A 72,089-nucleotide genomic window follows, 5' to 3' on the forward strand; every position below is an offset into this window, starting at 1 on the left:
AATGAAACTAGACCACTCTCACCATACACAAAGATAAACTCAAAATGGATGAAAGATCTAAATGTGAGACAAGATTCCATCAAAATCCTAGAGAAGAACACAGGCAACACCCTTTTTTAACTCAGCCATAGTAACTTCTTGCAAGATACATCCACGAAGGCAAAAGAAACAAAAGCAAGAATGAACTATTGGGACTTCATCAAGAAATGAAGCTTTTGCACAGCAAAGGATACAGTCAACAAAACTCAAAGACAACCTACAGAATGGGAGAAGATATTTGCAAATGACATATCAGATAAAGGGCTAGTTTCCAAGATCTATAAAGAACTTATTAAACTCAACACCAAAGAAACAAACAATCCAATCATGAAATGGGCAAAAGACATGAACAGAAATCTCACAGAGGAAGACATAGACATGGCCAACATGCATATGAGAAAATGCTCTGCATCACTTGCCATCAGGGAAATACAAATCAAAACCACAATGAGATACCACCTCACACCAGTGAGAATGGGGAAAATTAACAAGGCAGGAAACAACAAATGTTGGAGAGGATGCGGAGAAAAGGGAACCCTCTTACACTGTCGGTGGGAATGTGAACTGGTGCAGCCACTCTGGAAAGCTGTGTGGAGGTTCCTCAAACAGTTAAAAATATACCTGCCCTACAACCCAGCAATTGCACTGTTGGGGATTTACCCCAAAGATACAAATGAAATGAAACGCCGGGACACCTGCACCCCGATGTTTCTAGCAGCAATGGCCACGATAGCCAAACTGTGGAAGGAGCCTCGGTGTCCATCGAAAGATGAATGGATAAAGAAGATGTGGTTTATGTATACAATGGAATATTACTCAGCTATTAGAAATGACAAATACCCACCATTTGCTTCAACGTGGATGGAACTGGAGGGTATTATGCTGAGTGAAGTAAGCCAGTCGGAGAAGGACAAACATTATATGTTCTCATTCATTTGGGGAATATAAATAATAGTGAAAGGGAATATAAGGGAAGGGAGAAAAATGTGTGGGAAATATCAGAAAGGGAGACAGAACATAAAGACTGCTAACTCTGGGAAACGAACTAGGTGTGGTAGAAGGGGAGGAGGGCGGGGGGTGGCAGTGAATGGGTGACGGGCACTGGGGGTTATTCTGTATGTTAGTAAATTGAACACCAATAAAAAATAAATTAAAAAAAAAGAAAATATTTATTTTAATGAATCCAACATACATTCAATATATCAACTTCTTAATTGATTGTTATCAAAAAGACAAGAAATAATAAGTATTGGTGAGGATGTGTAAGAAAGAGGACCCTAGTGCACTGTTGATGGAAATGTAAATTGGCAAGACCACTGTGAAAAACAGAATGGAAGCATCCTCAAAAATTAAAAACAGATCTACCATGTCATCCAGTAATTCTACTTCTAAGTATTTACTTGAAGAAAACAAAAACACTCAAAAGTTATCTGGACTCCCATGTTTATTGCAACATTATCTTCAATAGCCCAGATGTGGAAACAACCTAATGGTTCACTGATGGATAAATGGATGAAGAAAATGTCACACTTCAAAACATGAGAGACACCTAACCCTGGGAAATGAACAAGGGGTAGTGGTAGGGGAAGTGTGCGGGGGGTTGGAGTGACTGGGTGATGGGCACTGAGGGGGCACTTGGGATGAGCACTGGGTATTATGCTATATGTTGGCAAATTGAATTCCAATAAAAATTTTTTTAAAAAGAAAATGTCACACCTATTTCTAACCATACACACATACAAACACATACCTATAAACATGTACACAGTGGAATATTATTTATTCATAAAAAGGACACCTTCCCGTTTGTGATAAATGGATGGACCATAAGGACATTATGCAAAGTGAAATAAAAAAGACAAAGAAAGACAAATACCATATGTTCTCACTTACATATGTGAAATTAAAAACAAAACAAATAAAATAAAACTGAAACAGAAAAAATCTGTTCTTGCAACCATGAATTTTTTTTTGTAAAGTCTGTACCCCAGAATCAGACTGAACCAATCAGTCACAAAACATTTTTAATTTCTAGTAAGAGGTTACAGTCCTACAGCTCATAGTTCTCATTATCAGGCTCATCCACCCATGAAAAAACAAAAAGAAACCTGAAAATTTTCATTTACCTAAGGATCTGTAGTACATAAATGACAGAAAAATTTTATGAAGGTTGTTACAGTTCTCACGGAATATGACTTTCATAGGAAATCAGAGATCCTGGTTTCACAACATCCCCAATCAGTGCTATCTGGTGGGGTAACTACTGTGAATGCTGATCCGCACTCAATATAGGTTTCATTTCTCCCAAGCATGCAGTAATTCTTAAAACCATGTCCTCTGCATTATTACTTTAAAACTAAGCATTTAGATTATAGGGTATGTTTTACCAATAATCATCTGAAGGGTAAAAAATGCAGCTATGAAGTTTCCTTAAGTAGCATATAAACAATATCAGCTGACATAAAATACATATATTGTAATGTTACTGAGATCACGTTACTTTAGTGTTCTGTATTTTTAGATACAGAACACTAAATAATATGATTTATCATTACTTATTGAATTTTCCCCAAAGTGTTGTATACATGTTACATATCACCTTGCTTTTTTTATTAAGATTTATTTATCCATTTATGATAGACAGAGAGAGAGAGAGAGGCAGAGACACAGGAGAAGGGAGAAGCAGGCCGGGCGCCGGACGTGGGACTCGATTCCGGGACTCCAAGATTGTGCCACGGCCAAAGGCAGGCGCCAAACCGCTGAGCCACCCAGGGATCCCCATCACCTTGCTTTTTTATCCCAGTTTTGAAATGAGTACTTCAAGGAATTAATAGGTAATTTTTTTCAAAGATATTCAACTTGCATGGCTAGTTTGTTTTCCTAGCTGCCAGTCAGAGGAAAATGTGTAAAATCAAGATTCAGTACCTACTAAATCAGCTGTGCTTTCCCTCTGAAGTACAATGGAATTCTGAGTAGTACTGAAGAGCCAGCTCTCAGGTAAATTCTTTTTTAATCACCAAAGAGCTCACAGTTGCATCGGTACTCAAGTTTCTGGACAAGCACAGCAGCCAAAGCCTAAGAGTGAAAAATAAAACGTGATTAACAATATTGGAATTTTCAAATATTTTCACTGGTTTCTACTCAGTCAAAAAACCACTTATTATTTGTTTATTCTATCAACAAATACTATATAAACTATAGTGTGATGTGCTCAGGGGATAGGACTGGGAACAAGTCAGACATGATCTTTTACATCATATTATAAAAGATGAGGTAAAGGTTAAGGTGATAAAATTACCAATAATTTATTAATTATACTAAGTTATTCTTGTGGAAGGCATTAAAAGAATTATGGTATGCTAAAATAATATTTAGCAGAGAATGGGATGGGGACACTTAGGACAAAGCCTTTTATAAGAAATGACCTGTAAGCTGAGCTCTTAAGGGTCAAAAGGAGTTAACTAGAGGGAGAAATAAATGGGAAAAGCAAATAACATTTGCACCTCTCCTGAGTCAGGAAAGATCCTCGTGTAATGTAATTTTTTGTTTAGTCATAAATAAAGAAAATAATTTTTCTTGAGCATAACTAGATAGTTCAATGGTAAAACTTTCACAAGTGCTCAGAGAGTGTTTTTATTTTCCCCCAAAGGTGATGGCATCTTACTTACTTCCCTTCTGTTAGTGTCCATAAAACATAGCCTGTGGTAAGGACTCAAGTTGTTTGCCAAATGAATAGCACTGAAACCATTAAAGTGGGTTATGAAAAAAGTGCTTCCTGCCTGTGAAATAGCAAAGGACCATTTCAGGAAACATTCTGGAAAGAAAGAATTCACATAACAATTGGGTTTTGAGCTGGATCTCACAGAATAAGACTTAGAAATGCAAAAAATTTGTACTTTTTCCAGAGTCATGTAGTTAACAGCAGAAGCAAAGGGAGAGAGTTAAGAAAGCAAGAGCTATGATTAATCCCAGACAAATCATCAAAATACAGTATAATATTGGTGATAGTTTATTTATAATTTGTTCCATAATCATATGCACACAGGAAAAATCTGTCAAATTGAGCTCATATTTCCATTATTCATTTAGCATACAGATGTTGATCATGGCTTTCATCCTTATGTTAGAGAATATTGGTATTAGACTCTCCTATGGTGAGAAAAACTCCAGTGGTTTTTCTCATACATACTAGATATATACATAAATACATACTAGAACCTACATTCCTGAGTGGTTATGGTAGGTCCTGGAGAGGATATTGCCTGAAAACTGAGTTTCAAAAATGCTGAAGGAATCATTAGATATGCATGTGATTAGGTTCAGTTCTCATGAAAAATATGAAATAAAAGACATGTTATATATTGGTGAAATACAATTTTTTTGATCAAACAGCTTCAGAAAGGCTTTGATTTTCATAAAGTCTCCTCTAGAAAAATTTACCATTTTTTTTAAACAAGAGTCAGCCATAATAGTCATTGCAAAGTGCAGTGCTCCTAAAGTTTCAGGGGCACCTAGGTGGCTCAGTGGTTGAGCATCTGCCTTTGGCTCAGGGCATAATCCCAAGGTCCTGGGATCAAGTCTCTTGCATCAGGCTCCCCACAGGGAGCCTGCTTCTTCCTCTGCCTATGTCTTTTTCTCTTTCTGTGTCTCTTATGAATAAATAAATAATCTTAAAAAAAAGTCTCAGAAATCAATCTTAATGGATGGTCTGAACCAATCTGGTGGAAGCAATGAGATAAGGGGAGGAGTTAAGAAAAGAACTTAGGGGAAGAGGGTTTAAAAGTAAAAGCCAGTTGGGGAGAATTCAGAAAGCTCCAGCATCCATACAATAAATATATGAAAATATCTTTTAGCCTTTAGCCACTTATTTGATATATAGTCATCTGGCCAGTGAAACATTGGAAAAGCAAGACATTCTGTTCAGACCTCCAACTCCCTAATTTTTTAGTTAATTACTTTATTCTTCAGTGAGATTATTTGTGCCTTTCCATCCCTATCCTTCTTAGCATCTTTCCTCAGCCTTTTGAAGACAGTAAAATGGCAAAGAGGCCTAGAAGTCTAGCGTAATTAGTCAGCAAGTGAAGTCAATTCAATGCATATCTACTACATTTTCTCTTCCATTTCAAATGCTTGTTCTGCAAATATTTATTTTTACTTCTCAGGGAATTCACAAAGTAGACATTCCCACTATATAGATAAGAAAATTGAGGCTCTGAAAATAAAATTATTTGCTCAGGGCCTTCAATATAATAGAAATTCAAATAAGAATTCAAATTCAGCAGAGCATCTGAGTGGCTCAGTGGTTGAGCATCTGCCTTTTTTAAGTCTTTAAAAAAAGAGTGAGAGACACTAGTCTCTCTCAGAGACACTAGAGTGAGTGCAGGAGAGAGAAGAGTGTTGCCAGATCATTAATTTGAGCTACAAGGCAAGAAATTCAAAAGATGTGGGTAGAAAAAGCTCTTAAAAGAGAAAAAAAAATCATACATATAAATAATGTTTATTAAGTGTCTCTGTGAACAATGAATAATACTACGAGCAGGAAAAAGAAAATATAATTACTTCTAAAAGTAAATAAAAGGATAACACTGTACAAGATTTTTTTTATATTAACACCTATAAAGGTGAGAAGGAATTGTTTCATTTTGCTGTTTTGTTTTAACCCATGAAAATAAACATCATTCAAATATTTGAACAAAAGATAAGCAAACAAAAGGTAATTTTTTAATAAAGATTTTATTTATTTATTCATGATAGACACACACACACAGAGAAGCAGAGACGTAGACAGAGGGAGAAGCAGGCTCTGTGCAGGGAGCCTGATGTGGGATTCGATCCCGGGATTTTGGAATCACGCCTACTCCCTGAGCTGAAGGCAGATGCTTAACCACAGAGCCACCCAGGCATCCGTAAGGTAATTTTTTTAATAAAAATAATGCTCTTCCCTTAGAAATAGTTAATATTTGTTGAGAGTGTGCACTATAATTACACGTACTTTGCTTAAACTAACTCATTTATTCTTCAAAACAATTCTGCAAGGATGATGCTATTAATGTCTTCATTTTTCTAATTGGGAAATGGAGGTGTGAACTGAGAAAAAAATAATTTGTTCAGAGTCATATAAATTATAGACCTAGGAAATTTTGTTTCAACAACTACCCCTAAGTGATACATTATACCATCTCTTATCCAGTTTCCTTTCCCTGCTCATGTATGTCCTATGGGTTTCTATTTCTTTCTACTTGCACATCTCCTTCAGAATAAACTCCTGGAGATGGGATTGGTGATTTATGGAGTATATGCATATGCAATTAGATGTGTTAGGTGTCTCTGTTGTTACCCATAGCTGTAGCCCTATCTATAGCTATGCCTATACCACAGTCTCTAATTATAGTTCTACATCTATAGAGAAAGGGTGAAAGGGAGTAAAGAGAGGAAAAGAGACATTTCCTTCATGGGGAAGTGTTAACATTCTGTTAACTGTTAAATGTTAACAGTTAACATTCCCAGTAGCAATATATCAAAGTGCCTATTTCCCCTCAATCTCATCAAGCTTTTGAATTTTTGCCTATCTGGTAGATGAGAAATAGAATCTCATTATGATTTTAGTTTGCATTTCTCTTATGACAGTTGCAGTTGATTTTCTTAGTGTAATGGTCATTTTTATATCTATTTATATGAAATAATTGTTCACAGGTTTTTGCCCTTGTTTTTTTCTAGGAGATTTTTAGTCTTTTTTTCTCAATCTTTAAACATTCCCTGTATATTAAGAATTTCATCCTTTATCTGTAATGTATATTGCAAACATTTTTCCAAGTTTTTCATGTGTATTTTGACTTTGCTTTTGGTATTTTTTTGCTATGCAAATTAAAATAAATTTAGGTAGCCATATTTTTTGAAGCTTTACGTTTATAGTAATGAAATGTTTAGGGTAATTAGAATGCCTTCCTCCAGATCATAGAAAAATATATAGAGTTTTCTTCTATTCATATGGTCTCATTTTCTATAGTTATATCTATAACCCCTTTGGCATTTATTCCTATTTATGGCTTGAGGAATATAACTAATTTTAACCTTCTACAAATAGCTATCCAGTTGTCCAAACAACAACATGCATCTCATGATTTAAGATCACTACCTTTATCATAATCTAAATTTCTATATGCAAATGAGATTACTTCTGGCCTTTGAACTTCTTGCAAGATACATCCACAAAGGCAAAAGAAACAAAAGCAAAAATGAACTATTGGGACTTCATCAAGATAAGAAGCTTTTGCACAGCAAAGGATACAGTCAACAAAACTCAAAGACAACCTACAGAATGGGAGAAGATATTTGCAAATGACATATCAGATAAAGGGCTAGTTTCCAGGATCTATAAAGAACTTATTAAACTCAACACCAAAGAAACAAACAATCCAATCATGAAATGGGCAAAAGACATGAACAGAAATCTCACAGAGGAAGACATAGACATGGCCAACACGCACATGAGAAAATGCTCCGCATCACTTGCCATCAGGGAAATACAAATCAAAACCACAATGAGATACCACCTCACACCAGTGTGAATGGGGAAAATTAACAAGGCAGGAAACCACAAATGTTGGAGAGGATGCGGAGGAAAGGGAACCCTCTTGCACTGTTGGTGGGAATGTGAACTGGTGCAGCCACTCTGGAAAGCTGTGTGGAGGTTCCTGAAAGAGTTAAAAATAGACCTGCCCTACGACCCAGCAATTGCACTGCTGGGGATTTACCCCAAAGATACAGATGCAATGAAACGCCGGGACACCTGCACCCCGATGTTTCTAGCAGCAATGTCCACAATAGCCAAACTGTGGAAGGAGCCTCGGTGTCCATCGAAAGATGAATGGATAAAGAAGATGTGGTCTATGTATACGATGGAATATCACTCAGCCATTAGAAATGACAAATACCCACCATTTGCTTCAACGTGGATGGAACTGGAGGGTATTATGCTGAGTGAAGTAAGTCAGTCGGAGAAGGACAAACATTATATGTTCTCATTCATTTGGGGAATATAAATAATAGTGAAAAGGAATAGAAGGGAAGGGAGAAGAAATGTGTGGGAAATATCAGAAAGGGAGACAGAACATAAAGACTCCTAACTCTGGGAAATGAACTAGGGGTGGTGGAAGGGGAGGAGGGAGGCAGGTGGGGGTGAATGGGTGACGGGCACTGAGGGGGGCACTTGACGGGATGAGCACTGGGTGTTATTCTGTATGTTGGCAAATTGAACACCAATAAAAAATAAATGTATTATTAAAAAAAAAGAAAACCCAAACACATAAAATTGGAAAGAACAAATTTAAAAAAAGAGAGAGATTACTTCTGGCCTTTGTATTCTATTCCTTTGGTCTGTCTATTTGTGTGCCTTTACCAACCACACTATTTTAACTGGAAACTTTTAAGATATGTTTCAATAATTAGTAGATCTAGCACATCCTCATAGCTATGCTTTTGCAATCTTAATATTCTGTGTTTATTTTTCCTTATGAAGTTCAGTGTCAATTTGCCCAGATCCATCAGTCATTGGATGATTGGGGGAATCACTTCAAACTTATAAATTAACTTAAGAAAAGATGCAAACAAAAAATAGATATCCTTACTTTTTTAAAGTCTTTTTTTTGTCTTCTAAGAATTTTTTAATAGATTTTGAGTAGTCCTCTTTAAGTTCATTCTCAAATACTTCATCTTATTTATCATGATTGTAGAGTTTTTTTCATTCATCATGTCTTCTTACTGGTTGTTATTCATGTTTTAAAAAATATTTTATTTATTTGAGAGAGAGAGAGAGAGCACAAGCAGGGGGAGGGGTAGAGGGAGAAGCAGACTCCCCTCTGAGCAGGGAGCCCTACACCTAAGACCCCGGGATCATGACCTGAAGCAAAGGCAGATGTTTAATCAGTTGAGCCACCCAAACATTCTGGATGTTATTTATTTTTGCATATTAACTCCACAGCCTGTTAACTTACTGAATTTCTTATTATTAAAGTTAACTTTATCATCAATTATTTCATATTATTTAGGTATATCATCATACATGTGCAAATACAGATGACTTTTTATCTTTATATTTTTTAATCTACTTATATTGGCTAACACCATCAGAACAATGTTAATAAAGAGTGGAAATAATTGGCATTTATGCTATTTTCCTAACTCTAGTGGAATATCTTAAGAGTTTTTCTGCAAAGAAAAAATGCTTTAGAATACTCAGAAACATATACATACATGTACATATATACATACACCCATAAGTATATGTATGTACTTCATCCAGATCAGAAAGTATCTATACATTTTTTTGTGGATGTTTCAAACGACTTTGAAAAGAAGGTATATTTTCTACTATCATGTAGTAGTCAATATATATCTAAAATATCTACCATGCTAAGGTATTTAAGCATCAATAACATAACTTTTTTTGTTCAAACTTGCTGTCCTATATTGACAGTGACCCGTTGAAATCACCTTTAATTAATGTGTTACTGCCTATTTCTTCTTACATCTACTGTAATTTCTATATTTTATAGTCACTGTTACTCACTGAATAGATTCATCACTATTAATCTTCATAGTAGCATGTATCTTTTAAGATTATAAAGTATCTTTTTGGTCTCATTTAATTCTCTTTAGGTATAATTCTTCATTTAGCATGGAGCTTGCAACATCTGCTTTTCCTTATAGTTTCCATTTGCCTTGTAAATCTCTGTTCATCACTTACTTTGGGCAAGCTATTGTTTTTCTGAATTTCATTGACTTCTGCTTCAGTTCAACCTTTTTATTTATTTATTATTATTTTTTTTTTGGTACTCCTGTTCTTTTTTATGACCATGTGAGAACCTTGTATTTAATTTGCTGTGTGGCACTGCGGTTTTCATCAGCTTTGTGGTTGTTTTCTTTTTCAGATGGATGACTTTTCATAGGTAGATCTTTTATTCACGTTCTTGAATTGTTAAGAGATTTTCTGCAGAGGTAGTCTGGTTTTTTTTTTTTCTATCCCTATAGTCATGTAACCATGCAGGTTCCTAGGTAGAGAGCTCCCTCTTCTGTTAGTTCTGCCCTGTTCTATGCAGATTTCCTTTATGGATGGTGCTGACATGCGGGGTGGAAGGTGCAGGCAAAGACGTCTTTTTTCTTTTTCCATTTCTCAGAATCCTTATCTCTCAATAATAATAAGAAGAATTATTATTATTTGTAATATTTATATTATTTTAAATTTTATATATTTATGTATATTTTATTTCATTTAGTTATATAATAAATCGCATATATTTATATATATTATAAATATTATAAACTATTATTATAATAAACAATATAATTTATTTTTAATATTAAATGTTATTATAATAGATAATATTATTTTTTATTTTTATTTTCACAGTTGCATCTCTAAGAGGCACCCCCCTTCATTATTATCTGCTTCTCCTGCAGGAAAAAAAAATGCTTTTCCAACTTTCTCATATGTCCTACATTTCAAACCCTTTATGAAATACCAAATCCCAAACTATGTGAAATCAGACAATACCTGTGCAATATGAAAGTAGAGACTCAGCTAGTATATTTATCAAAGAACTCTTTCTTTTAGATCCTTACTCTAAAATATACTTCATATTCAGCAAAAGCTTGTATGGAAGACTCATAGGTTTTCAGTGAATAAACATTCTAAAATGTAAAACTGAGATGACTGTTCTCTCTGTATGCGTTGGCTCTCTCGTAGCACCTCTGTGTTATTTTAGTATTAGTATTTTAACAAACAGATGTAGTCCATAATAGCTGAAAAAATGCAAGTCTAACAATATTTTAACCTGTTTTAACCCTGGGTCAAGTAAAAGCGTACAGAGAAAGTACCACATTAGATTTTACAACATCGGTTTTATAGGAACTAGGAACATCTCAAAGGATCATGTTCAGAGAACCTCAGCAGGTAATTATAAAATATTAAAAGTCCTGGTTAGTGCTAGAATATGTTTTATGGAATTGTTTATAGTGGCAATTGCTCTCCGAGTTATAAGATGAATCCAACCACAATTCTACTTACACAGACTGCTATTTTTGTTCATTTAAATGCAGTGAAGCTACATTTGATTCCAATTTAAATCTGATTTAAATATAAATTAGAAATTGAATGATTAAGTATCTCTGTTTTATGTCACTTGAGGCTGGAAATATGTACATATAAATACACATAAATTATAAATATATAATATGTTTATTTTTATTCTTCCTTCTAGGGAAAAAGATTAGCTAAGTGATATCAGCAAGATGGCAAAACAGGAAGTCTTTCACTCTCCTTGCAAACACAAACACATCAATTCAATAGTAATTCATAGGTAAAATCCCTTTATGAGAAATTCTAAAACTAACTGACAGGTGTCATGTAATCTGGGTGAGTGCAAAACTATCCACTTCGAAGCCAGTAGGGAAAATTGAGACATTCTCTTGTCATAATGTTCACCCTGGCTCAGGTCTATGCAATAAGGAGAAAACTCTCAGTTCTCAGCTTTCTCTGTGAAAGGAAGAGGTAGACTGAGTCTAAGTGCCCTAACTTTTCCAGAGGCTACCCAAACCACTGGATTTTATCTAGCTTATTTCAGAGTATTGATAACACCCAGTGTAATCTAGCTCCCTGTGGCAACAGTGAAAACTGACTGGCAATCATCATATCCTTCACCACCAGCTCAGCAATGAATGAGAAAATAAAAATCTCCAACTCTCAGCTTCTCAGGAGAAGAGTTGGACAACACATCAAATATTCTAAATTTTTGGACTGCTTCCCATAGGATTGACTTCTGTCTACCCTTCCTTGAAGTGCTGATGTGACCCAGCAGAGTCTGATTGCCTGGTACGAGTGAAATCAGAGATGATAGTGTGTGATGGAAGCTGTCATAGCATAGTTCCATAGTTCCTCCTCCAGATCCAACACAGAGTGAGTGGACAAGATGCTCTAGCTCCTAGCTTCTCTCTGGGGAGTAAGAGTGGAAAGAACATCTGATAACCAACTTTCACAGATGCTTCCTGAGGAACTGGATTACTGAATCCATTATGTCAAAGCACTTGCATACACTAGATGACTGGAAGCTGCTCAGAACAAAGTATGTGGAACTTAACACCAAGTTTGTAGATACTGCAGAATGTCTGGCCAGACTGATTGGTGAGATCAGAGGATTTTATATTTTTAAAATGTCCATATTCCCTCAACATGATTTTCAGATTCAGTACAAGTCCCATGAAAATCCCAGGGGCATTTCATACAGAAATAGAAAAAAGATCCTAAGATTCATATGGACTTGCAAAAGATCTCATAATCAAAGCAGTCTAACACAAGAAGAACAAAGCTGGAGGCATAAACTTCATGGTTTTAAATTATATTATGGACCAACAATGATGCTAAACTTGATACCACTGAACAGTAAGAATTCCTCTTACTTGAATTTCTAACATGTTTTTCACCTCCCTGTAAGCCCTCACTAGAAGCCAGATTCTAGGCCTTCCAGCTTCCAACCACTATCACGGTTCAAGTACTCTGTGTGTTTGTTTCTTTATGGTAGTTCATCTCTTCTGGTGAAATACTATTGCTATGTCATACATTATTACAAACTTAGTAGCTTAAAAAAAAAACAATATTATATCACACACTTTCTGAGGGTTAGAAATCTTGGAATGACTTAGCAGAATGAATCTGGTTCAAGGTTTCTCATGAGGTTTCCATCAAACTGCTGGCTGGGACTATGTCATCTGAAGGCTTATCTAAGGCTAGAGAGTTGGAAGGCTGTCAAGGAAGAGGAAATCTCATTTCCTGCAGTTGGACTGCCCAAGGAGGCTTTAGTTCTTTGTCACAGAGTCCTTACAACAGGGTTTCTCATGATACAGTCAGTAGCTGGCTTCCCCTAGATCAAGTAATATGGAAAAGAGAAAAGAGGAAGAAGTCATACTATCTTTTATGATCTAGCCTTAAAAGTGGCATATTATCATTTCCTCTGTGTTCTATTGATGACCCTGATAGAATGTGAAAGGAAATTAAACAAAGATAAATACACCAGAAGATGAAGATCATTGGCAAACACCTTGTGGGTTGGCTAACATACCTACTTTATAGATTTTCATCTTCTATAATGAATTGATAATATAAGACACAACTGGTTTTGTACAGCAAAATTTATAAGTACATTTACAACTGCTAAGATGTAATAAGGCAAAGAGGAGAATAGGATTGGTGTCTATATAGTCTCATTTTAGCCACTTTGGCAAGGGTTGGCAAACAATGACCTATAGACTAAATTCCTCCCACTATCTGTTTTTGTAAATGAAGTTCTTTTTTTTTTTCTTAAGATTTTATTTATTTATTCATGAGAGACACACACACAGAGAGAAGAGAGAGGTAGAGACACAGGCAGAGGGAGAAGCAGGCCCCATGCAGGGAGCCCAATGTGGGACTCCATCCCGGGTCTCCAGGATCACGCCCTGGACCAAAGGCAGGCGCTAAACTGCTGAGCCACCCAGGGATCCCCATAAATGAAGTTCTTTTGTAATACAGCCAAACCACTAATTTATGTATTATCAATGTCTTCATTTGCACTACAATGGTAGAGTTAAATAGTTCAACAGAGACGGCCCTCAAAGTTGAAAATATTTACTATCCAGTTTTCTGGAGAAAGCTTTCTAACCTTACACTAAGACATAGAAAGAAAAAATATAGAAGACCCAAAATTATGGAAATGAAAAAGGAGGTTTAAGTGTTCCAAAGATTTCTAAATTTAGATAATTGAAAGAAATCATAAGGCTTCAATAAGCATACTCACATAAAGCTTTTTAAAAAGGCAAATAATGGGCAGCCCGGGTGGCTCAGCGGTTTAGCCCTGCCTTCAGCCCAGCCCAGGGGTGATCCTGGAGACCTGGGATTGAGTCCCACATCTGGCTTCCTGCATGGAGCCTGCTTCTCCCTATGCCTATGTCTCTGCCTCTCTCTCTTTCTCTCTCTTTATTCATGACAGAGAGAGAGAGGCAGAGACACAGGCAGAAGAAGGCTCCTTGTGGGGAGCCTGATGTGGGACTAGATCTCAAGACCTGGGATCATGCCTTGAGCCAAAGGCTCAGCCACCCAGGTGCCCCATGCTAATAAGTTTTTATGTTAACTAACTTGGTTACTTAGTAATCTATCTCACTGCCCTAATCATAGCCAAGAGTCAAAAAACAACTCTCAAGCATCTCTGGAAATAAGCAAAGATCTCAATCCAGCTATACGAAAACTTGTCTTTAATAGGCAAACATAGATGTCAGTAGTGGAGGAACGAAGAACTAATATATTGGAAAAAAAATTTTAAAGTATTATTTGTTCTGGCATAGATGAATTCAATTCTTAGTTATCTTACCTGGAATCAAAAGTCAATGTTTGGGGATCCCTGGGTGGCGCAGCGGTTTGGCGCCTGCCTTTGGCCCAGGGCGCGATCCTGGAGACCCGGGATCGAATCCCACGTCGGACTCCCGGTGCATGGAGCCTGCTTCTCCCTCTGCCTATGTCTCTGCCTCTCTCTCTTTCTGTGTGACTATCATAAATAAATAAAAATTTAAAAAAAATTTTAAAAAAAAGTCAATGTTTAAATTCAATAAACTGTGTAGTAGCACTTACAGCATATTTTTTAGGGCTATGGTGGTATGGTAGGCAGAACTCTAAGAAGACCTCAAAATTCCCATATCCTGGTGTACATATGTATAATCATGTACCCTTCAATTTCAGTGGGATTTATGAAAATAATAGGATGTTGCTCTGTGATTAAGTGATATTATGTGGAAAGATTAGGCTATTTCTCAGATGTAACTAAGGTTCTAAATCAGTCAATTTTAAGTTAATCAAAAGAGCATATTCTGGGTACACCTGATCTGATCACTTAAATACTTAAAAAAGACTCTAGAGGTGAGAGAGAGAAAGGAGTGCACTACTTCTGGGCTTGAAGAAGCAAGTATCCTGTGACTGTGTATGGAGAAGGGAAGTCACTAGGAGGTAAGGGTCTCAGTTCTATAGCTACAAGGGACCAAATCTGCCATCAGCCTGAATGAACTTGGAAGTGGACTCAGTTTCAGGTGAAAATTCAGCACGGCCATGACTTGGATTCCAGCCTTTTGAAGCCTTGAGCTATAAGGAATAATCCATGCTCAGCTCCTGATCCATAGATACTATGACATACAAACATGAGTCATTTTAAGTTTCTAAATTTATCATAATTTGTTATGTACCAATACATAACATGTATTACATACGTTCAGGGGATGCATTTAGGTAACAGGATAAAATTAAGGAAGAATAAGCTAACTTGTGGCAATATTATTTTGTAATTTTGGTGGGGGAGTGGACATTCCTTCACCTTTTATTAGTTTTATGTTCAAAATTGAGATATTCACTCAACTAGATCCTTCCATGTGCATTAGCCCATTTCATACCAAAAATAAAACAAAAAACCAAATCAAAACCAAAACAACAACAAAAACAAAACCAGAGAACAAAAGAAAAATAATATTTCTCCCCAAAAAATATACTAGAAATTACAGTAGAAGGGAAAAGGGATATTTAATAGGCAGACTTTTGTATAAAAGAAGTCTTTCCCATCCCAAAGATGACAAAAACATTTTCAGGATGAAGGAAAGCAGTATTCAGGCAAGAGTGGAAGAACACTAATAAAAATAAAACAGGTCTGATGGTCATGACTCAGTGTCACTAACATGATTGGATCATGCTGTGAGAAAGACACACTACTGTGGGGAACCAGTAGTTTCCTTTCAATCCAGGACTCCTCATCATAATTCCCCAATAGGATATGGAAATTGAAAAAACACCTGAGCTATATTAGGAGGCTACAGGAAGGGAGGAAAATTCCTCTCTCACTAGAGGTAACTTTTGACATAGATTACTCTCTGAAATTAGGTATCACCCATCATATTTAGCACCTTCTGTTCCCTCATTGCTCTTGCAACTTTAATGAATGTTCAGAAGTCCTCAGTAGAAAGGCAGACAGGGCTCTGGACACCTCATGGGGTGATGATACGAAAAGAAATAATTTGAAGCTATATTTGGGTGTGGTTAAATGAAAACACTTGTGATTCATCCTGGACAAAACTATAAAAAATAGACCATCCTTGGTTCATTACATAGAAAACCACTGCAAATAGAAAAGCAAACAAAAAACCCAAAGGAAGTGCTTTATCGAAAGACAACAGGGAGATAGGATAGTTGCGACAGAAAACTATTGGTTTTCATCATAAGTTTATCTATACTGTTTTTTAATTTAATTAAAAGTTTATTATCTTGAATTTACATAGACAAAAAACTCAAAACATTTTAATGATTTATTTATTTATTTTAGAGAGTGCGCAGGAGAGGCAGAGGGAGAGAAAGAATGACTTTCTTTCAGACTCTCTGCTGAGTGTGGAGCCCAACCTGGCGCTTGATCTCACCACCTGAGATCATGACCTAAGCCAAAATAAAGAGTTGGATGCTTACCCAAAGATGGAGTCACCTAGGCACCCCAAGTTAAAACATTTTAAATGTCCAAAAAGTACAATGCGTTTCCTCCTAATCCAAGTTAAACATTTGATTTTTATTATCTTGTATTTTTCATAATATAAGTTATGTTCTTTTTTTCTAATCTTCATCCAAGAATGTGAAGAGGGCAATCTTATTATCCTTAGATTTTAAGAATCAAAACACACAGGCTCTTTTCTCTTCCTGGCTCTTTATTAAAAATCAATTTGAAGCTCTTAATTATTGTAATTTAATTGAAATAGAAAACAAAAACACATTAATATAATTTTTTTTTAAATTTTCATTTATTTATGATAGTCACAGAGAGAGAGAGAGGCAAAGACACAGGCAGAGGGAGAAGCAGGCTCCATGCACCGGGAGCCGGATGTGGGATTCGATCCTGGGTCTCCAGGATCACGCCCTGGGCCAAAGACAGGCGCTAAACCGCTGCGCCACCCAGGGATCCCTTAATATAAATTTTTAAAGATATATATGCAATAGTTTTAAAAAAGAGAATTGGTTTTTGATATCTGTGAGATTAGAAAAACTTCAACCAAGTCACAGGAATCAGACCTTATTATGTTTCCACTCCTTCTTGGACACACTCAGAACCCCCTTGATTAAATGGGATGCTCCCTCCCCAACAGAAAAATAGAATTGTTCACATTTGACACATAACTTTCAGGAAAAAGTTTGGGGTTGATTAGAGATTAAGATCTTCAGTTTAACATCTATGAAGGCAAGGGAAACAAAAGCAAAATGGACTGTTGGGACCTCATCAAGATAATAAGCTTCTGTACAGTGAAGGAAACAATCAATAAAACTAAAAGACCACCTACAGGATCGGAGAAGATATTTGTAAATGATGTATCAGATAAAGGGCTAGTATCCAAGATCTATAAAGAACTTATCAAATTCAACACTCAAGAAACAATCCAGTCATGATATGGGAAGAAGATATGAACAGACATTTCTCCAAAGAAGACCTATATGTGGCCAACAAGCACATGAAAAAATGCTCCACATCACTTGCCATCAGGGAAAACAAATCAAAACCACAATGAGATAGATACCACCTCACACCAGCAAGAATGGCTAAAATTAACAAGACAGGAAACAACAAATATTAGAGAGGATGTGGAGAAAGAGGGGACCCTCTTGCACTGTTGGTGGGTATGCAAGCTACTACAGCCACTCTGGAAACCAGTGTGGAGGTTTCTCAAAAGTTAAAAATAGAGCCACCCTATGACCCAGCAATTACAGTACTGGATATTTACCCCAAGATATTGATGTAGTGAAACAATTAGGCACTTGCACCCAATGCTCCTAGCAACAATGTCCACAGTAGTCTAACTGTGGAAGAAGCCAAGAGGTCCTTCAACAGATGAATGGATAAAGAAGTGATATATATATATATATACAATGGAATATTAGCCATCAAAAGGATGAATGCCTACCATTTGCTTTGACATGGATGGAACTGGAAGGTATTATGCTGAGTGAAATAAACCAATCAGGGAAGGACAATCATCATATGGTTTCACTCATATGTGAGATATAAGAAATAGTGAAAGAGCATATAAGGGAAAAGAGGAAAACTGAGTGGGGAAAAATTAGAGAGGAAGACAAACCATGAGAGACTCCTAACTCTGGGAAACAAACAAAGCATTGTGGAAGGGAGGTGGGTGAGGGGATGGGGAGACTAGGTGATGGGCACTAAGGAGGGAACTTGATGGAATGAACACTAGGTATTATACTATATGTTTGCAAATTGAATTTAAATTTAAAAAGGGGTGAGGAAGATCTTCAGTTTACATCTTGGTGACTTTTTACCATTGGATAAGCATAAGGCAAGAAATGTGTAGAGTAAAAAGTAAGTATTGCAAATTCATGTGATCAAGCTTGGATTCTGTTTACCCATGCAAAATCTAAAAGCAATCACATGGGAACCACCTATTTGCACAAAGACTCAAAATTATTCTACAGAATCAGGACCATCATGGAAAGAACACAAATATGTCCCCTCTAAAGTCTGATGATACACATGAGGATGCTATCATATGACACCTTAAGCTCTAAATTAAAAAATATAGATATCCAGAAAGAACTAAGCTCCAGAAAAGTGAGATGAAGATGGGACTTCCCAATTTACTATGTCTTATAAAAGAACTGAAATGACATTGATATATGTCATTTTATACAAATTATTTTATTTGAATTTCTGCAAAGAAAATTTATAAGAATATATGCTAAAAGTATATTAAATTTAATATTGAACATATACATTAAATCACAATATTCCTGAAATTCTTCACCTTGATGCTTTGTTATTGAAGTATAGGTGCCAAAATTTCATCAATTTGAAAACACATGACTTCAAATATATGAAAATTGTATCACAAGACATAATTTGAAACATTTTACAGGTGACAGGATAATTAGCAATAATTTAAGAGATACAGCCATGTTCTTAGTACTACTGATTCTTCTTCACTGCCCACTCTTTTGCTCCAAGAAATACCTACATAAGCTCTTGCTTACATATAAAATGACTTTTATCTTCACAGGATACATCCAAAACACTGTAGCTTGAGCTATATATTACACATTTCTTTGTATCAAAAGTTTGAATTGTTTGCAACCTGTAATGAAAAATAAAATGTTAACATATGAGAAAAGTAAATGAGAATATTCAGAGATAGTGTTTTATATTAAATTATAGAGCTTTTAAAAGCACTTGAGTGAGATAACTAACATAGTCAATTTTTTGTTGTTCAAGAGTGACATTTTCACAATTTCAGAGCACAGTATTATGAAAACTCAGTTATTGTCTCAATAATCAACATCATTAAGCTAAGGATTTTCCGTTTTTGCGGTTGTTATTTATGATTTTTCAATATGATATGCTTTGCTTCCATTTTGTTTAAAGATATACTGGATAATCTAGTCTGAGAAAACAAATCCAAGCAAAAAAATTATGATTGTCTGATGCTGCAAATCCCATCTTTACGAATGAAAATAAGATCCAAAGATTACAAATATACAGAAAATAAGTCCAAAATATTTGAAACATAAGAGTATGCCAAAAATAATGGGCTCAACCAGAGTAAAGACAATAATGGATATGCTATTTTCCCTGGCTTCTGTGAAGATGAGCATCTGTACATGCACATACACATCCAAGTGCTCATACAAGGCAAACAATTTTCAAAAAGGTCAAAAGTTGTTTTATGGTTAAAAGTACACCAACATCATGTCACTTAAGCATAAATGTGGATAATCCAGATGGAGCTAAAATTGATATTTTGTTAGATCTTCTATTTTTTCTGTATTTTCATGCCTTAGATAGGTTATCTTAGCTATAGAGTCCCAAATGTTACATTCTCTGGTGATATCTATAGATAAATTCCTAAGGAACAACAACAACAACAAACCCTAAAAAAAAGAAATAAAAAGAACTTGTCTGTCAGAAACTTACAGATCTTGAGGGAGAGCCAAGCCATTTTCCCACAACCAGGTACCATTTTCTTTACTGTAATAGACTCCAATCCAGTAAAAATACTTACTGGAGCTCACAAAACGCTGATTGGAAACAGAGACAAACATATTACTGTAATTTGAATCTACTCTGGAAATAATGTATTTTTAAGAGTGTCAGCAGCACAGTAGCCTTTCAATCACACAAATTCCGATCATTTTTAATGACCAGTTTAGGAAGTATAGTCCCATGCCTCATTTTTCTTCCTTATCCTCCTATCTATTCATTTATGATATATAAATAAATACTACAAAATATCACATCTTAGAGGAATAAAAAACGTTAGAAAGAAGTAAGAGCTTTCATCGAACACCTCCTTCACAGAAGATTACAATCAAGTTTGATTCCATATCAACAGTATCTAGAGGACAAATTTCATGGATATAGTCTACTCAACTTATACTCAGGACAGGTACTCCATGCAGCTAGAGAAAGCTTTCACTTTTTCTTAAATTGGGTAATTTTTTTTTATCATACTCTCCATACTTATCACACATTATACCTCAGAATGATGAGAGAAGATACATAATTACAAAAGAAATTATAAATTCAACTAATGAACAAAAAATTACAAAATTGTTTTTCAGTCTTTGAATAAAAATAATGGCCTATTATTCGTTCTTTGAATTCTCTCTAAATCGTTCCTTGTACTTTAACTGCAATCTAACTTGGTTTTTATTCCTATAATATAGATCTTTGACAAATTTTATGTTTAAGTTTTATAATGATTGTTTCAAGGCATAGTAAATAGTAAGTCATTATTTCAAATAATAATCATGCATTTACTATCTAATTATAAAGACAAAACAAAGTACTCAGCTTCCTTAGCATATTTTCCTAGATCAAAGAAAATGTAGGAAATAAGCCAGAATTAAATACATGCCAATTCATCTCTGTTTTGAATGTGAAGTAGACTGGAATTCTGTGAAGCACAGAAATCACGACTTTCTGTCCAAGATTTTAATTCATCAAAAAACAAGTAGCAGTTGCATTGGTGCCCAATCCACCTTTTTGGGCAAGAACAACAATCAGAGCCTAAGAGAAAAAAATAAAAGATGACTTAGGACATTCATTTTTCTCAATGCTGTTTACTCATTCAAAAATCAGTTGTTATTTATTCACTACTTTCCACAAATATACTTTGAGTAAATACTACATATACCATAGTTCAGGGGCTATTGATATGAACAAGTCGGACATAACCCTTTTTCCTAATAGAGATTATATTCTAGACATAGGGTCAGAACTATATAATTTCAATCATTTACTAATTATGTTTAATGATAATTTTCATAAATATACACAAGATTAAGTCAGTATGTTAAAACATCAGGTAGCAGAGTGTAATTTGGAGGGTGGCTAAAGAACCTTTTTGAGGAAGTGACCCTAAGTTGAGCTCTGTTGTGTAAACAGGAGTAAACTAGATGAAAGAGATATTTAAAGGAGACTATTTTAGCATATTTTCTGAGTCAGAAAAAAGAATGGAACAAATTGGAGAATTCCAGTATGTGTATATTTTATTTTCAAAATAAAAATAAATAAAACAATTAGCTTGAAGATCATACAGTTTACCAGTGATAGCATCTTGAACATTTACTATCCTCAGTCATAAAAGTCAAGACACATGGTAGGCACTCAAATCTCTGTCAAATTAATGGTGTTGATGTGTAAGGTAGAATGGTGTTACTAGGAGCTGGAGAGTTGGGTAAATGGAGAGATGTCAGTCAATGGGGACACACTTCCAGTTACAATGTGAATAAGTTCTGTGGATCTCATGCACAGAGTTATGATTTCAGTCAGCAAAACTGTATTGTATACCTGCAAGTTGCTAAAAAGGTAGATCCTGAATGCTTTCACCACAAAAAAAAAAAAAGAAAGAAAGAAATGGTAATTATGTGACATGATAGAGGTAATTAGCTAAAGTCATGGTAGTAACCATATTACAACATACAAGTGTATCAAATCAAACTGTTGATTATTTTAAACTTACACATCATTATATACCAATAATATCTCAATACAGATGGAAAAGAATGCTAAGAGAAAAAAGAATAAAGTGCTATATGAACAGAAGATGCTATATGTACAGAAGATGGTGAATAATTTGGAGACTATTTGGAAAAATACCTTAAAAAACTGGACTTTGAGCTGGCTTTCACTGGATAATAAGGGTTTAAAATTACAGAAATCTGTGCACTATATTCAAAAAGCAGAAGGAAAGGTAAAGAGATATAAAAGTATGGTCTCTGAGCAAAGCGACAGGTAATTAGGATTTACTGTAGTATTTACTGTAACTAATTTTTGATTTGTCACTAAAACATGAGCACATCTTTGGGGAAAATATGTCATTTCAAGCTAATATTTCCTTATTACTTAAATATGTGAATGATGCATTGTTATATACAATGTTATTTAATGTCTTTTATATTAGAGAATTATGAAACGTGACTATCTTACAATTAATAGGTAAATTTGTATTACTAAGTGTACTATTCCATCATTCTCTATGTGAGAAAAATAAGAAACTGTCTATTTCATCCTCTACCAACACTAAGGTTTTCCAAAGTATGGAACCTACCTTTTTGGAGTTCTGTGATTGGTCCTGGTGACAATGTTGGCTGAATACTTTCTGTAAGTAATACTATAAAAAATGATTAAAAATTCACTCCATTGGATACAAGCTCATGAAATAATAAAATATTACACATTAGTAAAATGAAACCTTTATTATTGAATGGTTTCACTACAGGTATGGTCTTTATACAAATTTGTCTAGAAAAACTTACAATTTTTCAACAAAATTCCCATTGTAGTCATCAACAAAAGGCATATTACTCCTAAGATCCCAGAAATCAAATTCCATAGAGTGGTCTGAGAAACTGTAATGAAAGAGAGATACAATGATGATTTAAAGAACAAATGCAAGAACTGAAGTTCTTAAAAGCAACACGGTGAGAGAGAATCCAAAACATTATTTGATTTGATAACCCAACCATCTTGCACTAGAAGATGACAATATCTCCTTCAAGACTCCTCTCAATATGCAAATTTTTATGTGGTGTAATTTATTATTTAGTGAGATTATCTCTAACTTTTCTCCTTTACCAGTCCTGGCTCAGTAAAGTGGATTTGCTATTTATTTCTAAATTCAACAAAGAAGCTTAGGGATCTGGAGTAAGAAGAAATCAACAGACATCAAGTTATGTTTTATGGGCTTACATAATAGATATTTTTGACATCTCAACAAGAATCACAAGATAATTCCTATTAAATAGATAAGAAACTGTAAGGTCCATTAATAAGTTACTTTCTCCAGGTATCAAAGCAAGTGAGTATTCGAGTCAGAAATCAAATGAAAGTTTGTCTAGGCCCAAAATCTTTTTTTTTTTACTTAGCATCTTCTATCACTGCCACAATAGTACTTGAAAATGTGGCCTTCTATTCTCTACTTAAGAAATGTCCAGGGGTGCCTGGGTGGCTCAGTGGTTGAGCAGCTGCCTTCACTTCAGGGTGTGATGGCAGGGTCCTGGGATCAAGACCTGAATCAGGCTCCCTAAGGGAGCCTGTTTTTCCCTCTGCCTATGTCTCTGCCTCACTCTGTGTCTCTCATGAATAAATAAATAAAATCGAAAGAAAGAAAAAGAAAGAAAAAAGAAAGAAAGAAAGAAAGATCCAACTGCATGTAGCTTTGTAGAGATTTTATTGGAAAGAGAAGATATGAGTACTCTACCTGGTATGATGTATGGGTAACAACTTAGGGTCCTGGATTCATTTCCCGGTACATTAAATTATGATATATAAGCAACAATTTTGGTTGAAACATTTGTTTGGAAAGAGCATTACGTTTTCTCATACCAAAAACTACTGCTTATTTGCATTTACCATAAAACAATTCAACATTAGATTTGGCATTAACATTAGCACACTTGCAAAGAGTCACTAACAGACAGCAAATTCAATTTGCATTCAGATTTAGAGCTATCCCTTTCAGAAGCCACTCTTTAAACCTGCTGAAAAAGCTTCACAAAATCATTTCTAAGTTATAGATAATCAGGACTGGAAAGCGCTGATACATGGAAAGCCTAAAAATATCCACTTTTTTTTTTAAAAAGTACTGCCCTGAAATTGGCCACATCCCTGAGATACCTTTTCTGGTTTGTTTCATTTTTTAGAATTTTAGGACTTGGGTTTCACATACCTGCCATGAGAAATGTTCCAGTGTTGATGCCAGCAGGACACAATGTGTGCTTAATCACGAAGAATACTGTATTAGTCCACGGAGCTGAGCTGGAGGCTAAATAATCCAAAAGTCATGCATGAAGAAATTTCAAAGAAAAAAAGAGAAGAAATATTTATTTGAACAGTGTTCTTGAATCTTCTATTGGTGAATCTTCTATTGGTGAACAAGAAGCAGTAAAGTTACTAGCTTCTAAAATGTTCCAGGAACCACAGCACAGGCAGGAAATTCTCACAGTACACGTGTCATGCAAACCCTTTGACTATTATTAAAGAACATGAGAGGGATTTTTTTTTCAATATATGAATAAAAGTCACCTTAAAAAATCTTTTGGAAAATGGGAAATTTGGGGTTTTCACCCTTTGAGTAATCCAGGTAGAGATGAATTGTTATCCTGTTTCCTTTGTTTTCTCATCTAAAATTTCACACTCTGAGGCTTTACCTTGAGTGCAGTTCTACACATTGTAAATTCCCTTGGTCTTACCTGAGGTTAAATTCAAAAAAGTCTTCAGAAGAGCATCAGTACTACCAGACACTTAACACTTAACAAATTACGGGGGTGGGAAATGGAGCCATCCTCCCAAAACCAAGTATTAAGTGAACATCTGACCTAAAATGGTAGTGAGTTCATCGAAGAGCCCTGTTTAGAAAATCAAACATGTAAAATAATCCCAGTCCCTGAAGCCCCAATTGCACAAGGAATCATAGATTTATCTTTTTCTATGCAAATCTGGGCATGCTGCATTTTGAATAAAGTAAATGAATGCCATCAGACTCAGCTATTTAACTCATGCTCCATCCAACATTATTTTCTCTTATAACAAGCAAGTAATCACATAACCCATTTCTCTCACTCTCCCTTTCTTTTTGCCCATCCACTTATGGTTTATAAATCACCACCAAACTATACTTATCTTAGGAGACATCAGAACATAAATGTCTTAAACACTTCCTCCCTAAGTAATTAGATGTCCCATCTTGGGACATTTGAATTCAATGAAACTTTGTGGCTAAAGCACTTGCATATGTCCTATAATTTCTATAGTCAGCACAAGTTTCAAATACAGCCAAGCAGAACTTTTTTCCTTAAAATGATGGACTTTTATATTCATACCTCTAATATGGTTCCACATGTTCTACATGTTATTTCAGAGATGCAAAAAAGCCCCATTATTTAAAACAAATGGTAGAAATGAGTTAAAATTGTTATGATTCAAAAAAATGTTTAATCATTAAAAAAAAAACAATGGATAAGAATGAACTGCTATGGCTACAAGACAGGAAACAACAAATGTTGGAAAGGATGTGGAGAAAGGGGAACCCTCTTGCACTGTTGGTGGGAATCCAAGCTGCTACAGCCACTCTGGAAAACAGTGTGGAGTTTCCTCAAGAAGATAAAAATAGAGCTACCCTATGACCCAGCAATTGCAGTACTGGATATTTACCCCAAAGATATTGATGTAGTGAAATAATGAGACACCTGCACCCCAATGTTCATAGCAGCGATGTTCACAACAGCCAAACTGTGGAAGGAGCCAAGATGTCCTTCAACAGATAATTGGATAAAGAAGTTGTGGTCTATATATACAATGGAATATTACTCAGCCATCAGAAAAGACGAATGTCTATCATTTGCTTTGACATGGATGGAACTGGAAGGTATTATGCTGAGTGAAATAAGTCAATTGGAGAAAGACAATTATCATATGGTGGCATTCATATGTGGAATGTAAGAAATAATAAAAGGGACTATAAGGGAAAGCAGGGAAACTGAGTGGGAAAAATTAGAGAGGAAGACAAACCATGAGAGACTTGACCCTGGGAAACAGATTGCTGAAGGCAACCTGGTGGGGGAAGTGGTAACTGGGTGATGAGCATTAATGAGGGTACATGATGGGATAAGCACTGGGTGTTATACTGTATGTTGGCAAATTGAATTTAAATTAAAAAAAAAAATGAAGTTCTTTTTTTAATTTAATGAATGAAGTTCTACACTATTTTAAAGCCTCCTGTTGAATTATGATTGCCTATTTTTATCTCCACTCACCTAAAGTACAAAACATGAACCTAATCACTTTACTTTTTTTTATTTTAATTTTTATTTATTTATGATAGTCACAGAGAGAGAGAGAGAGGCAGAGACATAGGCAGAGGGAGAAACAGGCTCCACGCACCGGGAGCCCAACGTGGGATTCGATTCTGGGTCTCCAGGATCGCGCCCTGGGCCAAAGGCCCGCGCCAAACCGCTGCGCCACCCAGGGATCCCTAATCACTTTACTTAAATGAAACATCAACTGGTAAGAATATTGAATACATATTTTTACTCATAATTAAACTATTTTCATGGGAACACAAGTGTTTGCATTCTAATATTTAATAAGTCTATTTTTACTAATTGTAAATTTTCCAAAGAGTTTCTTAACCTTTTCCCAGAAACCTGAATCTTATGCCATTCAAGTAATTTGGTAAGGAATCTTATGTCAGTTTTATAATGACCATTTTAGGGTACAGGGAACAGCCAGATAATTTGTTCAAAAGTTCATGCAATATCTAACAATCAAATCAAAAGTATTCAGCTTAATCTTGAAGTATTTTTCAATGCCACCCAAAGGAAAATGTGAGACACTCAGTTTGAGAAAATATTGATTCCTCTCTACCCTTTACCCAAAATACACTAAAATGCCAGCTCCTTCTCATTTATACTTCATTACTGGAACAGAACAGAGAAACAGAGGAGGGAGAGACAACTTCAGAAAGAAATAAAGGACTCATATTAAAATTGAAATTTGAGCATGAGCTTGTAGGATAAATTGGACTTGGAAATACAGAACTGTGGTTACTGTAACGTGATAAATACATAACAGACATGCCTCAAACCAAAACCTAAGTAAGATGAAAAAAATTCAACACACATATTTTCTTCCCATCTTTTTTAACAAAATATAACAGACATATTGAAAAGTAAGAAGAACAAAAATTCTAATGAATTATCAGAGGCAACACTGGTATCTACCACCCCCATCAAGAAATAGAGCATTTCCAGCACCCCAAGATCTTTCTTCACTTAATCTGGTAGTTACTACTATCTTTCTCATTCCAGGTATCACCATCATCCTGACTCCAAAACTATCTTGACTTAAAATGCAAAAACTACCATTTTGAAATTTACATGACTAGAACAATATAATATAAACTATTTTGTGTTTAGCTTATTTTCCTCAAGTTCTTGAGAGAGTCATCCAAGGACTCTCTGCCTCTGGTTGACACTGAGTAGACCAGATGCAAATTACACTGGAGAGGGCTCAAATTTACCCAAAACAAAATGAATAGTAATGATCATCTAAAGGAAATGCAAGGCATTAAATTTCTAAAAAGATGAGCTTCAGGAAGTTGTTTGCCCCTTTCAATAGTTTTTTGTTTTTGTTTTTGTTTTGTTTTGTTTTGTTTTTTCTTAAGACAGGTCTTTGAATGAGTCTACCACTGATCAACATGTAAAAGTTTATTTTGAAGCACCATGAAAAGAGTGAACTTACTGTGTACCAATTATAATCAACTCAAGTCCAGGTTTATTAAGAAAGAATGTGACAACAGATAAGCAATGACTCCCATGAGCTTTGATTTGAAAAAAAATGAGCATATCCACCATCTCTGAAGTTATTCTTTTCTTTTCTTTCTTTCTTTCTTTCTTTCTTTCTTTCTTTCTTTCTTTCTTTCTTTCTTTCTTTCTTTCTTTTCTTCTTTCTTTCTTTCTTCTTTCTTTCTCTTTCTTTCTTTCTTTCTCTTTCTTTCTTTCTTCTTCCTCTTTCTTTCTTTCCCCTTTCTTTCTTTCCCCTTTCTTTCTTTCTTTCTTTCTTTCTTTCTTTCTTTCTTTCTTTCTTTCTTTCTTTCTTTCTTCTTTCCTCTTTCTTTCAGTAGGCTCCACACCCAGTGTGGGGCCCAATGTGTCACTTGAACTCATGACCTTGAGATCAAGACCTGGGCTGAAATCAAGTCAGGTGCTTAACTGACTGAGCCCCCAGGTGCCCCTCAATTTGCTATTTCTGATGTGGAATAAATTTTTTATTAAAGAAAATAACAGAATTTGACTTTATAAAGAGGACAGTGTACCATAAGAAAGGGAAATGAAAATAGCTAATGCTAATCTTCTGTTAACTTCATTTTTTTTCACTTTTTCTAATGTTACAATGAATATAGATTGACAAAAAGTTGCAAAATTAATACAGTACAGGTAGTTTCCTGGTACCCTTCACTTAGTTTTCCCTATGGTAATATCTTACACAGAGTACAATTTCAAAGCCAAGACATTGACATTCATACAATCCATAAGGTATTCAGATTTCACCAGTTTTATATGCATTTATTTGCTTGAGTGTGTGTATGTGTATAGAATTATGCAATTTTGTTTTGTGTATACATTTGTACAGCCACCATCATGTAATCTTTGTTTTTATATTTTAGAAAGTATTTACCACCATTTATTTTGTTATTCTGGAGTTTGGTTGTTAAAGAAAAGGCAAATAAATGACTGGAATTTTTCCTTAGTTTACCAATTTTTACTTTAATAAGTTGACTTCGCAGGGGAAGTTTTTAACATTTATTGAGCACATATCGCATGCCGTTCTAATGTTTGATTGAACGTCTCATTAAATGTATGAGCATACATTTACCAGTACCAGTACATTTAATCCTAGTGATGTACTTGGGCATTTTACTATTTTATTGATGTAGAAATTTATTAACACACCAGATATTCTGTTTTATCCAATACTTTCTTTAATGTAAAGATTATACAAGTAAACCTAGCAATAGACCACCTTTGAATATTCTTGTCCGAGACTCTGACATTAAACTGAGTAACCAGATTCTTACTGGTCATTCAGTTCTACCAGTAGAACTTTCCTAATAAATGACTAGGATTGTTCTGTATAGGGTCTTGCTCTGGCCTTTTCTAAGGGATTGATATGATCATTTTGTAGCTCCATCAAGTGAGGAAATATTTGCCATTAGTAGAAATGCTGATTTTTCAGTTCTTATTCAGCACATTGTTATTTATTTATTTATTTATTTATTTATTTATTTATTTATTTACTTGAGAGAGAGAGAGAGAGAGCATGAGTGGGGGAGCAGCAGGCAAAGGAAGAGAGAGAAACAGACTCCCTGCTGAGCAGGGAGCCCAACCTGGGGCTCTCAATTCCAGGACCCCAGGATAATAACCTGAGCTCATGGCAGATGCTTAACCAACTCAGCCACCCAAGTACCCCTCAACATATTGTTTTAATTTGATCACTAATTTGTTACCCAATATCTGTGCAACTATATTATGGGTTTTAGATACTTCATTGTTGCTTTGACAAGTAGGGTATCATTTTACAGTTGTGATTTAACTGATAGTTACAAATTCAATCATGGATATTAATCAAAGATGTTACACAAGAATCTTTCCTTTTTCACTCATGAAATTAAAGTACCAGGGCAGGCACCTGGGTGGATCAGTTGGCTGAGTGTCTGCCGTCTGCTCAGGGCATGATTCCAGGATCCTGGGATGAAGTCCCATATCAGGCTCCCTGCAGGGAGCCTGCTTCTCCCTCTGCTTATGTCTCTGCCTCTCTCTCTGTGTCTCTCATGAATAAATAAACAAAACCTTAAAAAAATAAAGTACCAGAAAACTGCATTCCATCAAAAGAAATAGATAAACAAGCAACAAAACCAAAGAAATAGCCACCTCTGCATCTGGTTCAGGAATTGCTTACTCAGATCTGGATGAAAGAAGCAAAATAATGTGAAAGTTTTGGATATATTTAGATATTTCTCAGCACTTAACACTGCATAATAGCTATTTTATAAAGTAAGATGTCTACCACAGGAAAAGAAGCATTCAAAATAATGTCCTAATTGGTAACATAGATTATGGATAAAACATTGGCAATCTCTGATTATTAAGGGCAGAGAGGAGTTGATAAAACCAGAATGGAAAAAAAATCCTACAATTTGTTTCTATATTTCTTAATTTCTGCCCATAAAGCATATCTCTTCTCATTAATAAGTCCCTAAACAGGAGACTTGAGTAGAGTATATGGCCCTCCTGCAAGAGTTTCAGAGTTTGTTAGCTGTGGCTTGTCTATTCCCATGTAGATGGAAACAGTTTATTTGTGGTGAGCTGTTGGGTGGGGTTTTAGGTTCTCACTCTGAAATAACACCAAAGTGACAAATTGTTTACTTCCTAAAGTCTAAGATTGACGTATTTTTACTACGTATCTGTGAAATGGCACAGAGCCTCTTTCTTGACCTTTAGACCAAAACTATATGCATTGTAAAGCCCTATGATGGGTATTTCTTGATGAAACTTGAGCATAAAGAAAAGACAAGGGAAGTTAAAAGAATTCCTTAAGAATAGTAAGACACATGAGCACCAAACAGGAGATTATTCAGATCAGTAAAAAGTCTGTCAGTCTGGAGAGAACTCACTTTTTAGTTTTCATACTGGTCTCTCATCCAGTGAGGGTCAATAAATTTATACATTTCCCAAATCCAACAGCCTGAACTAAATCTGAGGAAAAAGAGGCATATAAAAGATTATTCTTAAAAATGTTATAATGTGTCCCTACCTAATTCTTTGGTAGAGAAGGAGTCTTTTATTTATTTATTTGTAATTTAAGTTTTTAATGTGAATCAAGTTACATAAAAACAAGTACATATTTTTGGTGGTACATAAATTTGGCAAGAAAAGAAAATGAAAAAAGGTAAGGAAAAGAAAGAAAAAAGAAGAAGAAGAGGAAGGAAGGAAGGAGAAAGAAAGAAGAAGAAGAAGAAGAAGAAGAAGAAGAAGAAGAAGAAAAAGAAAGAAGAAAGAAAGAAAGAAAGAAAGAAAGAAGAAAGAAAGAAAGAAAGAAAGAAAGAAAGAAAGAAAGAAAGAAAGAGAAAGAAAGAAAGAAAGAAGAAAGAAAGAAAGAAGAGAAAGAAATTATGAGGGTGGCACAAAAATGATTACAGAACTATTAGGCTCAGTTTCCAACATTTCTAACATTCTAGTTTTTCCATTTGTATCATTTTTCTCATTCCTTAATAACACCAATAGTAATGATACCTAACACTTTATTTTCCTTTAAATTCACAAGATTTTCACAATAGATGTTACATATAACATATTTCATATTTAATAATTATCTGTAAAACAGTTAATTTTTCAATTTACTATATACCAGGCTTTGTGTTATGTTTGCATAATTTATTTAATTTTCATAAACCCTATATTACCGATAGCATTATTTCTTAAGTTATATAGTTGAAAACACAGAGGATTATCAAGGGATAGATCAAAATGTAGAGAGTCACTTTGTGTAACTACAAGATGATGTATATTATTTTGCCTCATTTGTCCTGGTAATATTGAATCTTCAATTTTTAGACACATTAATAACCACCGATGTCTGGATGCATATTTTCTATATAATAATAATAACCTATATTTACATATGTCTACAAATACATAAATATTTAATGTTTAGGGGCACCCAGGTGGCTCAGTCAGTTAAGTGTCTGCCTTCAGCTCAGGTCATGATCTCAGGCTCCTGGGATCAAGTCCTGAGTGAGTTGGACTCCCAGCTTAACAGGTAGTTTGCTTCTCCCTCTCCCTCTGCTCCTCCTGCTCCACTTGTGCTCACCCCCTCTCTCTAATAAATAAAAATCATTGAAAAAATTTTAAAACATTTAATGTTTAATAATAGATGTAATAATATTTAATAATCACTAATATGTAAATATATTCACACACACATACTTGACTATGTACTATTTGTTTTTATGGAGGTTAAACCTAGATATCAACAGATAATTAAACTAAGTTGTCACCAAAACTTTTAAACCTCTAATTGCTTTCAGTATATGCTTTGTTTCCTGGGTTGCCTATATTCATGCCTCTGTCTTCTAAAAAACATGACTTATTTTTTCAATCTGTCTATAAATGCTAATATCTATTTGTGAATTTAATGATACTCTCAGATATAAAATAATTCACTTGGAGAGATATTGGTACCAAAGTGGATGGTTCTTTAAAAAATTATTTGTTTGCAGTTAGATTTCATAGGAAAAAAAAAAAAGATTTTACCTTACTTCCGTGTGTGTGTTTGTGTGGTGGAAGAGGTGACAAATCTTTAACCAGAAAGATATAAGTGCAAAGTAAACATTATAACTTATCAGTAGTAGTTAAAGATTAAAAGATATTTACTATTCACCACATGTGAATATCATGTTTACAATATTCCAGGCAGGTAGAATGATGAAAATAAATGTTACATCTTATTTTAAGATCTCTGTCTAGTGAAAAGGTTAGAAAATTATAACACAATTTTTTAATAATAGAGAAGGGGTGCATCCAACATGCTGTGAGACAGTAGAGTTAGATCTGGTGAATCAGCTTCATGACATGAAGCAGAAAATACAAATTATGTCTTGGTTGGGGTAAACCTTCTTTGCCAGTGATAAAGAATTTGATTTTTTTTCCTGTAACCTTAGAATAATAAAAAATATTTATATTAGGGATCCCTGGGTGGCGCAGCGGTTTAGCGCCTGCCTTTGGCCCAGGGCGCGATCCTGGAGATGCGGGATCGAATCCCATGTCGGGCTCCCGGTGCATGGAGCCTGCTTCTCCCTCTGCCTATGTCTCTGCCTCTCTCTCTCTCACTGTGTGCCTATCATAAATAAATAAAAATAAAAAAAGAAAAAAATATTTATATTACATATTTATATTACATATACTACATTTTATAATTGACTTATTTAATGTGAATTTTTCCTGGTTATAGGCACCTCCAGAGTGCTGAAAATTTAAAAAGGGAACAGGAAAAGCTTGTATTGTTTACTTTCTCCCAAGTTATTTAAATGCAGCTAATGCTCATAGTCTTTGTAGTGACTGGTATGAGAAGAAATGTGGGTGTTCTGTGTTGTTATTTCACTATGCACACTGTAAGAATATTGATTAGTAGGCTGAGGTATCCGAGAATATCACATGTTGGCTATTTGCTTGGTTGTACCATTAAAGTGAAATACTAAATAATTTGACATTGCCATTGGTTAATCTGAATGAGTTTCATTCTTCCTCTTCAACAGTAAGGAACAAAATCCCATGTTCTATGATATGAGAATTATAAATTTTTACAGATACAGATTAGGAACAGCTTTGATGCAAAAGTGAGCTGACATCTGAATGTATTAAAACCAGTATTTCAACATTAAATCACTATTTAAAGGTAGTTCATTGGGGCAGCCCAGGTGGCTCTGTGATTGAGTGTCTGCCTTTTCCTCAGGGCATGATCCCGGGGTCCAGGATTGAGTCCCACATTGGGCTCCTTTCAAGGAGCCTGCTTTTCCTTCTGCCTATGCCTTTGCCTCTCTCTGTGTGTCTCAAATAAATAAATATATTTTTTTAAATAAGGCTGTATATCAGATTAGTCTCTGTTCTGTGTCCAGTAATGATGTAGAACAAACACCACAAAGACACAAGATACAACTCAGGGAAACTCAGGAAGTAGGCTGTACATGGTGCCCCAGACTCTGTTCATACTATAGAGAGGCACGCCTGAGTGGGTACAAACAAAGCCAGTGTAGATAGGGCAATATAGGAAAGCAATCTTGATTTCTTTCAAATCCATATGTTTATAAAGAGGTTGAAGATGTCAGGAAGAATCTAACCTAAACTAGATTCACAAAATCCTACAGTAGGCTAACACTCAGAAAAATACTTAATGCTAAGGGAATAAAAGTCAACAGTGAAAAATATCTTTTATCACAGATACAGAAGATATGCAGTAAAAAATTAGTAAAACACAACAAAAGGGTACAATAAAACATTTTGGGTAACAAATTGAGGTTTATTATGGATCTCTTCTCACAGATCAACTTATATCATTTTGAATATTTTTCAGCTCCAAATTTAACCTCTTATGTTTAAAAATGAATTATTTATACAAAATGTTAATTCTATAAAGATGTAAACCAAGAAAATGCAAAAAAAAAACAAAACAACAACAAAAAACCCAGAAGTATTATTATTGAAACTAGGGCTACCCTCCCATTTAATTCTCCCCACACTTGCCTTGGAGGATTAACGTTTGCCACTTTTAAAAATTAAAAGCAATTTATTTAATAATCAACATCCATTATAACATCCAAAATCTATGATTTTTTAATTGAAGTATGGTTAATATACAATATTATATTAGTTTCATATGTACAATATAGTGATTCAACAGTTCTATGCATTGCTCACTGCTCTCCATGGTAAGTGTACTCTTGATCCTCATCACCTATTTCACCTATCCCCCCACCCATCTTCCCTCTGGCAATGACCAGTTCTCTATATTTAAGAATCTGTCCTTTTTGTTTGTCCTTTTTTCTTTGTTTGTTCTTTTGCTTTGTTTCTTAGATTCTACATATGATTGAAATTATATATTTGTTTTAATACTCACAATTCAGTACATCTGCTTGAGCTATATTCCTATTTCCAGATTTTGCTTGATTTTTTTTTTTCTGAACCAGACCAATCCAGTGAAAATAAATCCTTTTTGATTGAATTAAATTCTGTAAAGAATCTGAACTCATAACATTGTAAACATCGGGCTTGAACCATTTTACTATCTTTGCATCTCTGGCACTTAATATCAGTGGGCCACAGCAGATGCTCAATGTTAGTTCACGTACATTGACTCAAGACTAAATTGGTAATTGATTAATATGATTAATTATTATAATGTGACTCCCAAATACTATCTTCTTCTTTTCATTCCCTGTGCTCTCCCCTTCTGCTTTGAATCTGAACTGACCTTATTAATTGCTTTGAACCATAGAATGTGGTAAACATAATGTTTCTCAAGTTCTCTGACCAAACTTTTAAGAGACCCTGAATCTTGTTCTCTCTTGTGAAGAACTAAGTTACCATGTAAAGAAGTCTGGGTTTTTCACTGCGTCTGTATCTTTGGAGTAAATCCCCAGTAGTGATATTGCTGGGTCGTAAGGTAGCTCTCTTTTTATGCTGAGTGAAGCAAGTCAATTAGAGAAGGACAATCGTTATATGGTTTCACTCATATGGGGAATATAAAAAATAGTGAAAGGGATTATAGGGGAAAGGAGAGAAAATGAGTGGGAAAAATCAGAGAGGATGACAAAACATGAGAGACTCCTGACTCTGGGAAACAAACAAGGCTTAGCGAAAGGGGAGGTGGGGAGTGATGGGGTGACTGGGTGATGGGCACTGAGGGGGGCACTTGATGGGATGAGCACTGGGTGTTATACTATATGTTAGCAAATCAAACTCCAATAAAAAATATACAGAAAAAAAAAGAAGAAGTCTGGGCTATCATGCTGGCAAGGCCACATGGTGAGAGATCACAAAGGACGAATAACTATGAAGGGTAAGAAGTCTGAGAATAAAGACCAAGGATAGACAGGCCTCAGCCTTGCAGATATCCTAGCTGAAAGGCAAGACAGGATTAATGGAATCATAAAGGCTTCCATCCTAAGAGTAGTTCTATGACTGAACCTGGCCAATATCATATGGAACAGAAAGAAGGGTTATCCCAGCTGGGCCCTGCCCAACCAACCCATAGAAATATGAGAAACAAAATATTTATTGCTCTAAGTCATTAAATTTTGGTGTGGTTTGGCACACAGCAAGTATGAGATAAGCAAGTAGGTTCAAAGGCTCTCTCAAAGAAAACAGAACTTACTTCAAATCTTTACATTGTCTTGTTCCATAATTTTCTCTAAGAGTTGTATGTTCTTTAATTCCTTCACATGTATCATTTTTACATATGTTATCTAAAGCATTTCTAAGAAATCTATCGCATCTTATCTAGTCAGGGAACTTCAGTTTTATTTCCATTTTAATTATAATTTTAATTTTAGTACATCCTTAGTGTTCAGTCAAATCACACATGTAAAATATATTCAAAAGAAACATTTATTTGTACATTAAACCTAATAAAATGTTAAATTTAAAACAAGAATTTAAAAAAATAAATAAATAAATAAAATAAAACAAGAATTTTGGAGTAGTCATTTTTGGAATCAGTAACAAATCTGATTCATTAATCACAGATTTTCTTTAATTTACCTTCATATCTAAATGTTTCCTTGATTGTTAATCTCTGTCTCTCTGATCCTGTCTTTAGCATTTTCCCTATGCTGTGTGATATTTCATCTTTTTATGATCACTATTGCATACATATTTTCTTCTTTTTGTTTACAATTTTATTTCATTCTATCTCCATTTATCTTATTTTTTTACAAATATAAATAACAAACTTTACAATATAACCAAGGGACATCTGGGAGGCTCAGTCGTTTGAATGATTCTCTCTTGATTTTGGCTCAGGTTGAGTTAGGGACAAACAGGGCTAGGCAAGGCTAGGTAAGAGGCCATGGAAGCAGGCTCACAAAAATCCTAAAAATGTTGAGGCATAAGGAAACCAGAGATATAGGAACAAGCCAGACCACTCTGCCCTAAGGTGTGTGTGGGGAGAGTGTCTTGTTATAACAGCCTTTGTGACCAACAAAGAATCAAGACAGCTTGCATGGTCAATATCTACATTGAAAAAAAAAAAAAGAAGAAGAAGAAGCACTTTTATGAGAACATGTTAGTTCTGAGTGGGCCAATTGTAGTTTGATATAAAATATTTTTCTTCCCATTTAATCTGTGTTTATAATTAATGACTCCAACCTATTTTTTTCTCATTTTTTTTCCTTAAATGAGATGCACTAATTGCAGGTAAAATTCTATATTCAAACTACTCATTGAATTGGCATAAACCTACATAGTGAATAAAACAGCATGAATAATACAGCTTCACAGGCTTAGTCTGGGAATATGAAAGATCTAAGTTCAAAGTTAAGCTCTACCACTTTCTAGTTTGGTGAATTAAATAACAATGACTCAGCCAGAATTCCACAATTTCTAACATTTTATGTTTATTTAACACATTGGTTTGGGGATGACTAAAAAATTGATGAGTGTAAATTACCAGATACAAAATAATTATGCTAACCTACAAAAGACTGATGGTGTTTTACAATCATTAATAGTTATATAAAAAGGACAAGATAAATGCAGATATCATAACGAATAAAAAAATAAGATCTCTAATTCCTCCCTTTCATGTGGAATGTGGAGTTCTGTAGATTGCTGTTCTCTCGAGTTTTCTGCATGACAGATAAGTTGTAAAGGTCTTCCCCACATGCTGGGCATTTCCCTTTCTGCAACCAGCAACAGTTGTCTGGAAAACAAACAGTCCTGGAGTCATTCAAATAAGATGTCATGCTGGGCTTATGCTCATTGATGTGAATACCATTTTTTATCACACCCTTTGAAGTTGCAGGAAATACTGACAATATAGGGGACATTAAACTATACACAAGAAAAAATAAGCAAGATTCTGAGCTCATTCAGAGTGCAACAAGTGCTACTCTGAGAACAGGAACTAGAGAATGAGGATGGAGAAGTAGAAGGGCGAGGAAAGCACACTTCTCTTCTGTCACTGAAATCACTGTTCAGATTTGGAAACCATCTTTTCGCTGGACACCAGTAAAGTAATGTTCTTAACAAAAGCATAGATAATGCTTTAAAGTATTAAAAAAACTAAAACAAGCTAGAACTAAAATTATTCTGATCATTTTCTGATAATATCCCTCCAGTGGAGACTCATGTGATGTTACAGTTTATTACTGACGTTATTTGGAGTTTAACAATATTCTATCTGTTTTCTAAAACTTCCAGGGTTGGAAAATAATTTGAAGATGGTGAAAGGCATGTATCTATTTTCAAAAATAAACATATTATGTTAGCAAATGTGCTTATTTTTCTCACTTTAAGATGCAAATGGATTAGTAAGACAGCAGAAAGCTGTGTTATGTGCGTTCACGAGCTCCTCTAGTCTGAAAAAAATGCTTTTGCATAATAGAGAGTTCCCCACTATCCACACAAAACTTTTCTCCTTGTTCTAGAAGTTAATCACTTTAGCTAACAAGCACAATTATATATGTAGTTGAAACTATATGAGAAATAATGTTGGAGAAATATAACAGTTATGTGCTTTTTAATTTTAAAAGAATAAAAGAATAGATTTTTCCTAAATCAGAGATGCTCAAACATGTTAAGACCCTGGACCTCATTACAGTCTTAAAAAGTATCTCCTGTGGTGGTTGCTAAAAGGTTATTTCCAAACACTTCTGATATCAAAAGCCTCATTGCCAATTTCTGTCTAAAGCATCACTACTGTTACTAATATTCAGAATTGACATCGAGATGCTGGAAATTACATACATTTGTAGAAAAGATATTTCTTATCAGTGCAGAAAATGCCAATATGACCTCTATTTGCTAAAGAAACTATTGGAATGAGGGCAGCCTGGGGGGCTCAGCAGTTTAGTGCCGCCTTCCACCTAGGCTGTGTGTGATCCTGGAGACCTGTGATGGAGTCCCATTTCTGGCTCCCTGCATGGAGCCTGCTTCTCCCTCTGCCTGTGTCTCTGTCTCTGCCTCTCTCTCTCATGAATAAATAAATAAAATATATTTTTAAAAAAAAACAGAAACTATTGGAGTGAATGATTCGGATATTTTATGTGCTTACTGTACCATGTAACAGAAAGGGAAAATGTTTTTACCATTTGCGTATTTTTTGCAACCTATCATGAAAAGTATGAGTGTTGAGCCAGAGAATTTTCTAAGTAATTTGCATTTATGCAAACACCAACAAATACTTATTATATGTTATGCACCCTTCTAGGTACTTCATAAATAATTCATTTAATAACTGTAATGATCTCAGACATATCCTTCCATTCCCCTAGTGGCTCTTTAATTTAACTTCAAAGCTGTGTCTTCTGCATATCCATCTTGGTCTCTACTGAGTTTTTAATCATCTAAAAGACCAATGGGGTTTGTTATATGAACAGAACTGTATATAAATGGTTATGGCACACCCATGCAAAAAGACAAATTATTTTTAATTAAGAAATTGCTATCACTTCCTCTGTGACAAATTGTTAAATCCTGTTAATACATATCTAAGTATGCAGAAAAGGCGGTGAGAGAGGAAAGTTCACATGCATGTATTGAGCTCTGACTCTAAAATAGCTCCTGCCTTGTCATTACCTATTGCTGGGAGGCCTGGCAGAAAAATATAGCATGAGAGTGGGAATTGTATCTGTTTGGTTTGATTCTATGCCTCTGGCTCCCAGAATCATGCCTAAGCCACAGCAGATTTTAAAAATAATAATAACTGTTTAATGAATAAATGTGTGACTACAGAAATGGAATCAGGTGATAAGTAGATTTATAAAAATTGAATGACACTTAAAAACCAAGTGAAGTCTGAAGCAGCACAACTGCCTCTGAAATGGGAGAGCTACATTCTTGTCTCACGGAATCAAAGAATGAATCTCACGGACAAAGCAGAGTGAGTCAAGCAATAGAAGTTTATTAAGTGAGGATACAGAGAAACCTCTCGGGAATGAGAGGGGTCCTGACAGGTTTGCCACTGAGAGCCTGTAGTGTCAGTCTTTTATTGAGAACTGACTGGGAAGTTTGTGGCCCTGAGATTCTTGTGCTGTCTTGGTTTGAGTTAGGACCGGTGATAACATCATTAATGGCTTACTTCTTCTTTGGGGTCTGGTTTTTCTTTGTTGTTCACAGATGTCTGTCATAAAAAGGCACCCTACTCGACCACACCTAGGGCAGGGTGGTCTGGCTTGTTCCCTTATCTCTGGTTTCCTTACACCTCAGCATTTTGGGCATTTCTGTGAGCCTGATCACATAGTCCCCTATCTATCTCTCCCTACCCAGCCCTGTCTCAGCCCTGTCTGTCCCTTACTCACCTCAGTAGCATGGAAATTATGCCATCAGTGGAATAATCTAATGTGAACAAGGCACATAGAGAATCTAGAAAAATAACACATAGCTGAATGAGCTGACAATATACAGGTAGAATGTTTAGAATTCAAAACCAATATCTAATTGAAGACAATCAGGTTATCTTTTTTTCTGTTCTTCAGCCTGCTAAATATGAGGTGTCAAAAGTCAATAGTTTCAAGTGTCCGATTCTGTTTTTGTTAGATCTGTAAAGTTTGATATTATTTTCATCATCTGAAAAGGTAAAAGGCAAAGAAATAGTTTATTAGAAATATACTGTAAGGATAGTTTAATGTATCAATATAAGGATATTTGTAAATACTTTTATCACCTAATAAGTGTTCAAAAATATTAGAATATATGCATATATAACATATGTAATATATAGGTGTGTGTGCATGCATGTGTGTGCATGTGTGTGTATGTGTACAGGGGCCATTAAATACATTCAGTTTGGAGATTAAAGTTTTTCGAGAAAGATGTCTGAATTTGGATATGACTCTGGATCTTTTGGCCAGAACTTATCAGCAGCTCAGTACACACTATATGTGTAAAGATGTGCTTACAGTGCAGAATATTTCCAACCACAGATTTGCTGCTGCTTAAAATAACGTTTAATGCCTTTGCTAGCCTTGACATGACTGTGCAATCTGGGGGATGGTGAATGGGTATCAGGCAGAGGAAATAGCATGTCTGATAAAAAGAACAAAAACTACTACAAAATATATTGGGAAGCGAAACCGTTTACCTGGTCAAGGAACAGAAGATAAGGCTTAAAGAGGAGACAAGGAGAGCAAAAGTGAAGTTTGCAAGCCTGGATGTGGAAATCATTATCACTGTAATGTCATTTTCTGTGTCATTATCATTTGAGCCAATGGTGACCACAGAAAATGACCCTAAAATCAGAACTATGACAGCATTTACTCACTAAGAAAAGAGGAAGGAAGAAGAAAGAGCTAAACACAAAGAAAAATAACACGATGTTCATAAATCAGTGATTAGGCTGTAAATACTAGAGTTATATTTTACAAGAGTTATATTTACATTTTTTTTATAAAAAAAAATTTATATTTTTTTTTCCTGGAATTTTCTTCTAATAAAATATGCTTACTGGTAGCATATTTTATAGATGGAAAAGGTGAATAAGTAAGGACACAAAAAAGCCAACATTTAAGCTGCAATGGAGAAATAAAATGGTGAAATAATACAATACAAAAGTTACTGAGGTGCCAGTGTACATAAAACTTTGTGGAAAGAATTGTTTCTCCCTAAATTCCTCCTGAACTGTGATCATAACAAAACAGTGACTGTAACAGAGAGTTTTCAAAAGAGAGGCCAATTTATGTAAGAGGAAAAGAAAGTCAGCATATGGCGAAAATAATTCCAGGAATATAGGTGTGATGCAATTTTGGAATATAGGTGAGGTTTGGTGGAGTGAGGTCGGACGACCCAGAAAGAATTCTTGAGATGCAAAACTGTGGTTCTATTAAAGCATGGGGACAGGACCCAGAGGCAGCTGCTGCCCTGGAGTTATGAGGAGCAACTGATTATATATACTTGGGAGAGGTTTTCAAAAGAATTTTTGTATGCTAAAGAGGCCCTACAAAATATTGGAGGCCTTGCCATTGTTAAGGTTGTTTTTCCCTCTAGAGAGGAATTAACATTAAGACAGTTGGGAGCTTCCTTCTGGAGGATAGGTTATTGATAAGAATGCTTTTTTGTCTTATAAATCTCTAAAATATTTGTAAACTGAGGGAGATTCGGGTCTATAGGATTTTAATCTCTATAAATTAACTATTTGTTTTTCCTCTCTCTTAGCTATAGGGAAGCCAGGAATGCCTGAGGACTCACACAGATCCCACCTGGGGCCTGAGTTACTTATGGAGTGTCAGTTTGTGCTTTGTCCTCAGTGAGCCTTCTGTTTCCTCAACAGGTGAATCAGTCATGATTTTGCTGAGTGTTTTAAAAAAAGTAATCCATCCTTAGCAATCAGTAGCAAGACACCTATACTTAAATGTCAATTTAGCAAGAACACAATCTAAATAAATTCTAAAGATTTTATTTTATAAATAATAGTACAGTCTTTTTGAAAATAAGAAAATGTTATCCTAATAAAGGTGAACATACAACATCACTATCATACTGTACCAACAACACCAATATAGTCAAAATATAAGAGGTAGAGACACAGAGAGAAATCAAGCAAAATAGATCAGAGGTGGTTGTTTTTCATACTGTGGTTTCTCACCATCTCTTTAAAAGAATTAGAACTGAAAATTAAGTGAGGTGTAAAATACAAATATAGTCCCTAATTCTATTCTTTCCAAAATCCCTGGAAGGAAATGTATTTTGAGATTCACAATTTTGTCTTTTAAAAAATTATTTGTGAAAAAAAATTGTGCATATTCATATATAAATTAACTATAACAGTGGAATTTGGTGGTTCCCCTATAACACAGCACAGCATTATTTCCTTAGCAAAATATATAATGCCAAAAGCATAATCAACAGAGTTCAGGTTTTGGAGCTAAACTAATAAAAATATTTTGTCTTATAGGTATTTGTTTTTTAGCATTGTAGATAAGCGAGTGGGAACTTAGATCTCCCATGTCAGTATATGCATTAAAGCTACTCAATTCTCCCTTCAAAAACTACTTTTTTAAAACTCCTTTTCCTTCCATATGCAGATTCATATTGATAATTTATCTGAGAGATCCTACCCACGTGTTAGAGTAAGGAGACTGACATAAATTGGATAAGATACATTTATTCTCTTTACAGAATATGATGCTAACAAATTATACTTTTACTTGGATATGAGAAGCATCTGTTCCCAAATATTGTGATTCTATGCTGTGGTCAATCTGGTTTCTCTCACTGTGTCAGTCATTCTCCTCTTTGCCCTCTGTGGCCTTTCCCTGCTCTGCTCATATCTCAGCATGCTGATTCCTGCAAAACACAACTCACAGTTCCCATAGCCAACCCGCTTCCAGTTAGGTTCAGTCCATGGGAGCAACTGGCTTAATATTCAGGAGGTGGGAAGAGGGGAGAAGCATGGTGTGTTTTCTTTCCTCTCTGCTTCAGGTTTTATCTCTTACCATGGCTGTACATATCATGTGGTCCTGCCAAACAACAACTGCCTCTTCTTCTCAGCTCCCACCAGGAACCACCCACTGTCATCTCAGTTCCCACCATGTGCTTCTAGGGAACCCTCCTGCTCCCTCTGTCCCTCCATCTCTAGGAACAGCACCAACTTTCTGTTTCAATCATCTCTATGCTGTCTTCATTGTCCTGTTACCTTTCATACTCTCCAACTGCTTTATAAATATTTTCCTATGTTAAATTCCCTTCATTTGATGACCTGGCATCAAATAGTGGACCCACTATCCTGTTTCAAATAAGATCCAAACTATTTGCCACACCTTAACTTCCATGACTGTTCCGCTGGGTCCTCTTTCCACCTCATTGACTGCTCCAGTCGCAGTGCCTTCTTGCTCTTCCTCAAAGCATGCAGTCTTACATCTTAGATCTTTTGCATGATTTGTAGGGTTCCACCCCAGCTATTTTGAAACCTTGTCCCCGCACTTCATTCAACCCCTACTCAAATGTCATCCCCTTTAAGTTGTAACTACCTCTCTGACCACACTTTATAAATTTGTGCTTATTTCCATTCCACATGATCTATATTATCTCCTGCAACAGATAAAGAGGCCAAAGCTCCTTCATAGGACCAACAACTGAAACTCAAAATCTAAAAGGGACTCACTATTCTAAATGGACTCTTATATGTGTTTTATGTTAAGTGCATTTTTATTGAATGTCTGTATCTCTATAGACACTTTATCTTATAGACGGTTCTATGATTATGTAATACTGATGGCTGTTAGATCAAATAGTTTGATTTTAATAAATAGAATAACAAAAAGGGACATCTAACCATCAGAGGCACTCATTTTCAAATAGACATGGATACCAGATAACCTAAGAAGATTGGAACCTGCTGGGGATTTACCCCAAAGATACAGATGCAGTGAAATGCTGGAACACCTGCACCCCAACGTTTCTAGCAGCAATGTCCACAATAGCCAAACTATGGAAGGAGCCTCAGTGTCCATCGAAAGCTGAATGGATAAAGAAGATGTGGTCTATGTATACAATGGAATATTACTCAGCCATTAGAAATGACAAATACCCACCATTTGCTTCGACGTGGATGGAACTGGAGGGTATTATGCTGAGTGAAATAAGTCAATCGGAGAAGGACAAACATTATATGGTCTCATTCATTTGGGGAATATAAAAAATAGTGAAAGGGAATAAAGGGGAAAGGAGAAAAAATGAATGGGAAATATCAGAAGGGGGACAGAACATGAGAGACTCCTAACTCTGGGAAACGAACAAGGGGTAGTAGAAAGGGAAGTGGGTGGGGGGGGTGACTGAGTGACAGGCACTGAGGGGGGCACTTGATGGGATGAGCACTGGGTGTTATGCTATATGTTGGCAAATTGAACTCCAATAATAAATAAATAAATAGATAAATAAATAAATAAATAAATAAATAAATAATAAATAAAAAATGACCTCAACAGGAAGGAAGACAGGGCTGAAACCAACATAATGGAATGAGAAGAGAGAAATGCAAAGTACTGTATTTAGGTTAAAAACTAATCGCACAAGTACCGGATAGGGTAGACCTGGTTTGGCAGCAATCCAAGTGAAAATGACCTATTTGTTTGTTATTTTGTAAATTGGCCACTAGCTCAGCCTGGTCCAGCTGTGTTATGTGGTTGATACATGATACATAAAGTGAACACAATCTTAGCTACATTAAGGGAAGTAGATCATAAAATGGCCTCAATTTGCTCAGAACTGGCCAATCCTGTCTGGAACACAAGGCTCAGAGCTGGGCATGACAGAGTAAGAAGGACATTGAGAAATTAGAGCACGTCCTGAGAATGGCAGCCAGATGGTGCAGGAGCCGAAAGACATGTCCATAAAGAAGGCTTGAGGGAGCTGGAAAGCTTTGGTCCAGGAGAAGAGGCGAATCAAAAGGTGTGAGTGCTGCTTCTAATATGTGACAGGTTGTCATGCAGAAGCTGGAGCAGACTTCCTCACTGGATACCTTTAGGCCAGTCATTCACAACATTCATCTGCCAGGATCCATGGGACAAATAACATTCACATGTCCAACACATTCCCATGGCAGACCCTCATGGTTAGACACCCCCCACCACCACCACTGCAATTGCAAGAAAGTAAAGAACTGGTCATTGCCACCAGAGTCACATTAGTTGTGATGACTCTCTGGCCTCCAACATAAGTCTGATGGTCAAGAAAGTGTCACAGCTTCTCTTCCTGCTTCCCCATCTCCCAGAAGGAAGATTCTACAACTGATCAGGTCTAAAGGTGCTGACTAGGGCAGCCTCGTGGGGGTAGAGCCTGAGCAAGGTGGGGAATAAATAAATCCACAGTGTGCAACCATGAAAAAAAAAAAGAAGATTGGAACCAAAAGAGATCTTAGATTATTGATATTTTTAACAGAATTCAGATAAAAAGGCCTATATTTCTTTTTTTTTTATTTTATTGGTGTTCAATTTACTAACATACAGAATAACACCCAGTGCCCGTCACCCATTCACTCCCACCCCCCGCCCTCCTCCCCTTCTACCACCCCTAGTTCGTTTCCCAGAGTTAGCAGTCTTTACGTTCTGTCTCCCTTTCTGATATTTCCCACACATTTCTTCTCCCTTCCCTTCTATTCCCTTTCACTATTATTTATATTCCCCAAATGAATGAGAACATATAATGTTTGTCCTTCTCCGACTGACTTACTTCACTCAGCATAATACCCTCCAGTTCCATCCACGTTGAAGCAAATGGTGGGTATTTGTCATTTCTAATAGCTGAGTAATATTCCATTGTATACATAAACCACATCTTCTTTATCCATTCATCTTTCGTTGGACACCGAGGCTCCTTCCACAGTTTGGCTATCGTGGCCATTGCTGCTAGAAACATCGGGGTGCAGGTGTCCCGGCGTTTCATTGCATTTGTATCTTTGGGGTAAATCCCCAACAGTGCAATTGCTGGGTCGTAGGGCAGGTCTATTTTTAACTGTTTGAGGAACCTCCACACAGTTTTCCAGAGTGGCTGCACCAGTTCACATTCCCACCAACAGTGTAAGAGGGTTCCCTTTTCTCCGCATCCTCTCCAACATTTGTGGTTTCCTGCCTTGTTAATTTTCCCCATTCTCACTGGTGTGAGGTGGTATCTCATTGTAGTTTTGATTTGTATTTCCCTGATGGCAAGTGATGCAGAGCATTTTCTCATATGCATGTTGGCCATGTCTATGTCTTCCTCTGTGAGATTTCTGTTCATGTCTTTTGCCCATTTCATGATTGGATTGTTTGTTTCTTTGGTGTTGAGTTTAATAAGTTCTTTATAGATCTTGGAAACTAGCCCTTTATCTGATATGTCATTTGCAAATATCTTCTCCCATTCTGTAGGTTGTCTTTGAGTTTTGTTGACTGTATCCTTTGCTGTGCAAAAGCTTCTTATCTTGATGAAGTCCCAATAGTTCATTTTTGCTTTTGTTTCTTTTGCCTTCGTGGATGTATCTTGCAAGAAGTTACTATGGCCGAGTTCAAAAAGGGTGTTGCCTGTGTTCTTCTCTAGGATTTTGATGGACTCTTGTCTCACATTTAGATCTTTCATCCATTTTGAGTTTATCTTTGTGTATGGTGAAAGAGAGTGGTCTAGTTTCATTCTTCTGCATGTGGATGTCCAATTTTCCCAGCACCATTTATTGAAGAGACTGTCTTTCTTCCAATGGATAGTCTTTCCTCCTTTATCGAATATTAGTTGCCCATAAAGTTCAGGGTCCACTTCTGGATTCTCTATTCTGTTCCACTGATCTATGTGTCTGTTTTTGTAAGGCCTATATTTCTATGTTAATTGATGTTACTCAGGTTCCAGAATCCTGTTCATAAAAGCAAAACAATTAAAATAATTCAGATACTGCTTGTGTAAGTTTACTTTCAAGGTTTCTCTCTCAATTTCCTTTAAACCTGATGTGTAGTTTTGTTCCCTGGTGTCTTCAATACTGCAAGCAATGCTCAGATAGTTGCATTGTTCAGTTATTGTCAAACACAAGAATGTGTCAGTTCAGCAATTCAAATTTCCAGTTCAGTACAATAACAAAACTATGGAATATAATGCAAATTTAAAATTTCTCTCCTCCTTGTAGCTTCAGCTGGACTCATACCAGAAAACCAGCACAGAATAAAAGGTGTGTCTGACTTCTCTCTTTATCCCACTACAGTCTCAGGGAGTTCCTGGAGAAGCTCGTATAGTAGCCCAGCTACTATGGCATGAGCCATTAACCCACTGCTTGTGGTCTAATTTTTGGGCTTTTAAAAATATTTTATTTAAATTCAACTTGCCAACATATAGTATAACACCCTGTGCTCATCCCATCAAGTGCCATCCTTAGAGCCCGTCACCCATTACCCCATGCCCCTACCCCTTCTGCAAACCTTAGTTTATCCCAGAGTTAGGAGTCTCTCATGGTGTGGTCTAATTTTGATTCTTCCCTTGAACTGAGGGCAAGATGTGTCCCATGAAAGACTAAACATCCGGAAGAGTTTTATAGGGCTCATTTCACAATTGCAGCAGGGCTGACTGTATTCCTTGCTTCATGCAACTGTAATGTCTGCCAGCATTTATGGCTTATAGCTGAATCACTCCAATTTCTGCTTCCATGATGACATTGCCTTCCTTTCTCGACTCATATCTCCCTCTACCTCCCTCTTCTACAAATATCTGTGATTACATTTCATGGCCACCTGGAAAATCCAACATATTCATTCCATCTCAAGATTCTTACCTTCATTGCTTCTGCAAAGTTCTTTTGCCATAGAAGGTAATATTGACAGTGTCCAGTGATTGTGATGTGGATATTTTGGGGGCCATTATTCAGACTATCATAGAACCCAAGATGCCTCCAGGTTGCATCCTGCCCCCACCTGGACCCTTTTAGCCCACAAGAAATGCTCAGATGGTTTATCCCAGTATGCAGACATGCCATTGTGTTCCCAGGGGTACTTTCACTACTCTGTCAAGAGGCCACTTCAGTGGGCATGCTGGTAATATTTTATCCATAATGTCACACCCACATCCATTTTCCATAATTCTTTCTATGCTCTTGGAAGCTGAACTCTTCACAACCGCATCATTTAGGAATTTTTGCCTTCTGGTTCCTGGGTAGTTTCAGCCACTGGGAGACATTAACAGGAGATCAAAAGGTGAGAGGAGAAAGTAGGCAAATTATTTAATTCCTCATTATCCTACTTGACTAATCAGATCCTGGCAATGGCTAAAATCTGTCCTTGTGAACTCCCAGCATCCTATGACACTCAACAATTGAGCACAATGTGATCATTATCCTGATACCTTACACAACATTGCCTAGGTTATACATAGCTAAAAAAATCAATGTATTGTATTCATTAAGGGATAAAACTGAGTCCTATAAAGTGCTCTGTGGTAGATTTCTAGAATATTGGCTGCTAAAAAATATTTGTCACGTATTTTGTAAATAAATAAATCATCTGTATTATGTGGCATATGTGGCATTTTTCAGAAAGATACAAGATTTTCTTTAGCATTTAACCCAGCGGTTATTTTTAGCTTAAGCATCATGCATCTGGTCAATATGCTCTAGATAGTAAAGCTGTTGCTGACATATGTACTTACTGTCCACTCCTCTGTGCAGAATATTTCCAACCACAGTGTTGCTAGCATTTAAAAGGGTGTTTAGCACCTAAACCACTGTTGATGTTTTTGTAATGACTTTGGGGATCCCAAAGAAGGTTAGGGGAAAAGAAAATGAAATTTCTAATGAAAAATAAGATTCTGCTGCAGAAGATATTGGAGGTAAAACCTGTGTAAAACCTATGTAACTGGCCAAGAAGAAGTAGATTTAGCTTCCAAGAAGAGAAGGAAGTCAAGACTGGGATTTACAAGCTTGGATGTGGAGATCACTACCAGTGTAACTGTCACATTAGCATCTTTATGAGTTGGACATGCATCATCACAACCAACATTAGCTTCAGCATCATGACAGGATTTTTCTTTGAAAGAGGAAGGAGGGAGGAATTAAGAGAAACCTAACAAAGTGAAATAACAAAAGGCTAGGAAAACCTTTGGTGGAATGAGAATGAGAATTAAATATACCATAAGGATGAAAATATCTCCTACATGCGACTATGTAAATGTTAGAGTCATGTTCTAAATATATATTCCTTGGAAATTTCTTTTTAATTGGGTATATTTAAGTAACATATTTTGTAAACAGAAATAATGAGCAATTAAATGCATAAAGAACTCCTGTCATACTGTCTGTTTGTATAAAACACTATCTTTTATAATCTTAAACTTTCTACAAAAATAAATTGTGACGGATGAGAAAGTTTTTGGAAAACACATTCAGGCATTCATAGTAGAGAAACAGAAAGCTAGGCCATGATAAAAATGATTTCTGAAATAATAAGTAGGTAAAATAGCCCTGGTTTGCTGAATATATGGAAAGAAGCAATTCATTCTTAACAATCAGTAACAAAAACTCTATACTTAGGTGGAAGTTTTCATTATAATTTAAAACTAAAGACTTTGCAAATAGTGCTAAGGACTTGTAAATCCACAGTTATCATGAAACACAGCCTATATGGGATGCACAAGTGAAGCAACAGTGTCAGAAAATAAAGAGGAATTAGAACATCACTATTTCAGGGATTGTTTTTAAATATATATTATGTGGACCAAGAGGAGGTGAGAAAGAAAGGTGTGTTGTGGTCTCCTTCAACAGAAAATAATAGTATTACCTTAGCCAGAGGTTACAAGTTCAGCATGCAGTGCGCTAGTCTCTGAATCAGAAAAAGAGTCCCATATTTTGTGCCACTCTATGATGGCCTTATGTTGTGTTCAGTATGAAGATGGATCCAGGCTGTGATAGTAGCAATCATATAGTAGCAAATTCAATCAACAGCTTGATTCTGATCATTCCTTTCAAAAATGTGATCATCTACATGAGAGACACAGTTAAATCAGTAGTTGTAGATTCTTTCTACAGGTTACAGCTCAGAGATAAGAGTATCTTAAGGCCCCCTGGGGGTAGGTTTTCAAATCTAGGCCACACATGGGGGCCACTGGAAATAATCCATTCATGAGTCAATAAAAGCATAAGATTCATCCATAAGAAGAAATGAATAGCAGAATTGCTACAGCAATGAGAATGGCTTTGAATTCTGCCAACTGAGTATAGTGACCATGTCAGCTTTCAGTTCTACATAGTAGCACTGTGCCAAAATAGGCACATCAGTATCAGATTTCACATAACTAAGGCATCAATGAGCCAGACCTATTATTGGGGGGACCTCTGTGACTCAAGAAACCCACTGAGTTCATCACTTTTTCTCAGGTAATGAAGCTGGGATTAAAGTTTCCACCAAAGGGATAGGTGTAACTTTTTTGATTAAAAAGAAGACATGCTGGAATAAAGCTATCTATGTTCTTGAATATAATATTTTCATTTGAGAGAAGGCTTGTTGTGTCCTTTGCACGCTGCTATTGTTGAGTCCAAATTGAATCACCCCAAAATTGGACTGCCAAGCCAAAGAGTCACAAGGCCCCATGGATCAAATGTTCAGTTTTCACAAGAAAAAGTTATTTAAAAAGCAAATTAATAGCTGTTTTTCAAAAGGAATATAAAAGGTAGTCGTGTTAGGGAGACAACAAATCTAAATTCATAAAGGATAACTTCAGGTGGGGGCTTCCTTCCTTTGCTACAAGGTCTAATTCAGCAAAATCATCGGTTGTAAAAAGTTGTACTTCCAAGGGATCATTAAAGATCATGAGGCCACAAAGTTAGCATGTTACAGCTGGCTAGATTACTTCCAACAATACTCAAAGTATGTTGATTTGCAGGTTAATCCATCAAGTAGAATGCCTAATGCTTTCTCTAACCCAGGAGGTGTTGGATTTCTTTGTTGGACATGGATGTAGAAGTGAAGAAAAAGCAATGTTTCTTTGACTTCTGGAGAAATTAAATATTCTGAACCAACCTATGTTGCCCCAATAAACTTTACTTGGAGAGCAAATTTTAAATTTTGTGGGGGTTTATCATTACCTCTTTCAGTCCTCCAATGCTGGCAGAGATATGATAACACTACAGCCATACAGAGGTCAAGGCTTCTGATGTTCACCAATCAAAAGAACATCATTTCTATGGTGAATGCTTTGGATGTTTATGAGTAAAGACATTTTCTATAAATCCTGATTTACACCCCCCTACACACACACACACATGTATACTAGTGGTAAATGCCAGGGAGTTTGTCCATCTAAAACAGCTCTACACTGGACTCTTCTGATCAAGAGAATCAATCTGGCACTGATGGAATGGAGAAGTACAAGCATAAAATACATCAATTCCTACTATACTTTCATATGTAGAAGCAACAAGAGCAGAATATTGAATTGGCCCTGAAGTCCCCACCTACAAGATCTGCGTTTTCACTATGAATCCCACCAAACTCCATCAGCTGAAACTAAGCTATACTTTTTCTCCATAAGATTTGATGTCATGGTAACATGGGTGACTAGCAAAGAGAACCTTATTAGATATGATTTAATAAGTAATAATTTATGAGCAAAAAGAATATTCTATTTGGGTTCTGTGTTAAAGAATTCCATGAAAACTTTTGTGTGTGGAGAGGAAAGGGCATTTGCTAATATGTCTATTAAACTAAAGCCACTGATTTTATTTTATTTTTATTTTTTAAAGATTTATTTATTTATTTGAGACAGAGTATGAATGGGGGGAGGAATAGAAGAGGGGAGAAAGAGAATTTCAAGCAGACTCCCCACTGAGCACAGAGCCCAACACAAGATTCCATCTCACAACCCTGAGAGCATGATCTTAGTCAGTCAGAGGCTTAACTACCAGAACCACCCTGGCCCTCCAAAAGTCACTGATTTTAAATGAGGTTTGATTGAAATTTGGAATATTCAAACTTTTTATACATCCAAAAACCCATAATAAGTACATGTTTGCTGTGATTATGCATAGATATGTGAGTTTTTGTATTATTTTACTTACATATTTTTGAAGATTTATTTATTCTGAGAGAGTGAGAAAAAAAAAAACACAGGCAGGAGGGGCAAAGGGAGAAGGAAAGAGACTCTCAGGCAGTCTCCATGCACTAAGCACAGAACTCCACACTGGGCTGGATCTCATGATCCTGAGATCTTGACCTGAGCCAAAACCAAGAGTTGTATGTTTAACAAACTGCACTACCCAAGGATCCTCTACTTACATATTTTATACTTTTTTTTTTTTTTTTGCCTTTGGATTTTCTTTTGCTACTCAACAATACTTCATTTTTTTTAAATTTAGCTTTCTGACTCTGTGCTTGTGCCATCAACACTGTGACAATGATTTTCTGCTCCTCAGGAAAAAAAGCATGCTCAATCCTGTCATGAACGCATTTAGCACACATGGAATCACCATAAGCCATGCTCACACATTTTGTTTGTTTGTTTTTGTTTTAGACAATCTTATAAGAACTGTAGGTCTCCTAGTATGAACTATGGTGTGGCATGGGCACACACCACATCCAGATATTGGTGCTTGCTCAACCTTCTTGGTATAAAAGTAAATGATTCTATTACCATGGGTTTGGGACAGATTAGTTTTGTTAGTGATATGTTGGACAGCCTACCATAGTATGTCAAACACTGAACCATTCTGAATGCCTATAGATGCCATCCCCTTTAATTCCTATTTTTATTTGGTTTTGAATAGAAAAAAATTTGCTTAAATTAGTATCATAAATTTGGCAGAAAATGCTTTCAATTGGCACTAACTACCAAAAAGAAGATGATGACAAAGAAAGAAGAAGAAGAAGAAGAAGAAGAAGAAGAAGAAGAAGAAGAGGAAGAAGGAGGAGAAGAAGGAGAAGAAGGGGAGTAGGCATAGAAATGGGAGGTAGAAATTATATGGTAATGACTTATAATAGCCAGAAGCCAGGAGGTAGAGATAGAAGGGATACTTCTTGTCATAACACCAAATAAATCAATGTATTTGCTCTAAGAGGTTCTTTTTGTTTTCTAATTCTAGTGATTTCTCCTTTCCCTTGTTCCTTCAGACCTAGGAGCATTTTTTACTTTCAAATTTCTATTCTACCCATTATATTTCCCTTACATATCACCCATGCCTTAGTAATGCAGTCCTTTGTGAATTAAGTTCCTGAAATTATGTTAAGAGTGATTCTCTTACCTTTTCGGTTTATTTTTACTATTATTATTTTTAAATTTTAATTCCAGTTCTTAAAAGAACTGTAGGTCTATATAGTGTTGTAATAGTTTCAGGTGTACAATATATCAGTTCAATAATTTCATATATTTCTCAGTACTCATCAAGGTAAGTGCACTATTAATCCTTTTCACCTATTTTACTCATCCCCTGACTCTCTCCCCCTCTGGTAACCTTCTGTTTGTTCTCTATAGTTAAAAATATGTTTCTTAGTTTGTCTCTCTCTTTTTTTTCCCCTTTGTTCATATGTTTTGTTTCTTAAATCCCACATATGATTGAACTATGATATTTGTCTTTCTCTGACCGGTTAATTCACTTAGCATTATACTCCCCAGACCCAACCATGTTGTTGCAAATGGCAAGATTTCACTTTCTTATGGCTAAACAATATGCCATCATATATATTTATATATATACATATATATTTATACATATATATATTATATATATATACAGACACATATACCACATCTTCTTTATCCATTCATTTAATGGTGGGTGCTTCTGCCATAGTTTGGCTATTATAAATAATGCTGCTATAAACTTACAGGTGCATATTTCCCTTTGAATTAGTGTTTTCATGTTTTTTGGATAAATATGCAGTAGTGTGATTGCTGGATCCTAGGGCAGTTCTATTTTTAATTAAATTATTATTATTACTATTATTATTATTTATTTTTATTATTTTGGACAGAGAAAGAGTGCATACATGCATGCATGTGGGGAGCAAGGGGCAGAGGGAGAGGGAGAGAAAGAATCTTAAGTAGTCTCCATGCTCCACATGCAGCTCACTGCAGGCCTAGATATCATGACCCTGAGATCATGACCTGAGCCAAAACCAAGTGTTGGACACTTAACTGACTGAGTCATCCAAGCACACCCTATGTTTAATTGTTTGAAGAAACCATACTGTCTTCCACAGTGGCTGCACCAGTTGCATCCCCATCAACAGTACAAGAGGGTCCCCTTTCTCCATATCCTCACCAATACCTGTTGTTTTTTGACAGGTATGAGGTTGTATCTCATTGTAGTTTTGATTTGCATTTCCCTGATGATGAGTGATTTTGAGCAGGATCCCGAGTGAGTGTTTTTCTCCCTTCTCTGAGCTTGTGAGCCCATTTAGCCCCCCACCTTGTCCCCACCCTTCCTACCCTCTTTGATGTGAACTCTTCTCTACATTTAACTGTGGAGTTTGTTTTGCCAATCTTCAGGTTATTTTCTGTGTTACTTACATTAACATGAGTGTTATCTAGTTGTATCCAAGGGATGGTGTGAGTTTAGGGTCCTCCTACTCCATCATCTTCCTCAGAAGTTCTGTTGGGCTCTGATAAAAGAAAATGAGTCAGAGATTAACAGATAATAAATATTTCCAATAGGTTTGTTTATTTATACTAGAGTCTTAATTCTATTTCCAATCTTTTTAAATCTAATTTATCATTTTAAAAATCTTTATTTATAAGCTATAAATGGTACGTATTTCAGAGTGGTTATCAAAATTTATTGTATATTACATTATATTTTTATGATACAAAATAATCGCAAAAATTATAATTAAGAAGTATACCTCAGGGGTGCCTGAATGGCTCAATCTGTTAAGTATCTTCCTTCTGGGGCAGCCCGGGTGGCTCAGCAGTTTAGCACCTGCTTTCGGCCCAGGGAGTGATCCTAGAGACCTGGGATCAAGTCCCACATCAGGCTCCCTGCATGGAGCCTGCTTCTCCCTCTGCCTGTGTCTCTGCCTCTCTCTCTCTCTCTCTCAGTGGGGAACCTGCTTCTCCCTCTCCTTCCACCTGCTGCTCCCCCTGCTTGTGCTCTCCATCAAATAAATAAATAAAGTCTTTTTAAAAAAGTATTATGTCTAGTTTGTGAAAAAAAGATTCCTCTCCCCAACTTATCAGTATTCTACCTTTAATGAAATCATGTTTTAAAAACAATTCATTGTCTCATCAATAATATCTTTGAGATTTCTGATAAACCCACAATTTACATTATATTGAAGTTATTAAAATAACATATCAAAATATTAGTTTCAATTAAAAGAATAATTCTTGCTCTGCTTTGTGTTTTATGTATCTCATCAATTTATTGTCTACTATTATTATGTAGGTTAACTAATTAGCTAAACCTGTAGTTAATTGTCAGGAAAAGTGATGTTTTAATATACTGTGGTCTTTGGAAGGGGATTAAATTATTGAATTTAGTAAGATATCATATCTAGGAATTCAGTCAGCAGGAATTAAGCATCTTCATTTTTTTCAAGCAGGCATTTGTTTACTAAATCTTGCAAGTATACCTAAGCCTTAGGTTAAAAGCAAGCTAAAACTAAATCAGCTTCCCCCAGATCAGTAAGAGGACAATCTCCTTCTTGAAATAACTTCCTGAAGCCAGGCTTCATGTGGATTTTCATGCTGCATTAACAGCATTCCTCTTGTTAAAAAGATCACTAGGCAAAGATTTTGTTTAGTGTTTTTATTTATTTTGTTTTTCCAGTTTATGAGATATAATTTGTGTATAATACCATAAGTTCAAGATGTATAAAATAATGATTTGATGTATGTATACACTGTGAAATGATTACTGTAGTAAGTTTAGTCAACATTGATCACTTCACATAATTACCCATTTTTTTCTTAAAATGAGAACTTTTAAGATCTATTCTTGGCAACTTTCAAATATACAGTATTGTTAACTATAATTATTATATTGTACATTACATTCTCAAAATTTATCTTAAAACTAAAAGTTTGGACCTTTTGACCACTTTTACCCATTATCTCACCCATTGCACCCCATATCTGGTAATTGCAAATTTGATCTCCATTTCTATGAGTCTGTTTTTTTTTTCTTGTTTTGGTTTTTTAGATTTCACATACAAGTCAGAGTATATGGATTTGTCTTACACAACTAACGTATTTCACTTAGTGGAACACCTTCAGAGTCATTCACGTTATCTCAACTGGCAGGATTTTCTTCTTTTTAGCAGCTAAACAGTATTTCATGGTAGATACATACCACATTTTATTTATCCACTTATCCATCAATGTAGACATAGGTTGATTTATATCTTAGTTATTGTAAATAATGCTGCAATATACATTAGGCTGCAGTTATCTCTTCAGGATAGTGATTACATTCCCTATATATATATACCCAGAAATAGAATTGCTGGATGATATGGTAGTTCTATTTAATTTTTTGAAGAACTTCATACTGTCTTCCATAATGGCTCTACTAATTTATATTACATTACATTAATTTACAACAATGCACAAGGGTTCCTTTTTCTCCATATTCTCATCAGCTTTTGCTATCTCTCATCTTTTTTATTACAACAGTGGTAGTGATTTGCATTTGTCTAATAATTAGTAATGTTGAGCATTTTTTCATTTGCCTCTGGGCCATTTGAGTATTTTGAAGGGAAACTGTTTATTCAAGTCCTTTGTCCATTATTTCATTGGATTATTTGGGGTTTTTTGCCATTGAGTTCTATGAGTTCCTTATATATTTTGGATATTAACCCCTTATGAGATGTGGTTTGTAAATATTTTCTTCCATTCAGCAGGTTGCTTTTTCATTTTATTGATCATTTCTTTTGCTATGGAGAAGCTTTTTTCGATTTGATGTAATCTCAGTTGTGTATTTTCGCTTTTGTTGCATCTGCTTTGTTGCCATGTCCAAATAATCCTTGCCATGACCCATGTAAAGATGTTTTCCTATGTTTACTTCTAAGAGTTTTATAATTTCAAATCTTACATTTAATTCTTTAATTCCTTTCAAGTTAATTTTTGTAAGTAGAGAGGTCTAATTTCTTTCGTTTGCATGTGAATATCCAATTTTCCAAATACTATTTATTGAAGAGACTGGCATTTTTCCCATTGAGTATTCTTGGCTTTCTTGTCAAATTTGGTTGGCCATATTGCAAGGGTGTATTTCTGGGTCCTCAGTTCTGTTCCATTGGTCTAAGTGCCTGTATTTATGCCGGTACCATATTATTTCAATTCAGTTTTCTAATATACTTTCAAATCAAGAATAATGGGGGCACTTGTGTGGCTCAGTCAGCTAAGCATCTGTCTTTGGCTCAGGTCATGATTCCTGAGTCCTTGGGGTTGAGTCCCACATAGGGCTCCCTGCTCAGAGGGGAGCTGGCTCTTCCCTCTGCCTCTCTCCCCACCTTGTGTTCTCTCTGTATCTCAAATAAATAAATAAAATCTTTAATTAAAAAAAAAACACAAATCAGGAACTATGGCTTTATGTAGTATCAACATTTTAGGAATATTAATCTTTCCATCCACGAACATGAGATATCCTTCTATTTACTTGTATCTTTTTCAATTTCTCTTATTAATGTTTTATGGTTTTCAGAGTAGAGAGCTTTCACCTCCTTGGGTAAATTTATTCCTAAGTATTTTATTGTTTTTGATGCTACTTTAAATGGAATTTTTTATTTCCTTTTCAGATTATTTGTTGTTAGTGTATAGAAATGCTGTAATTTTTAGGTGTCACATTTGTATGATGCAAATTTACTGAATTTATTGATTAAATCTAGACTCCTAATTCTGGGAAATGAACTAGGGGTGGCAGAAAGGGAGGTGGGCAGGGGGTGGGGGTGAATGGGTGACGGGCACTGAGGGGGGCACTTGATGGGATGAGCACTGGGTGTTATTCTATATGTTGGCAAATTGAACACCAATAAAAATAAATTTATTAAAAAAATAAAATCTAACAGATTTTTGGTGGAGTTTTTAGGATTTTTTTATATATAAAATCCTGTCATCTGCAAATAGACATAATTTTACTTCTTCCTTTCCAATTCTAGTATCTTTTATATCTTTTCCTTAACTGCTCTGATGAGAACTTTCAGTACTCTATTGAATGAAAGTGGTGACAGCAGGCACCTTGTCTTATTTCTGATCTTAAAGGAAAAGTTTTAAACCTTCCACCATTAAGTACAATGTTAACTGTGAGCTTATAATATATAGCCTTATTATGTTGGGGTACATTCCTTCATTACCTAATTTTTAAAAAGATTTTTATCATGAATGTATGTTTATTTCACCAAATGTTTTTTCTGCATCTATTGATATGATCATATGATTTTTTCTTTCATTTTATTAATGTGATGTGTCACATTGTAGTCATAGTGTAACAATTACTCTTATCTTTTAATGTAAGCCTTCTTGGTCTTCATAGTCCAAAAGAGAACTTTACTCTCATTATTGTGTTTTAGGATTTTTCCTACTATGCCTTGTCCATGAATAGTTGTAGTTGGTTGAAGGGTATAGAAATTAGGAATGGCTTTTGTTGTCATCTTGAAGACATCATCCCCTCAATAATTTAAAAATATCCAAAATTAATAATGTTTCTTTGTTACCTATCAGAATAAAATGTAAATATTCTCTAGAACAACTCATTCCATCCCAGGTTTATTAAGTTTCCATAAATAAATTACTGAAGCACATAAGAAGCAAACACCAGAACACTGAAAAATTAAGCACACAAGTAAACAAGTCACTGGAAAAGAGCATGAACAAAATGACAATAGAAGATTCTAAATCATTACTGAAATTATCAAACACATATAAATTTATATATATATAATTTTCCCATTTTTTGAAATTTAAATTAAATTTGCAAAACATATAGTGTAATACCCAATGCCCATCACATCACCTACCCTCCTTAATAACCAGTTACCCCATCCCCCTGCCCACCTGCCCTTCTACAATCCTTTCTTCATTTCCCAGTTAGGAGTCTCTCATGGTTTGTCTTCCTCTCTAATTTTTACCCACTCAGTTTCCCTTCCTTCCCTTATGGTCCCTTTCATTATTTCTTATATTCCACACGAATGACACCATATAATTTTTCTTCTCTGATTTATTTTACTCAGCACAATACCCTGCAGTTCCATCCATGTTAATGTGAAAAGTAGGTATTCATCCTTTTGATGGCTGAGTAATATTCCAGTGTGTGTGTGTGTGTGTGTGTGTGTGTGTGTGTGTTTATGCCACTTCTTTATCCACTCATCTGCCAAAGGACATTGTAGCTCCTTCCAAAGTTTGGCTACTGTGGGCATTGCTGCTATGAACATTGGGGTACTGGTGTCCCATTGTTTCACTACATCCTTTTTAAGGAACCTCCACACTGTTTTCCAGAGTGGCTGCACCAGCTTGCATTCCCACCAATAGTGCAAGAGGGTTCTCCTTTCTTCACATCCTTGCCAACATTTGTTGTTTCCTGTCTTGTTAATTTTAGCCATTCTCCCTGGTGTAAAGTGGTATCTCATTGTGGTTTTTATTTCTATTTCCCTGATGACAAACGATGTGGAGCATTTTTTTCATGTGCTTGTTGGCCGTGTGTAGGTCTTTGAAGAGATGTCTGTTCATGTCTTCTGCCCATTTCTTGACTGGATTGTTTGTGTTTTGGGTGTTGAGATTGATAATTTCTTTATAGGCTTTGGATACTAGCCCTTTATCTGATATGTCATTTGCAATTATCTTCTCCCATTATGTAGTTGTCCTTTAGTTTTATTGAATGTTTCCTTTACCATGGAGAAGTTTTTCATCTTGACAAAGGCTCAATAGTTCATTATTGCTTTTGTTTCCCTTGCCTTTATCGACATGCTTGCAAGAAGTTGTGGCTGAGGACAAAAAGGTTACTGCCTATATTCTCTTCTAGGATTTTGATGGATTCCTATCTCAAATTTAGATCTTTCATCCATTTTGAGTTTATCTTTTTGTATGTGTGTAAGAGAATGGTCCAGTGTCATTCTTCTGCATGTGGCTGTTCATTTTTCACACCACCATTTATTGAAAAGACTGTATTTTCTCCAGTGGATATTCCTTCCTGCCTTCTCGAAGATGAGTTAATCATAGAGTTGAGGGTCCATTTCTGGGTTCTCTATTCTGTTCCATTGATCTATGTCTCTGTTTTTGTGCCAGTACCACACTGTCTTGATCATCAAAGCTTTGTAGTACAACTTGAAGTCAGGCATTGTGATGCTCCCAGCTTTGGTTTTCTTTTTCAACATTCTTCTGTCTGTTTGGGGTCTTTTCTGGTTCCGTACAAATCTTAAGATTATTTATTCCAACTCTGTGAAGAAAATCCATGGTATTTTGATAGGGATTGCAATTGAATGTGTAAATTGATCTGTGTAGCATAGACATCTTCACAATATTTATTCTTCCCATCCATGAGCATGGAATGCTTTTTTTTTCCATCTCTTTATGTCCTCCTTGATTTCTTTCAAAAGTGTTCTGTAGTTTTTAGAGTATAGATCCTTTATCTCTTTCGCTAGGTTTATTTCTAGGCATCTTATGGTTTTGGGTGCAATTGAAAATTGAATCAATTCCTTAATTTCTCTTTTGTCAGTCTCATTGTTAGTGAATAGAAATGGCACTGATTTCTGTGTATTGATTTTGTATCCTGCCACATTGTTGAATTTCTGTATGAGTTCTAGCAATTTTGGGGTGGAGTCGTTTGGGTTGCCAATTTGAATGCCTTTTATTTCTTCTTATTGTCTGATTGCAAAGGGTAGGAATTCTAATACTAGGTTGAACAACAGCGGTGAGAGTTGGCATCTCTGTTGTGTTCCTTATGTTAGGGGGAAGGCTCTGTTTTCCCCCATTGAGAATGATATTCACTGTGGGCTTTTCATAGATGGCTTTTATGATATTGAGATATGTTCCTTCTATCCCTACATTTTGAAGAATTTTAATTAGGAATGGATGCTGTATTTTGTCAAATGCTTTCTGCATCTACTAAGAGGATCATATGGTTCTTGTCTTTTATTAATGTGATCTATCATGTTGATTGCTTTATGAATGTTAAACAACTCTTGCATACTAGGGATAAATTGCACTTGGTCATGGTGAATGTTCCTTTTAAAATATCATTGGATCCTATTGGCTAGTACCTTGGTGAGTATTTTGAAATCCATGTTCATCAGAAATATGGGTCTGTAATTCTCCTTTCTGATGAGGTCTTTGTCTGGTTTTGGGATCAAGGTAATGCTGGCCTCATATAATGAGTTTGGAAGGTTTATTTCCATTTCTATCTTTTGAAACAGTTTCCATAGAAAAGGTATTATTTCTTCTTTAAATGTTTGGTAGAATTCCCCTGGGAAGCCATCTGGTCCTGGACTTTTTTTTCTTGGGAATTTTTTGATGACTGCTCCAATTTCCTTGCTGGTTATTGGTCTGTTTAGGTTTTCTATTTCTTCCTGTTTCAGTTTTGGTAATTTATAGGTAATTTATAGGAAGAATGCATCCATTTCTTCTGGATTGCCTGATTTGTTGGCATAAAGTTGCTCATAATGCATTCCTAAAATCATTTGTATTTCCTTGGTTTTGGTTGTGATCTCTCCTCTTTCATTCATGATTTTATTATTTTTTAAAAGATTTATTTATTTATTTATTTAATCATGAGAGTCACAGAGAGATTAGGGCAGAGACATACACAGAGGGAGAAGCAGGCTCCATGCAGGGAGCCCAAAGCAGGATTTCAGGATCATGCCCTGAGTCAAAGGCAGACACAACCACTGAGCCACCCAGGTGTTCCTCTGTTTTTATTCATTTGAGTTTTCTCTTTTCTTTTTCATAAGCCTGGTTAGAGGTTTTCTATTTTATTAATTCCTTCAGAGAACTAGTTCTTAGTTTGATTGATCTGTGCTACTGTTCTTCTAGTCTCTATTTCATTGAGTTCTCCTTTAATCTTTATTATTTCTTTCCTTCTGCTTGGTTTAGGTTTCATTTGCTGTTATTTTCTCTGTGCCACCCAGGGATCCCTATTTTCTCAGTTCTTTTAAATGTAAATTTAGAGGTATTTGATACAAATACAGAGGTATTTGATATTTTTCTAGTTTTTTGAGAAAGGCTTATATTGAAATGTACTTCCCTCTTAGGACTATCTTTGCTGCATCCCAAAGATTTTGAACAGTTGTGTTTTCATTTTCATTAGTTCCCATGAATCTTTTTAATTCTTCTCTAATATTTTCCTAGTTGACCCATTGATTCTTTAGTAGGATGCTCTTTAACCTCCAAGTGTTTGATAGGGATTGTATTGAATGTGTAAATTGCTCTGTGTAGCATAGACATCTTCACAATATTTATTCTTCCCATCCATGAGCATGGAATTTTTTTTTTCCAATCTCTTTATGTCTTCCTCGATTTCTTTCATAAGTGTTCTGTAGTTTTTAGAGTATAGATCCTTTACCTCTTTGGCTAGGTTTATTTCTCCTGGTGATTGAGTTCTAGTTTCAAAGCACTGTGGTCTGAAAATGTGCAGGGGATAATTCCAATATTTTGGTATGAGTTGAGACCTGATTTGTGGCCCAGTATGTGGTCTATTCTGGAGAAAGTTCCATGTGTACTTGAGAAGAATGTGTATTCCGTTGCATTAGGAAGAAATGTTCTATATATATCTTTGAAGTCCATTAGGTCCAATGTGTTATTCAAAGCCCTTATTTCTTTGTTGATCTGCTTAGAAGATCTGTCCTTTGCTCAGAATGGAGAATTGAAATCTCCTACAATCTATGTGTTTCTTTACTTTAGTTATTAATTGGTTGATATAACTGGCTGCTCCCACATGGTCATAAATATTCATAATTGTTATACCTTCTTGCATATTTTCAGTAAATGAGGGCTGCATCTCAGCGTATTTTTAATTTCTGTCTGATTAGGTCTCATTTCTGCACTAAGAGATCTCTAGAGTCTTTTATGCTATTTTGAAGTCCAACTAGTAACTTTATCATTGTAATCCTGAATTCTATCTCTGATATTTTACTTAAATCCATATCCATTAGATATGTGGCAGATAGTATTAACTCTGGTTCTTTTGTGCTGAATTCCTCCTTCTAGTCATTTTGTCCAGTGCAGAATGGGTGTATGAGTGAGCAATCAAAAATACAAACCATGACCCAAGCAAAATACACACCAGACAATTCCAAAAAGATGAGGGACCAGAAAATAAAAGGAAAAAAAAAAAGAAAGAAAAGAAAAAGAACTTAAAAAGAGGGACTGGAAATGGTGGTGGAGAGAGGATGTAGTCTCTCAGAGTGGACCAAAATGATAATTCACTTGATTCTGAGTGTATTTTGGTCTGTATATGAAAAGATTCTAAAATCCAAAATTAGGGGAAAAAAAGAAAAAAGTAATAAAAATAAAATTGAATACAGTGAAAGGAAGCCAAAAGTGAAGAATATATCTATAACATGTAATTGTAAAATATGAAAGTTAAAAAAGAAAAAAACTTAAAAATGAAGCATTTATAAAATATTATAGTTAAGACTGGAAAAAAACAAAGAATATTGGAAAATTTTAACCTGAAAGATAAGCAGATTATAATAGAGAAACCTGGAGTCTATATACTATTTTCCCCCAGTCCTGGAGCTTTTCCAGTGCTGCTTGGTCACTAAACTTGCTGTTCCCCTGTTCTTCCAGTTGATCTTCCTCAGGAAGGGGGTGGGGGCTGCTGCATTGATTCTTGGGTGTCTGTGTTTGGGTGGAGTTGCATTGGCCCTTGCCAGGGGGCCAGGCTCAATGTAAATTTTGTTGTGTGAGGTCTTTGTTCCCTGGAGCCCTTCAGCACCTCTCCTGAGGATACAAGGGAGAAAAAGAAGATGGCCCCGCCCAGATCTCCAGCCCTAGAGCAGAGAGATCCTAGAGTGTTCCAAACTGTAGATTCTTATTGTGCCCACTCACTAAGAATCCCCTGGGGCACGTAGGGGACACTGATCTGTGCAATTTGCAGGGTGCTAGCAAGGAGGACTTACACCCACATGTGTATCCAGTGTCTCCCAGGTTCTGTCTGTGGCAGGATCCTGGCACAGAGGGTGTTCATCTGGTCGAATGCACATCCGCTCTGCCTCTCCCAGATGAAAGCAGAGGATCGCTGCATTCCAATCCTTTGTAGAGACCCAGCATGGAGAGCAGTCATGTGATCTGACTTCAGTTTGCAGTTTATGGCACAAGAAGTTGAACATCCTCTGGGCCTCCTTGACCTAAACTCATTTCCCCACTGCAATGCTTGGGAACTCTGCTGACTCAGGAACCCCTGTTCTTTCTGTGCCTCTAGGAATATTGAGACCTCACTGTTCCTTCTGCATTTCTGCCCCCTTTACCATTGAATGCCTTTCAGGCAGGGAAGTCCCTCACAGGAGCAGGTTTCTACAGGGTTTGAGCCCCAGGGTTTTGTCACTTTCCTGCAGCTGACAAAGCTCCTTCCCGTCATTTATCATCTAATATATTCCCTTCATTTCCTTCTCCACACTCCTACCTTACAAGAAATGGTCACTTTTCCATTCGTAGAGTTCTAGCCTTCTTTCCTTACATCTCGGGTTGAATTGATAGGTGTTCAGGATGGTCTGATAATCATCTAGTTAAATTTGAGGGACCAGATGAAATGACAACCCCTATTCTTCTGCCATCTTGCCTCCCTCTCCTATAATAAATATAATTTATGTTTTTTTTATCTTAACTGTATTTACTATGTTTAAGAAATATAGGGCAAATTTAAAAATGTGTTTAGCGAACAAGGAACTTTAAAAATGATCAAATAGGTTTGAAAAGGTACTAAGTAGTATTTCCAAAAAAAGAAAAAAAAACAGCAAAATAAGATATTTGATAGGCTTACCATCTACTTTGGCACAGATGAAGAGAAAATTAATGAATTGGAAGACATTTCTGAAGCTACTGTTCAGAGTATAGCATATAGAGACAAAAAGAAAATAATAAATATGAAGCAACGTTGATAGGTGCCTAAAGGTAGCATTTCAGACTGAAAAGCAAAAGAAGATCTGTTCTCTGTGAAATTAATAGCAAAGACTTTTTCAATAGACATAATGAGATACCAACCCACAGATTTATGAAGTCTAATTAACAGTTAATCAGGATAAAAGAAGAAAATAATTTCACAAAAAAAGATATATTATAGTAGAAACTGAAGAACACCATGGACAGATAAATTCCCAAAAGCAGCACTAAGAAAAGGCAATTATTGCAAATAAACAACATGTATCCTACCTGCTGAATTTTCAATAGCAAAAATGGAAATAAAAAGAAAGTGAATGTTGCATGTGCTTTGTGAACAGAAAATGAATCAAGATAGAACTCAATACCCAGGTAGGTTTCCCAACCATGAGGGGGGGAAATGTATTTTTCAAACAAAACCTGAAGTTGGCATCTTCATTCAATAAAGGAAATCCTATTGTTTGAACCTTCTTTAGATTGTCCAAATCTGATTTTTTAAATCTGCTTGAAGTAAAATAAAAATTTCCTCAGATAATTGCATGATGTTTATTGTTCCTTCTGCATATACATGTCATTTATCTTTGCTGTATTTTGAAATTATATTAAAAGATTATATTAGGGGCACCTGGGTTGCTCAGTTGGTTGAGTGTCCAATTCTTGGTCTCAGCTCAGGTCGTGATCTCAGGGTCATGAGATTCAGCACTGTCTGACTACTATGCTCAGTGGGGTGTCTGCTTGAAATTCTCTCTCTCTCTTTCTTTCTCTGTCCCTTTCCTCTCCCTGTTTGTGTGCTCCCTCTAAAATAAATAATATATCTTTAAAAAAAAGATTATATTAAAATTGTGATATATCACTATCAAATTAAAATTTTCATTACAAAGAAACCTACCTTAAATACTACAGTTTGTACAATTTATTTTGTCAGATATTAGAGGCTATGATATCTTTAATTTGTGTGCATCATACATATTTTCATCTCTTATTTCCAAACATTTCATACTTATCTATGAAATGTGTCTTTTGAAAATAGCATATCACATTTTTTTAAAAGCAATGATAATTTTTTTACTGGAGCATTTACAGGGTCCACATTTATTGATTATTTGTTTAAAGATTTTTATTTATTTGAGAGAGACAGTTAGTGAGAGAGAAAGCACACAAGCTGGGGCAGAGGGAGAAGCAGACTCCCCTGCTGAGCAGGCAGCCAAATGCAGGGCTTGAAACCAGGACCCTGGGATCATGACTTAAGCCAAAGGGAGATGCTTAATCCCTAGGCATCTCCCTTTTTAACAATATTATAATCTTGTACTTTCTTTTTGACCTACTTATTTTTGGGCTTTTCCCCCTCCTTCCTAGCTTCTTCTATATTTATTTATTTTTCTCAATCTTTGTTTTCTTCCCTAATTTTTGAAGTTGTATTTTCCATCTGTCAGCATTTACTCTAGAATTTAATGCATGTGTACTCAAATTATGAATATCTGAAATTGATTATTATCTTTACACTCTTCCAAAACAATATAAGACCCAAGAACAGTCTATGGTCTCCCAAATTATATACTTTTGCTATGAAGTTTAAATCTACTGATGAAAGATGAGGACAGGGGCCCCTGTGGTCACTGTGGTGTGAATATATCAGAGCATACATTAGATAAAAATAAAACACTTTATTCTTTCCAAAAATGAAAAACCACACATGTAAACTAAAAATCTACACAGTTAGTCACTTAAATATTGTTAAATTACAATCTTAAATTATCAAGTTAGACACATAGTATTGTATTAGGAACACATGCTTAACAACATTTATTTTTCTACAAAATATAAGATAAAGTTATGTTAGGAAATACTTTGTGGCTTTTTACCATTTAATATATTATGGAATACTATCCATATCAATATTTAAATAATTCTCTAATTTATATTTAATGACTGGATAAGCTTTTCTGTAGGAATATGTTATAATTTATTTAATTATTTAATATATTTGTAGTTAAATTATTCCATTTAATTTTTTTAAATAAAACATTCATTGGTCACTTGAAAAATTAGAAAGTTATGAATAATCATGTTAATAGTGATTACATTGAGGAAACAGGTTGTATATCATTTTCATTTTCTATAAGATATATTCTAATATTGTTTTAATTATTTATAATAAGCATTGATACTTATAATTATAAAAAAGGTATTTCCAAAACTTAATATCTGCTATAATCTTACTCAAATACAACATATCACTTATTTACACTTATATTAATAAATGTTTTATTCTTTATTGTTTATTCATTCTTTTTGAAAAATATGGCAGAGAAGAAATTATTATGGGTAAATATAACAAACATCTTTGAGAATAAAAATGTGCTTCATTATGCATAGAAGAATAACAAATTTAACTTATAGGGACTAGATTACATTGCCTTTTATTTTCTTAAGTGGAAAAAGTAGTTTGTGTATTAAAGCTAGAGCATACATCCTGCCTGATGATGCAATATTGAGATCTGTTTTCTGGATTCTGTCTCATTCTAACCCTCTGCTCATCTGACCCATGCAATCTGATCTAAACTATGGAACCAGACACATCGGCAATGTCCAGTCCCTGTCTTGATCTTCATCCTTCGCCAGTGGAAGTTAATGAAATAAATACAGGTAAAATCAGATATTGCCATTATTACTAATCCCTTTACTTAATGAGAAAATAATATTATAAACAACAAAGTTCATAGCCAGATACTTTCAGAGGAGTTGAAAATCTTTTCTCTGTATGAATCAATTTAAAATTTTCCCACTGAAGATGATCTAAATTCAGATGATCATCATTTGATAAGTAAATATTTATAATAGGGTGAGAGTTAATATCATTCAGAAAAATGTTACTGACTTGGTGGCTGAGTTCTACTTCACTTGTACTGAAGGAATACATGTCATATATTACTAAGAGAATTTATCTACTAATGAGAATTAGATGATTTTTTTCATGCTCTTTTCATTAAGATTAAGTTCAACCACAAGAAAGGGCAAGATAGGCATTTAAATTAAGTTTTATATTTCTAGTCTTGTTTCTGCAACCAGTGTTCCTCTTGATGCTACTGCCCAGGATATTCTTACAATCACTGTTACTACTTCTACAATAATAAGACCTATTATATGATTGTTTCTAACACCATGCTATTGACTTTATATACATTTAATCTCCACAATATATCTATGAATGAATACTATTGTTATCTTTATTTTATAAAGAAACTAAGCCCCCAGTTTGTGCTCTCTTTCTCTCTCTGACAATAAATGAATAAAATCTTAAAAAAAAAAGAAAGAAACTAAGAATTAAAAAGAAAAAGAAATTGTCATATTTCACAAAGCCACTACATGATTGAGCCAACTTTAAAACTTTCTCATAAGCACAAATGGGACAATTTTTTTATAATGTTTAGCAGGCTTTTCAATTGTATGTTTATGTATCATATATGTATATATACATACATATGTTAATTATATATAGTTGTTATGCATTTTCTTATATATTTTCTAGAGTTTTGTGATGAAAATATAACTTATTCAGAAGTCAAATTTCATAGCTCTTCAAATATCAAGAAGAGGAAAACAACTAGGATTTTGAAGACAAATGGTAAAAAAAAGACTTTAAAATTCTAGATACCTCTTGTTTGCTTGAGTGTTTTAATGAATTAATCATAAAAACAAATATTCCTAGACAAATCTCTGAATTGGAGTCCACTTCTCATATTGACACCTTTTAAGTCGTCATGGTGGCCTGAAGTGCCACATTAAGAGCCAACGACAACGAACCACTTACAGCCACATGGCTTAGAATGATGTACCACAGCCATAGAATAAATAACTTTTTAAAAATATTTCACATATACCTTCTTGGTTTGATATTTTACTCTTGCAAAATATTCCTTTTATAGTATTTCTATAAACAAAATGTAGCTTCTGCGGTATCTCATGATAAATAGACTTTAATCAAAACTGTCACAGAATATCAGTTTGGGCCAACAGCTAGTACACAAGTTTTATCCTTAACCTAGCTCTACCTCAAAGAAAAAATAAGTAATTTTTTTTTAAATTGGACTGGGTGATGAATAAAATCCTTAGTAAGATTTCTGAAGCACTCATTTGTAGTTTTCAAAATATTTCTTTAATAGGGCAACTTGCTAGTCCATAACCTGTTCCTATATAAAAATATTCATATATTCTCTGGCTCTATCTAAATCTGCAAAATAAGTTTGGGAGTTCCCCTCTCAGGCTGGGGCATATTTTTCCAAAATTAGGTGCTCTCATAAGCTTAGATTTCAGCCCAATTCAAGTGAGTTGAATATTCTTGTCCAAAATTATTTCTAATCCCAAATACAGAATCTTGTTTCCATCGATCATCATAGTAGCTCACTTCTCTCTCTTTGCACAGAGTCTCCATGGTGCCCTGTGGCAGTGATATTTGCCTTCTTTTATTTTATTTTTCTGGTAATAGCTGCAATTATGACAGCTAAGGGTAAGTATTTTTTAGAGCTATTTCATTAATTTGTTTTACATTACTAGATTGTAATTTTTAAAGTTCTTTAAATTTGTTGCAAGAATTTCCTGAAGGTATTTTCTTATATTATATATTTCAATTATATGAGTACTTTATCAATTCAGTGATGTGTAGAATTATCAATAGCAAAGGCCCAAATGATCTTATCAAAGATGTCAGTGAATAGTTGGGTATTTTAATAAATATGGAAAATAATAGTAGCATTCTATATTTCCTCATATTGTAATGACATTAGATTCACCAATTACGAAATGTAATAAAAAGTGAAAAGAGTTATATAATTTATTTGTCATGGCAGTTAAAAATGAACTATAAGGGCATCAAGTCAAGTAATTTGAAAAAGAGAATTTTGGGCAGCCCGGGTGGCTCAGCAGTTTAGCGCTGCCTTTGGCCCAAGGTGTGATCCTGGAGACCCAGGATTTAGTCCCGCATTGGGCTCCCTGAATACAGCATGCTTCTCCCTCTGCCTGTGTCTTAGCCTCTCTCTTTCTGTGTGTCTGTCTCTCATAAATAAATAAAATATTTTTTAAAAAAGAGAATTTCACAGAGGAAAGAAAAGATGATGGGTAGGTATTCATCAAAAAATAAAGCAAAATGATCAGGATAGTGGACTGAGCCTACAAATTGCTCAAACTCAGTGTGTCATTACATTAAAAAATATATAGCTTTGAAAGGAATAAATCTATGTCACCATACTATTAGCAGACCAGAAATGTGAAACATTTCATCAAATATAGAAAGTAAGATAATTAGACTTATAAATCAGAGAAAAACAACTCAAAACACATAGCAAAGAAATTTATTTAAAAAGCATAATTACATCTAAAGCAATTATAATCTCTACCCCAGCTAGTAACACATACTTTCTCACTCTCTAGGCTCTAGCTACAGTTACTGTCTTTTAGTTCATTAAATGACTTATGATTAAAGTTACCATCATAATGATAGAATAATTTAAAAACAAAAGACAACAATTATTTTAAGAATGGGGTTAATAATTACTCTAGGACAACAAACATGAATCAGGACTTCTCTGGGCAGATTTGTATGAGTTGTAACTTTATCCATGATCCCTCTGGCTAGAGTATACACATAAACTATTCCTTTTACCCTATGCATCTTTACTTAAACTGTTTTGTTTTGTTTTGTTTTTTGAGGGGGGGATAACTAAAACCAAGAATAATCAATTTTCCCAGAATAATAAATTTTCTTTTATAATTTTATAATTAAGCCAGCTTTCTCTATTATAGTATCTATGTACCACCATTTACAGTAGCTTTCATAGTCTTACCTGTATATCTGCCTGGTTATTTATTCAATGTCTGTCTTTCCCACTAGATTGTTAGCTGCATTAGAACATAGCTCATGTCTATTTTTGGTCTACATTTTATCCCTTGCTTTTGAATACTATGTTAACACCTTATAGGTACTTAATGAATATTTTTGATGAAGTAAATTCATATACCTAATAATGTATATGGCTTATATGAAAAAGATTATAATATTTCATTAAAAAGCATAAAGAAGGACATTAATGAATTGAGTATATATTAAATGTACCTTGGTAGTAAGATTAATATACTGTGATGATGATTACAGTCTTCTAAATTCATCTAATATTTGTGTGATTCCAATGCAAGCATATTTTCATCATAAATAAGCTAATAAAAATTACACATAGAAGTAAAAATATATAAGATTAACACATTGCAGATTAAAATATATTGACAAGAGAGATAGGGATCTAGCCTTGTCAGGTATCAAAAGAGTCTATAAAGCTATTAAACTATAAGTAACATTATAGTACTAGTATAAAATAAATATATCAATGTAAGAAAAAACAACCTAATAATAAAAGCATATGCATGTTTGTACCTATGGTATATATATATATACATATTCAATATATATACAGTAGGCTTTTCAAAATGACAGATATTTACAATGGGTTTGGGTTAATACATAGTGAACACTCTCAGACACATTTGATGTATGAAATTATCAAGCTTATTTAAAAAAATAAAGATGGAGTATATATGCATACATATAAACACATACACATATATAAATTCACACAAAGAAATCAGAAAGACATGCAGTAATCTGCAAGTATGTAAACAATTATTGATATGAAAGCAAGCAATAGCCTGTTAATATGGAAAATGGAAATAT

The 72,089-nt window shown here is 35.1% G+C and overlaps 2 protein-coding genes and 1 pseudogene across 4 annotated transcripts in view; 1 reads left to right on the forward strand and 2 right to left on the reverse strand.

Moving 5' to 3' along the window:
• Positions 1-18,767: 18,767 nt before the first annotated feature.
• Positions 18,768-25,146, reverse strand: KLRD1 (killer cell lectin like receptor D1). 3 transcript variants are annotated; one of them, XM_077871087.1, is made up of 7 exons: positions 24,839-25,146; positions 24,316-24,411; positions 22,904-22,996; positions 22,696-22,758; positions 21,001-21,152; positions 20,058-20,161; positions 18,768-19,221 (listed from the first exon to the last, which is right to left on the reverse strand). In XM_077871087.1, the coding sequence occupies exons 2-7, from the start codon at positions 24,320-24,322 to the stop codon at positions 19,101-19,103; spliced, it is 540 nt and encodes a 179-aa protein (XP_077727213.1). In that variant the 5' UTR covers positions 24,323-24,411; positions 24,839-25,146; the 3' UTR covers positions 18,768-19,100. The 3 variants fall into 3 exon arrangements, with proteins under 3 accessions (XP_077727213.1, XP_077727214.1, XP_077727212.1); XM_077871088.1 differs by lacking the exon at positions 24,839-25,146 and adding an exon at positions 24,672-24,814; XM_077871086.1 differs by lacking the exon at positions 24,839-25,146 and having other exon boundaries at positions 24,316-24,623.
• Positions 25,147-49,204: 24,058 nt separating this feature from the next.
• Positions 49,205-53,056, reverse strand: LOC144297514 (large ribosomal subunit protein eL34 pseudogene; annotated as a pseudogene).
• Positions 53,057-67,888: 14,832 nt separating this feature from the next.
• Positions 67,889-72,089, forward strand: part of LOC144297244 (uncharacterized) — a 6,343-nt gene continuing 2,142 nt past the window's right edge. The window contains exons 1-3 of the mRNA XM_077871089.1: positions 67,889-68,014; positions 68,898-68,993; positions 69,792-69,875. Coding sequence (XP_077727215.1) covers positions 67,933-68,014; positions 68,898-68,993; positions 69,792-69,875 — 262 coding nt within the window. The 5' untranslated portion in view covers positions 67,889-67,932. The remainder of the gene's footprint in view (positions 68,015-68,897; positions 68,994-69,791; positions 69,876-72,089) is intronic.

This window comes from Canis aureus, chromosome 25, assembly GCF_053574225.1.
Source record: "Canis aureus isolate CA01 chromosome 25, VMU_Caureus_v.1.0, whole genome shotgun sequence".
In the NCBI taxonomy this organism is placed as follows: Eukaryota; Metazoa; Chordata; class Mammalia; order Carnivora; family Canidae; genus Canis; species Canis aureus.

Excerpts from the sequence above, each read along its gene's own strand:
- KLRD1 (XM_077871087.1), bottom strand. Across the intron at positions 22,759-22,903 it reads GGGAATTTTGTTGAAAAATT|TATTACTTACAGAAAGTATT; the intron begins GTAAGTTTTTCT and ends CATTTTTTATAG. Across the intron at positions 21,153-22,695 it reads AATCACAGAACTCCAAAAAG|GCTCTGATTGTTGTTCTTGC; the intron begins GTAGGTTCCATA and ends TTTTTCTCTTAG.